Source organism: Aythya ferina (genome assembly GCF_964211825.1).
Source record: "Aythya ferina genome assembly, chromosome: 16".
Classification (NCBI taxonomy): Eukaryota; Metazoa; Chordata; class Aves; order Anseriformes; family Anatidae; genus Aythya; species Aythya ferina.
The window spans coordinates 6,949,048-7,010,401 of NC_140315.1; the positions used below are offsets into that span (position 1 = coordinate 6,949,048).

At 38.8% G+C, this 61,354-nt stretch overlaps 2 protein-coding genes across 2 annotated transcripts; one reads left to right on the plus strand and one right to left on the minus strand.

Annotated features, from left to right (window-relative positions):
- Positions 1-19,393: 19,393 nt before the first annotated feature.
- On the minus strand, positions 19,394-22,240 carry PFDN4 (prefoldin subunit 4). The gene is made up of 4 exons (XM_084537592.1): positions 21,957-22,240; positions 21,082-21,189; positions 20,559-20,702; positions 19,394-19,790 (listed from the first exon to the last, which is right to left on the minus strand). The coding sequence occupies exons 1-4, from the start codon at positions 21,978-21,980 to the stop codon at positions 19,659-19,661; spliced, it is 408 nt and encodes a 135-aa protein (XP_084393718.1). The 5' UTR covers positions 21,981-22,240; the 3' UTR covers positions 19,394-19,658.
- Positions 22,241-34,011: 11,771 nt separating this feature from the next.
- On the plus strand, positions 34,012-42,048 carry CYP24A1 (cytochrome P450 family 24 subfamily A member 1). The gene is made up of 12 exons (XM_084538518.1): positions 34,012-34,188; positions 34,333-34,523; positions 34,790-34,883; positions 35,652-35,748; positions 36,933-37,024; positions 37,658-37,769; positions 39,151-39,296; positions 39,569-39,735; positions 39,893-39,971; positions 40,396-40,590; positions 40,701-40,812; positions 41,009-42,048. The coding sequence occupies exons 1-11, from the start codon at positions 34,129-34,131 to the stop codon at positions 40,809-40,811; spliced, it is 1,344 nt and encodes a 447-aa protein (XP_084394644.1). The 5' UTR covers positions 34,012-34,128; the 3' UTR covers position 40,812; positions 41,009-42,048.
- The last annotated feature ends 19,306 nt before the right edge of the window (positions 42,049-61,354 follow it).

Consider the following 61,354-nt stretch of genomic DNA (forward strand, 5'->3'; position numbering starts at 1 on the left):
AAGCCAATCGTGTTATGTTTTGGGGGTCATAACTGCCATTCTGTTTATTTTCCAGTTCTCTGAGCCTGGAGTAGGCCTCAGAAGAAATGTAGTGTGCAACTGAACAGGCCCTGAACAGAGGGAGTCTGAGAATTAACAACTTCTTTAATTAAAACTTGAGCTGGATAAACTGTTTCTTGTTTTTATTTATTAATTAGGCTGGTTATAATAAAAGCTTTCTTCCACAAGCTTTTCAGCTTCCACAGTATGTGATGATAACTGTGTGGGAGCTGGCTGCAGAAACCACCTGTCTAGCACTAGTGAGCTGTGCATGTGTACTGAATTAATTATAGCAATAAAAACAATAGAAAGTGTATAGATTATGTTCCATGATATTTTAGTGGCCAGACCAATATGTCTCTCTTATCAAGACCTCATTAATTAACTAATTATTTATGTTTTTCCAAGTGTGTGGCTGTTCTCATCTCAGCGGGTTGTTTTCTTTATTTTTAAGCTTCTCTTAATCTGAGTCTTTACACTATTGATTCACAACACTTTGAATGATAAAGGGCTCCCTCAGGAGCCTGCTAATCTCACGTCATTCTGTTGTTATTGTTATTTATGTTAGGCAGATACATAAGACAGCTATATTTCTATATGCTACAGCTACGTCTTTATTTTATTCTGTAGTCAGCTACATCAGATATGTCTGTACTCTGCAAATGGCTTTATCCCCAAGAGATATCAAATAGATAAACATAGGAGGATATTCCTTTTAATTTATTTTTCATATAATATTTTTTGAATCAATTTTAAAAATGATGCTTCTGTAATTCTCTGCAACTTATTTTTGTTCTGATTTACAAAACCCAGATTCAGAACTTAATTGTCATAGAATTTCAAACTAACTCTGCCCAGGGATTTTCCTGAGAGTGTATATTTTTTCTATTCAAAGTTTTAGCAGTGTTCTTAAGCATCTGCTACATTAGAAAGTCAGCATAAAACTGAACCATTATGAATTCTGTAGCAGCCAGAACCTCTCAGGTAAATGATAGAGAGCAAAATATCTCCAGACTTAAACCACGGTGTTTGGAAAACAGCTGTCTGAACTGCTAGCTTTTCAGAACCATAAAAAAATATTAGGCAGAACAAAGTCTCAAAAGAATAAAAGTGGTATTTGGTCACAGTGGGCTTTTTATGTCAAGATAACTTATGAATTGATTTTTCTTTTTTAATGGGAGAAGGTTAATATTAAACTTTCATATGAGCTTCCAGTACCACTTAACAAATGTATAATCAGTTCAGTAACCTACTAAACAATTCCTGTCTCCTCCCATCCTTCCTCTGCCTAACATAAGAGCTGTCAAACTTTAAAGGTGCAGTCAAAGCTGGGAGTTGAACCCCATAATTTCAGGATAAATATTCTCTATAGTGGGTCAAAACCTAGCCACTGAAGTTTACAATGTCCTTGAATAAAGCCTAATATGCTTAATTTCATCATAATTAACTTCCTGTTAATACCCGCAGTTTCCTTCTCAAATGCTTTTCTATATGTATAAATTGTAGCAAGCATGATAGAACTCCCAATGGGACTTGTTTGAATCACTGGTGTTACACAAATGCCTTATTAACTGTAGTCAGAATTTATGTACTCAGCTTGATTAACTTGTAGCTCCATTACAAAATTCTTAGGTACAAAGGCAGAATAAGAGTTTAAACAGAAAAGGGTTTTAAATGGAAAATTAAAAAAAAAAAAAAAAATGGAGACAGATGAGAAGGTATTTGCTTCAACTGTGTTACGATTGCCCTGGTATAGAAACAGGTGTATTGTAAAATAGATTCAATATAGTGAGCTTCAGAAATAGTTTCAGCAAGCCTTCTAAATTCAGACTAAGCTGTCTGACAAGGCCAGTTCCTGGGTTAGAAATGATACTTTATATGTTCAATATAACTAATAGTTTAAACATATTGTGCTTTATGCTCCCTTACAAGTTACTCAACACAACCAGGTCATCTGCCAACAGCATGGTGATTCTGCTTTGATTAGCTGCACACCTTTTTTATCTCCCCCTTTTTCTCTCCTTTCTAATCTACAAATTAACAGATCCACCATGAGGTCAAAGGAGTCAAATACTCCCTAACTGTGATGAAAGAGAGTGATGAAACATCAGTTTTCAGGACACTTTTTAATGGAAAAAATGAAATGCTTGCTGTTTCTGTTTACAAGGCCCTGCACAGATATGGTCTCCAAATTGCAGTAAAATTAATGGGAAGTCATTGTGGAAAAGTATTAATTAAAACCAGTTTGTAGCAGCATGAGGGGTGGAGGAAGACATGCCATAGTCATGTATGTTGACTGCACTTTTTTATAGACCTCACATCAGTGAGTTTAATTGTTCATAGAAATGACATTAACATTTTACTAATCCAAACAAAAAGCAAATTCATGAACATCATGTGAGAATAATTATTATATTGTCCACAGGTAGTTATGCAGCTAATGACCTGAAGATGGGAGTCTAATTAAAGCTTTCACTCATGGACTTCACTCTAATATCCTTTCCTGTTTCTTCATTTATGTTCTATTCATTAAAACTGTACAGATCATTAACTCATTAATAACTGCAGAATGCAAATGCGGTGAGGTATAGTGAATTTAATGTCTTAGTGGTTGTGAAGTATGTTACAGTGCTGGGATGATGCATTATTTTATTTTATTTTTTTTACAACTGCTATTACAGTGGTTCTGTTGAGGAAAGAAGCCTCTCCAAAATAAATAAATGAATAAATTAAGACAAGAGGAACCACTGTTTCACTTTTGAACAGTAAACTCAGCCACCAGGCAAGTGAACTGCTATTCTGAAAGACACTTTTCAGAATGTACCAATCTTGCCTCTTTTTTCCTGTTGCAATATAGGATAAACTACTTGTTTATATTAATGGAGATTATTTCGTTAACAGAACTCTGACAAACAAGAAGAGAGGTTAAGCAGAAAAACTTACTGAAAAATATGAATGATTTCCTGCATAATAACTAGTTGTACACTGTATTATCACAGAATCACAGAATCACAGAATTTCTAGGTTGGAAGAGACCTCAAGATCATCGAGTCCAACCTCTGACCTAACGCTAGCAGTCCCCACTAAACCATATCCCTATGTCACGTGCCAGGATTTTCTTTCAAATCTGAGGTCTCCTTGGGCCAGTTGAGTAATCTGCTAAAGATGTGCATCTTGCCACCTGACCTTGCAAACCCTACTCCCACTCCTATTCGCTCAGTTCCCACTAGACTCATCAAAAACTTTGAGTCAAGAATTAATAGCAAAAGATCTCGTAATGAAAATGTTATTTCAGAGCTATTCGGTTTCCTCTGGTCTCTAGAAGTTTATCAACACAACGAATCAGACGTAAGGTAACTTCCAGAGAGAAGGATGGCCCTGAAGACTGCATTTGAGAGACCTGAGGTCTGTACTTTGCCATGTGTCCTCTGAGCATCCTTGGCTAAGCCACTGAGGGCCAGAATTTCTAAAAAGCTCCACTTCCACTCTCCTGATCTCAGGAAAAGCAAGGCTGTTTAATGAAAGGTATTTTTACACTCTTTTTTTGTTGACCTTTAATTTTTCTACACTTCAAGTTCCCATCTTTTAAAGGAAGATAGAGGTTTTTCTTTGTCATTGTTGTAATAAGTATTGCTTGTGGTAGAAAACTAGTAAGAGGAGGAGTTCATGGAGTTACTGCTGCAATAACAATATATTACCTTCAGCATTTTCTTTTATATAGTGCAACATATCTGGGATGTGCTATATGTCGCTGTTACAAATAATCAAATAATCAATAGGACAATGGCTCACCCAGACCAGACCACTGTCCTTTTCTAGGAGGTTCAGTTAGCTTTAAAAAATGACTACATTTTTACAAGTATCATAGCAAAAAATGTTAATTAACCTAGCACTTAATCACATTTTGGGGCACTAATACATCAGGTATAGATGTCATGGTCATTAATATCCTCCAATATTTATATTTCTCAAGTACTGTTAATGGACTTGAGAAGAAGAGATAATTTTCTTGCTGAACAGAGTCTGTGTGACTAAGTGCTCAATCTATGGTAACAAATGAATGCAACAGCCTTTAAATCCTTTCCATACAGACAAATTAATGTATTTCTCATAATAATATTGCTTGAAATCTAGACAGGCCAGTGCATCTTTGTGACTTTCTCTGCATGAGTCAGATTTACAATGCAGCACTGTAAGAAGAAAAAAAAAAGGAAAGGGCTATGATGACAAGTTGATAAACAAGTTAAAATAATATAATTTGCACTGTGTCATTTGTATGCTGTCAGCACACACATAATTCCAAAAATTACTGTGGGTAAATCCATTATAGGTCTGCTAAGTACTGCTGCTGGGTACATTGAGTCCTGATGCCTCATCATGCTTTATACCCGTTAGCAATTTGCATGGCAGAGTTACATAGCTCTTAACTGAAAGATGAAAGTCACACTTTCTATTTCAGTAGTGCTGACATTTAAATTTGATGTCAATGTTATAGTCCCATCCTAATTTCAAAATCCCTTGTGCTAATAGTGCTTAAGCCTTAATTGCACATTTAATCATAAGAACTACAGAATCACTCTGGTAAGTTAGGCAGAAAAAAATGCCATGGACATAAGATACCAACGCAAATCAGATAGGAAAGAAAAAGAAAAGAAGTAATTTTCTATTTTACAGAAAATATCAGGTATGTTGTTTTCCGATCTATCAACACAACTGGTGACGTAGGAGATCCCTGTAAATAGCACCCTCATGTTGCTAAATATCGTGAGCTTATTGTAACTAAAAGTCTATTTTTTTTCTGTTTAGCTAGCATTCTGGAGTGCCTAAGGGACCTAATGCCTACAGCTAAACTCAAGCAACAGACAGGATTTTGTGTAGCTGGCTTTGGTTTTTTGAAAATATAGGTAAAAGGAAAATATATATATATAAAATGCTCTGTACTTGAAGGGAGAGAGATTTTAACATAATTAAAAAAACTTGGCCTCAAACAGAAAATCAATCCTAGCAACTGGCTCTCTGAACCTGACACTACAAGACTATTAATGAAGTTGTTAAATGACTCTGGTCACCAAGGAAATAAATGTTACAGAGTTTGTCAAATAATGAACTTAAACTGGAAGCTACGATAGTCAAGTTTATTTGGTGTTAACGCCAAAATATCAGAAGTACAATATGTAGATTAGTGCATAGATCTCATGCAGCTTAACTTTTCTGAGAAAACTCTAAATAAGAGAATTTGAGCCAAAGTCCATAGACATTAAAGAAAGTCTTACATCTTACTATAACACATCTGGCACTGAAATTTCTTGACACAGTGAAAGTCTTTTTTTTTTGGTCTGTAATGCCTAAGAAGTGAAACTTTGATGTCGCAATTATGGTGCCAGCTACTATCACATCATTAGAACTGGGATAAAATAGATCTCACTTTCAGAAAAATCTGCCCTTTTCTCACTGAAAAATGATTTATTCATAAAAAACTTTGAGCGCTTTTTATAAGGAACCCAAAAGTATGAAACAGATCTGGAGGATGACCAAAGCCAGAATGAAAGGTACAATTTCATCATGTTTCTGACAGTGGAAAGAAGTTTGCTTTTGTATCCAGCTGAATTCCACAATCTTCACTTCAAAAAGTGATTTAAATGCATCTAGTTTAACTGCCATCAAGACTAAATTGATATTCTAGGGAAAAATAAAACTGATAAATTAAGATGTTCTTGACAACAAAAACTCTGTTCATAAACTGGAAGCAGAAACGACAGATCTTTTGATACTTGATCATTACAGATGCTATTACCATTCAAGATACCAACACAAAAGCAAAGAGAAGCTCAAAGCGCAGAATAATGCTGGATCACTGCAAGACTAAAAAACTGAGGCGTCCTTGAGAAGTAAGTTTCCTTTCAGTCTTCAGAGGTGAACAGTGACATCTGAAGAGATTTATGATAAGCATTATATAGAGTTTTTGTTGCATCTTGATACACGGCAATCCTCAATGCCTTTACAGAGATGTGTACTTTAGAATCACAGACAATATACTGCTGTATTGCACCTTGGGTAATTGAATGCTGAAAAGCCCAGTATATGGACGACTTTTCCTTTCCAGGATAGGGTGTTAAGTCAGAAAATCTGGGAATCTCTGCCTTGTGAACCTGTCAGTTTTCAGTGCCCCTTGCTTTGGTATCGGTTACATATTGCTGGTCAGACCAAATCATTGCAATAAAACTGCTGAACAGCAGCATGCTGTCTTTGCTGTCAATACTTTCCAGCTGTCAACAGCAATTTCATGTTACCTTAGGTTGTGCTTCAGTATTACTTTTAAGATTTTCATCTGGCTGCCCTGGCAGATGATATTCCTTCTTCCAGTTCACCAAATAAAATCTGAATTGGCAATCTTCTAAAGCAGTTGTCTTCTGTTCCAGATATAAGATCAGCCCCATGAAGTGTGCTGTAATGTTCATGGTTTCAGCTGCCTGGAAGACTGCTATGCTCTAAAATGATTTTGGAGAAAGCTTCCTACCTTGAATACAGTGTGGTAAGCAGATGAATCCTCTCCTGAGCTGTATGTATTATCAGCAGCAAGTCTGTGCTTTCTTGTATATAAAATTAGATAAAGTATCCACTTTGCAGACCTTTAATTTAATCTAGAGAATGATACCATATTGCTTCCAAGCTTTATTTCTTTTATAAAAATACAAAAGATGGATGGGCTGTGCTAATGTTATATGACAGTTCTTTGTCCAAGAGAACACGCTCCAAATAACACAATTCTAAAACAACAAAAATTTTCACAAGTAACATATGTTATGAATTATAACGACTAACAACAGACTCATATACAGAATGACACACATAACATCCTTTTCCTTCAAGTTTATTATGAGTCCGTATATCTCAAACAAAGCTCACAACCACTCTGAAGATGTTCTGTGTGCATACTTGCTTCTGTGGTGCAGTTATCAGCAAAGGAATGTGATACAGTGTTTTATAGAACTTTGTAGCTTGTTCAGTTGTGTTCACAACCACTGCCTGGCCCATCAGTACAAGGATCAGCTCGCACCATCTGCCAGGCTTTCCACCGCAGAACAATCTCCTGATACTGTCACAGCTATTCATTTTAACTTGCTGTGGGTGCTTTCCTCTCTTGCATCTGATTCCATGTCTGGTCACGTTCGTGGGAAACAATCCTCTTCCGCCCAAATCATGCTAAAGCCTCTAGGGTCCCGAAGGAATTTTACAGGTGTTTTGGATTTTTTTTCTTGGAGAACCTAACTTGCAGGTCAAAGCAGAAATATGCCTAGGTAACAACCAGCATCTCCATTTTCTAATGCAAGAAAATGTCTGTGACTTTTGAGCTGATGGCAGCCCAGTAAAAACACCTGGGCATATGCAATACTGTCTCATATTTCTGTCTGCTAGCTCTATCAGGTTAGACACACATTCTCCAGAAAATTACTGGATTTTTTTTTTCAGCAGAGAGGCCATATCCAAAACTACTAGACAAACAGCAGACTTGTGTTGGTTTGTTTAAAAACGGCAACACCTAAGCTTGACACAGTCCCTTAGAGACAAAGGCAAACCTCTGCACTGACATTCTGTTGTCTTCAGGGGGGAAAAACAGGAAAATATCAATTCTGTTGTCCTAGAAGTCAAAAGCAGGCAGGAGAATGTAGATTGTTATGGTCCAACCACTTATTTAATCATTGAAAGAAGTTTAATGAAGACACTACTTAAAATGCCATAAGAAAGAACTTACAACTTCTATTTTCAAGCTGATAATTCATCTGAAATATGTAATACAGATACAATTACTTCCTTGTTTTCAGAATTAACTAGTGAGCCCTGAAAACACCTTTTTTGCTTTGCACCTGCTGTTCTGTATCAAACAATCAAATCACTCTTAAATCTCTTCAAACAAACTCCCAAAGTCATTGAAGAGATAATAAACTAAGTTACAACACTCGTCTTGTATACAGTTAAATGTCTTTCATATATCTTTAAGTGGTTATTAATCTCTGAATTAGTTTAGAATACATTAACCTTCAAGGTAAATTAGATCAATCACGAAAATGACTCACAAGACTAGGTCTATCCTTTTTTTGCTTAAATTCAGAGTGTGTGCCAAGAATTTAACAGCAGGGGATATAAAGCACTCAAATGCAGCTTTTCCCTACATGTATGACATTTATCATAGAGAGGGCTGGGTGTTCATATTCTTTTTCTTGGTGCTTGTGTATAAAGTTGGTCCTTAGGATAAGAGGAATCAATGACCAGATGAATAGAAAGTGTTTACAATTGTACTAAAGGGGAATTATACTGTGAATGCAGAATGACATCAAGCCCATGAAAATTAGGTGTAATCATATCCTCAGCTCAATTTATTTTCCACTCTGGGTTTATTTTTGCCTTGTTTACTTTAATTATAGAAGAGGCTGAAAAGCTTGTTGTTTTATTTTGCATATGGCACACAAGTCCAGACATTTGTCACATTCTGCTACAAAATCACTTCCATCTTTTTAACATCAGATCTTCCAGAAAAAGAGGTACTAAAATACTCATGCAGGAGTGAACCACCATTATGGTTACCATTCATAATGTCATGCTGTGCATTGTCCAAATAACCTACAAATTCACTGTTCAGGCACTATTTTCTAAAGGAACATGAGAATACTGACCCTCAGTAGCAAGAAAATTAACCTGAAGTCAAGTGTTTTTTAATATGAATGACTGATGGAAGAAGCTTTGCTGCTGCTTTAAACTAACAATTTATCCTGCTTTTGCAAAATGCCACATGTGGTTAGCCTGGCTTAGCTGACAAGAGGTAACTCACTAAGACAAACTCAGGCTCCTGTGTTTGTGAGGCAATATTAACTATTTTTGCAGGACAACTCCCATCACATCAGTGACTTAACATCAGTGTCACTACTTAAAATGCTATATTCCAAACCTGCACTTAAAATCCCTAGCTATGAGAAATGTCACAGTAGGCACACTTCCTCTAACTGCAGTTAGTGAAGGTCAGCTTTTGTGTTTAACACTGAAAAACTGAAGAAAATGGATACCTTAAACATTTCCTTCAGCTGGAAAGGGGATTATAGTATTAAAACATCAAAGACTGCAGTTTATGTTCAAATCATAATATCTAGAAGGATAAGATTTACAGTGATGATGGATGACATATTAAAACTTGATGTGCTGCTTTACAGCAGACAAAAAATCTGAAGCATAAATCAGACAGCCTCCATAGCATGTGGTATTTTCCAAAGTAAAAGAAAATATAGGTAGAATGTGCAAAGGGAGATCTAAGATCATGATGGAAAGGAGTAATAGTGAATATGGGCTTTAGTTTGTAGATACCGGATATTAAACACCTGACTTAAGACAACATTTTATCAAACTTCTGAAATATTTGTACAGTCCTATGATTTTCAGTGGGACTGCTTGTATGTTGGGATCACACACATTTCATGCCTTTGCTCGATCAAAATATAAGGGTTGGAGCTTGCCTTTCTAGCCCTTGGGGCACAAGATGGTATAGCCCAAGTAGAGTCATTTAAACCATTTCTCCAGACCATCACTGCTTTCCAGGAGGATCAAGAGGTAGGATCGTGGGTAGTGCAGATTATGCTAGCCTTATGAGCAAAATGAACACTTCTCTTGCCTTAGAGTGTCACCGTCTTTCTGTCCACAGAAGTAGCACTGAGCTGACTGAAAGGGAGCGAGGATCTGCACCATGCCCTGGCAGCATTGTTGTAGCAATGGCACTTTTCTGAGGCATTAGCCAGGTTGGTTATGCAGAATTTCAACACAGTAGGGAAATTCTGCAGAAGAGGGAGATCTAGCTACCACAACTAATTCCAGCTTCTCTTGAGCTTGTTTGTAGACTTCAACACAACAAAACAAGGGAATTAGATACTGTTTTGGGGCAGATTTCTTTAGAACATCACAACCATTCAGACAGCAGGGTCACAAAATCTGCTCCTTGGCTCTTCCCTTTAGAACTATTCTGCACCTGCTGAAACAATGTTCCTATTTCATCCTAATTGCAGAGAATAGAGTAAAAGCTTTGTCCTTGTACATCTATGAATAAAGACAGCATTTCAGCAATCTTGTTGCAATTAAATACAAGGCTGAATGTGCACGCTGCAATTAAAAATATGTCTGTTTCTTTAAAACAAATCAGCTTTAATTGGCATTCTAATTGAAAACCTATTAAATATAGTGATAAATGCCGAGAGATTATTTAAAATCTTGACACCTACATGATGCTTTACAAAGCTCTGAAAACATCAGCTAATTCACCCTTGCAATAGCTGAAACATAAGTAAATGCATTTAGCTAATCTGAGGAGAAAAATAAATAAATTGTTCATAAAAACAATTTTTAAACTGTATTTTCAAGAGCATACTGATTTTGTTTAAATGTTCAGAAAATAAGAAATTAAGCTTTTTGATACTCTTGTAGCACCCTATCAAAATGAACAGTTAACATTGTAGTGAGTCAGAATTTGCATTGTGCTCATCTTTCAGCTCCACACTGATTCACCAGGCACCTACACAGAATTACAGTGACCAGAAGCAACAACGAAATGAAGAAGCAACAACGAAATATGGCAGCAGCTAGAAGCAATGTGGAAAAGGTTACTGTAGTTATATTAGTGAATGAATCTTTCTTGTATTTAAAGGGGATATTGCTAAAAATGTTTCCATTATTATTCTTTTGCTCTTCTTTTCATGATATAGAACAACAGCCACGTATAAGAGCAATGGGACACTTCAATTTTCTATTTTAAGTGCCAAATTATTCACAGTGGAAAACTAAAGACAAGGGGAAGCACCCTGCTCTCTATGAACAAGAAAGACATAACAATACAGAGCCACCTAGACCCCAAAAAATAAATTTCAGATTAAAAAAAAAATCTGTCATTTATCGAAACCCCAATTCTAATCAACTTAATGCGTGGTTTAATGACATGCTGCTGCTGTCATTCAAAGAGGATCCATAGCATGAGACTTGTGTCCAAACACGTTGCTTTAAAAATCTTTCATTCCTAATAACAGTGACATGTGGCAGCGGAGACCAAGAATTATTTAGCATATTTCTTGAATAATTCATCAAATTAAAAAAAACGTTACCCTTACTAGCAAATTTGCGAACACAATGGGTAACAATGTGTTTGAATAAACTGTTCATCATGATTTATTCAGTTCTAATAACAGTTTGCATGGGGTTGCTTTTCTTCATCTGTTTCAATTGTAAGGAGGCATATTATTAAAGCATCTCCATTCTGTATTTACCATAATTGAAGAGGCAAGGTTAAAGTTTTTTGTTATCACGTGATAATCTCTGTTGAAATGGCTGATGGAAATAAATCAGAAGTACTTTATGCCCCAAGAAGAATGTTTGCAATATTTTTGAGCCCTCAGTGGGTAAACTGTCTAGACAGCTATCATGGTACATGCCAGGCAAAACTCTCACTGAAATTGAACTTTTAGAATACACCTGTCCCTTCTACTCCCGGTTAAATAGCTGGAATTTACCCTCTGCTGAGAATATAAGGAGCTCAAGGTCTTATTTGCACTTCAAGGCTTGGTTTCATTGGATTGGTAATGGTTTAATTATTAGTCCTTCCATGAAGATTTTCTTTTTTGACAATTTAATTTTCCCAATTCTGTATGATGGTAACTCTCAGACCGATGTTCATATTATCTACAAACAGATTTTGCTTAATACCAGCAAGGAATTCCACCCAATAAGGTCCATCCCTCCCACTTAAATCCATAGATTTCAATTCTCTTAAGTTACCAGATAAAGGTATGATAAAATAGATAAACCTGTACATTTAGATTCTTTTTTCTTCATTGCAATTCTAACCTTAAATATTACTTCTTTATGGCTCTATGTATTTGATACTTGCAGCTAGGCTTAAGAGTTTATCTCCAAAGAGCAGACTATGTCTTACTAACAGTCCCTTTAGGCTTGACAGAGAACTGTCTTCTAAAGCCCTATTGCAATCTTACTTTGATACATGATAAAGAACACTTTTATTTATGTTCAGTAAACAAAACCCTGTCTTGTAAACCCCATGGTGTTCAGTCATGCGCTGCCTACAACAAACTTCCTTAGACTATAATCTAGATACTTTCAGTGTGCTACAGACCATTTCTCTTCTGCAGGTAGGTATTTTTTTGCCCGCAAACTGAACTGTGAAAGCAAAACTGCCTGACCTATGTTTCTGCTTATATCCTTAAAAGTATTCATTTTACCCCCACTGTATAATTAGAAACACCAAAAATTTGTTAGTCTAAGGTACCACATAGTCTATCCTTACATGCCCTTTCCAACTTCAATTCTCTCTAGGTATTTTCTAAGGTCTCCAGCCAATCTAATTCTACAAACATGGTGGGACCTTGCAAGGTCTGGTTTAAAAAACAGGTATACAAACCTCCAGCTCTTCTAAACATACTTTCACACTCAAAATCCAGCTTTTCTTGATTCAGATAAACAGTAGTTGAAACTAGGACAACTACATGTGCTTTGTGTCTATAGCTACAATAGGCTGGACATCACAGCAGTCTGGCTCTATTCCACTCATACTTGAATAATGGTTAAAGGAACACAATCTTCTTCCTCTTAGTAATTAAGAAATGATCATTCTTTTCTAACATTTTGCAGTCACTAGGGATATAGCAGTGTTCTTAGCTGCTACCACTGCGCTGTATACTGCTTTCAATAGCTGAGATAAGCTTTACAAATACCTGGTTCATAGGAGTACAGAGATGAAATAAGATTAGTTCTTTTTAAAACACAGGAGGAAATGGGAAGAGAGAAAAATAAATCAATTTCAAAAAACTGCTAAAAAAATTACTCTCACTTGAATAATTACTTGTGATATCCTCTGAAATACCAGTGTCACTCTTAAAGGGTTTATCATTTGGAGTGGCATTTCCATGGTAGCCAGTACTATGTCTGTAATCTCTTCCAAACTTTAAATGTTCTAATAAAGCTCAATATCAATAATCAAGGAAAGAACAGTTGTAGGCTTTACTGTATTTTTCATCTCATTATTCTTTATAAAATGTCTGTGTCCTTTCTTCTCACAGTAATGCTGCTTAGCCTACTGATTGTACCCCTTTTAAAACCACAGGGAAGAATGAAAATATGAGTGATGACGTGCTTTTCCAGATTTACCATCTGTGAAAAATAATAATAAAATCTTGAAAATTATATGTCAGAAGCATAAAAGTGACTATGTATGCATATTACCAGTCACTTTTGCCTCAATTTCTGCTTCTGCCTGTTCTCTTAAGAGATGAAGCCAATTACTGCTTTTTGTTCTAAATTGCTATTTCTCACAGCCTTTAGTACTGATTTCGAGTAAATTTTAATACATCTAGGAAAATTGTTAACCATTTACTTAATGCAAATTACATCCAACTTTTGCAGACTTTGCATTAATAACATCTACAGCAGAGATCATTGCATGTGTGGTCTTACATTCACCACATTATAGATGGTGGTAAAGTTTGTTTAATTCACTTCACTTCCTTCCTGCCTAATGCATGTATGGGGCTCTTGATAGTGGTTTATCAGAGGCCAACTCTCAGCAAAACTGAAATGTTAAACATGGGGAAAAGTGGTAAGAATGTTGAGGATCTTCCTGCTCTGCACTGCTGTTTCTTTAATGACTTACACTTGAGACAGCTTTGCTTAGGATCTTATGAAAGCCTTGATGTTTAAAGATATCATCTGTTCTTCCTAACTACCATAAAAGATTCCCTACAAACTCTGTAAAATTCAACATCTGGGTAAAAGGAAGAATTTAAACAGAATGCCACAGCTTTCTCTATGTCTCTATCCAGTTGCATTGGATAGTGTTTCAGATACCATGAAATCCAATGACTTAATGAAGGTACCAACACCAATGCAAAATCCCAGGAGACAATATGGGAAACAAAAATGAAAGTTTTCTCATTGTGGTTCTACCCCTAATTCCACACACATGGATCTTGTTCAAATGCAATAGCAATGAACTCAGGCAATCTACACAAGTACACAAAAAAGAAAACTGAGGCTTAGGTACTTTTCCAAAGCATTGTTTTTCTGTGCAATCAGAACCCCTTTAGAGATGGCTAGAATGCAAATCATTAATGAACAGTGAAGAGAAAATCATACCACATTTCTCTTGACTATAGAACATAATGTAGAAATTTCAAATGTTGCTGGTGTCATCTTTTCACAGAAAGTTTTAAGTCAGTTCTTAGATCTTTCTTACCCAGTTGTTTCCCAAACCAACCACAACCTCTGAAATGTAAATCACTGTTTTTCTGAGTTGTTGCAAATTTCCATGTTTGCTTTGTGCCTTAAGTAATTTTAAAAAAAGTTCCTGTATAGTAATGCAAGCTACTATAGCTCATTAATTCAGTTCTATTACACAACCAAAAGACCAAAACAGTAGCATTTTCAAAGCTGAACTAGAACTTTCCCGTCATTACACAATTAACAGAATAAGATGCGACACAACTTCATTCATATACTCCAGCTACGTGTAACTGGCATACTGTTGCATAACAACCAACTTTGTGGCCTGCTTTGATAAATAGTATAGAATAAATGTACATGTACCCATTAATGAAGAGGCAGTCAGAGGAAGCAGATGAGACTTTTCAGGAGAGTTGCATTTATAGGCAACATCTCTTATTGATCCATTCAAAGTTCATTACAGCTAAGGGGAATGGATTTTTTTTTTTTGTCTCTGAATTAATCACACATTTATTTTACAGTTTAAATTGCATGATTAGTTGGTTCTTCCAAGTCAAGGAGATGGCCAGATGCAGTACTGCTCGTGCTTGTATTTCAGCATGAAGTGCATCTTGTTTCTCCTTTCCCCTGTACAAGTGGTAACAGTGCCCAAGCACATCACAGTGGTTATCCTAAACCAATCCTCTGATGAATGTGCAATATGACCCTCCACCCCACCACTCAGCATCTCCCAGTATGAGGCTTGTTGGCACGTGTATAGAGGGACACCTAATAAAACATGCAGATTATAAATTGAGATCAAAGTCACAGTGTACTATCCAGCAGCTTTGGACAGCAACAGTGAAAAAAGACTTTTTTAAACCTGCAGTAAATGGCTGTTATTCCACTTATGTTTATAAATTCTCTTATTATACAACTCTAACAGCTGGATCCACTCCCCATTAACTGTAAACCTGTTTCATCTCTTGCTGAGGGAAATCTTTCACAGCCAGTTTTGCCTACGTTTGGTGCACTCTGTGCAGTCCGATCAGCAGCTAACATTTAATTACAGCAATCATTTGTTTTTCCCGCATGACTCATCCAATCAATATAGAGACAAACTTGGTTGTAAATAATATCTGTCAGGCCTTATCATGCCTATACATCCAAATTTTTTCCCCTTTCATGAATCAGACTATTTGAGTAACATTAGATAAATGATCCAAACCACTGACTCATGCAAACCAAACTACTTCAGTTCTTTTGTTCCTACATAAAATACAGCTTCAGTATTCTGCATTCAATCTCTTTTTGCTCTTGGAAGTGATATACAATAACACAAAATTATTTGCACTTCAGCTACACACCACTTCCTATAATTATTGAATAATTATCAACCCCACTTTTATTAGACTATAATGATCTTCTATATAAAACCAGATGAACAATAACAAAGGTTCCACTGAAGAAGGTTATGCTAGAGATCATAATGTAGAAAACAGTAATTTAACCATCAGCCGACAAGACCAAGAATCAAAAACAAGCCCACAAAAATATAATAAATATAACAACTGTGTTCTACTATGTTTTGAAGAGTCTATTTTGAAAAACTGGTAAGTCTCCTTGACACCATGAATTGAAATGAGCTGTTTTTCCACTGGCTGCAGTTTCACCAGTTGACCTGCTTTAACTGTTGCACGCAAATGGAATGCCAGCCTCTGGTGGCTCTATGACTTCCAAAACAAAAACAATAAGGACTCTGTATTTTAATACAAATTTGAGCTGAATAGCTAATTCAATCAAATCCCTAGAAGATCATTGTCCTAACCCTCTAAACAAAGCCTTTACATTGAAATACTTAGCATTTTTATGACGCATTTCACCTTTGAAATGCGTTACAAATGTGACTCCCTTGACAACAGAGAATGACAGTAAATGATCTGCGTTCCAACACTGGCATTAAAGATGTATATTGCCAGTGATTGCTGACATACAGAGGTGCATAGAGGAGCAGGGCTTTTTTGTGGAGCATGTGATGATTTAGATTCATATTATCTTAATGAGATAACTCTAAGGCAAATGTTATCAGAGATAACAGAAATTTCCAAAGTACCATAAATAAAAAATACCTAGAAAATGGGGAGCTAAAATATAATAAATGCCAACTGAAGAACAATTGGATACATTCACAATGATGGTGAAAGGTTATTAAAAGGAAAAACTAGGACTATGTCAAAAACTTAAGAATCTGCAAATTAATTTCCACGATGACAACTTAAAAACAAAAAAAACTTTCCTGCATGTTCTATTTTATGCATACAAAAATAGAAAACGACAGCCTGAAATAGAATGTTCTGTAAACTACAAAAATCCAGAGACTAATCTGAAAAAGTTTGTTGTACAGTTTCTGGCAACTGCAAGTGTCCAAAGCACACAAGGAAACTGTGCCCCTACATGTGCAAACAGGCACCTAGATTATCAAAGGTGAACGTACATGTGACAAGGGACAGAAATCAAACACTGTAGAGGAAAAACCTTCGGCATTCACAAGAATATTCTAACAGTCTTTTTCCTAAACGCCACAGCTACATATATGGATAATTCTTTTTCTATGATATCTGAAAAACAGCTGGAATAATGCAAACTCTCTGCACCTTGCCAGCATTCTCCCTTTGGCTCTCTTTAGTGAGCTAAGGTCCTCATCTGATTCACAGCTGCCATTAGCATCACGTTTAAACTGTGCCAGCTGCTTTTTTTTCTTTTTTTCTTTAAAGAAGCCATATCCATCCTATGCCTGTCTCCAAATTACAATAATTTTAAATGGATGAAACCTACAACCATGAACATGCTCAGAACACAGAGCTGGCACAGAAGTTAATTAGAAGTTAACTTAGAAGTTAATTTCCAAGTGTTATCAATAAATTAATGAGAATGATACCAGCCAAAGTTTCACTTCACTAAAATCAGCACTGGCCCTCAAAGCCTAGGCATGAGCTCACCATAAAATGGATTTCCCAGTTCTTTGATGCCATCTGCTGGATGCTTCTCATTATAGATCAAACTCCATCACTACTAACTCAGTTTTAAACTGGAAAGAAGTCTTTCACATTTCATTTATTTTATAATCATGAACATAAAATGCATTGGTTGCTTTACTCTACACTCAAGATACCAGCACCTCTTGAGACTGTAACCTTATGTTACTGTGCTTTCAAACTGCACTTTCCTGAAAGAGTTTTGGACTAAGAGCTACACTCGAGAAAGCAGAATAAGGCAGACTTAAGCCACCTAAATTCACAATACTCCTATCAGTTGCTATTAAATAACTGGTGACCTTCTTCTCATGTTAGCATCCAAAATAACAGCTCTGGGTCAATCGAGAACTGCTCCAAGTTGATCAATGCCAAACTCCTGCCTAACTCAGAAAACTGCAGAGGTTCAGAAGTTATGTACAGGAACAACTGTATCTCCTTGAAGGTCTAACACACTTGTTTTGCTCCAAATGCTGGCTGGCAGATAAAGCAGCAGAGTTGCCACGGTTACCATAAATCCATTTTACCTAGAAGAATAGCATAAGTAGTCACTTGTAAAGGAAGGAAGGGGGCTGAGGGGGGTGAAACTAACAACAATGACAACATAACCTCTTTGCTAAGGCATAGGCTTGAATTAGAACTGGCATCAGTTCAAAATCAAAGTTAGAAATCTGTAGTTACAGCCCAGGTATTTGTACACACATCCAGCAGCAGAAGTGTATGAACTGTTGGAATGCTATTGAAAAGAAAGTTAGGAAGTGCCGGGGCTAAACAGAACATTAGCTCGGCTTCCTAGACTTACAGCCTTCAGGTGATTTATATCGTATGTAATACAAGTGCTTGTGTTGGAGTATTAGATCCTCTCTGCTGAATACCATCTTCACTAATTGCTGTGCTAAAATTGATCTGAAACATTTATGATCTTACATAAACAACCACGTGCATTACAATGCTGTAATCTGGAAATAACTGCATCGGTGAGATCCTTTCTCAGGCGTACTGAAAACAAAGTTCTGTATCATTCCTTAGTTCAAAGAACTATTTCAGCAGTAGAAAACCAAAAGTGTTGTTTTTTCTCCAATGTTCACAGTTGAAAAAGAGCTACTACACAACTGAGACATAAGTAGGAATTAATCACTTTATAAAAATACACCTCATACTCTGAGCCTTTATATTAAAAAGAATGATAGTAGATTAATATTTGGCTACCTGAATTTTTCTCTGTCCACAGTGTTTTAGAGAATAGATTAAAAAGATTATTTAAATATGCTAAAAGTTAATTGTTAAAAAACAAAGTCATAACAAACAGAAATGTACATGGAACAATATATTAATATAAAGTGGACAAAAGACTATAAGCAGAATTACAGTGAGACAATTAAAGTGAGAATTTTTTAAAGAATTTAAGAAGTGAACAATTAAAGGCATTTAAAGATTGCATTTAAAGATTACATTCAACTCCACACAGTGATGGAGGCATAATTCCAGGGATTGGTGCTGACATAGCAACAGCATCTATGAAAAATTCCAGCACTAATTCAGTATATAAACATGGATTTAGAAAATGATTGTTGAGGAAAATTTAAAGAGGTTAAGACTCACCATTCTGACTTACATCTTTTGTTGTTCCCAAATATACAGTAGTAAATGACTGAATAAGACTGTGGTTCCAAAAAGTATTTCTTCAATACCAACACGAGCTTTAAAGAGCCCTCCTTCCTCCCCTGTCAACTTGTGACGTTGTGCAGTGAGCTAATAGGGTTTATGCAGCTGTCTGTGAAATGACCGAGGCACTGATCTTTCTTGGAAAAACAAAACAGCCCAGGGCTGTGCTTGATTCCCTTATCCAGTTTATTCTTTGGCCTCAAAACATTTGAGCTAAGATTGAAAGACAAAGGATAGATTTAGTATTTCCAGTAGAACTGCTCGGACTAGGTTAAGCAGCATCACAGCTGAATTTGAAATCATGCCCTAAATATTACAGAGAAACAAAGTCAATACAGTGCAAATCAACAATTACCCATTTCCATTGTTTTTATATTTTTCAAGTATTTTCATTAGCTGAAAAACAAGACCAAGGAAACTACAATATGTGCCTGATTTTATTACTTTAATAAACAATGCATATATTCCATTCTTGGTGCTTTATCAACAGTATGAAGCTAATGCTCTCCTGAACAAATAAATAACTGCAATAACCAAAATATGAAAGCTCTCATTAAATAGGTGGAACCCAAGACAGGAAAGTTAAAAAAAGAAGTAGAATTTTTAAAAATGTTATTGGAAGAGAAGAGCTATCAAAATATTTAATAAAACAAGGAAAAGGTTTATGATATAGTTAAAGAACCTTTAACTGTCCTCAGCCTCAAGATTTATGTTATTTCCAAACTTTGCATAAAGCTGAACTTTCAGGTCAGATAACACTCTCTGAATTGATTCCACTCGAGATTCTAATGCTTCAATTTCTTCTTGTAAACTTTTCTGAAAAAGAAAAAAAAAATCATCTTCTTATGTAGAGCAAGCAAAGTCATATTTGCCAGCAATATATAAATGATTAAAAGGTACCTCTTTACCAATCTTTTGTCAAGACACACTGTAAGCCTTACTAGAGAGCCAAACAAAACTTAATATGACTTGGTATACTGACAGTCCAATTATGAATTACTGTTCCTGCATGTCCCCCTTCCCAAAATCATATATCAAACATAAATACACCATATTTTAAGAACTGTACAGGTGAACGATTATATGTTCATAGAACGTTTCAAGAAAGAGATTCTAAGTTACACGAGATTTTGTAGACTAGCTATGAGACAGAACTTTGTGTTGGAAGATGCAAATTCATATGTATTTAACAGTAACTATGATAAGTTATTAGTAATTGCTCTGGGATGAAATCGCATCATGGCATTTGGGTATTGATGAACCATTACAGGACATCAACAAATCAGGTATTTAAAAAAAAAAAAAAAAAAAAAAAAACAAAAAAAACACTCAGCTCAGTTATCCCTGACCTAAACAGATTGCTTGTCAAGAGCAAGAAAAGACACAAAGCTAAACCATCAAAAGATTTCTTCGTTGAATCTTGTTGCTGATTTAACAGGCTCCAGATTTGGAAGGAAAATAACATGTGGTATTATATGATATCATATTTAATAAAAGTTGCTCAAGGGATGAACATCCCATTGCAGTGTTTACCACACTACAGTGGCCACTACAGTAAAGGACATTCCTTCTGTGCTGACAAACCTTTGCCTCCTCCAGCATCTCTTGTGTCTCTTCTTGGGAATGGCTAATGAAGACATCTCCAATTTGGTACGGTATCAGAAGTGAATCACCATCATCAAGCATCATGATGTCATCACAGGCATCTTCCAAATTCTGAAGTTGTTTCTATTTGTCAAGACAGGAGAAAGTTGACCACTTTGTCCTACATTAGTTATTTCAACGGATGCACTGTCGTGCTATCAGTTGAACTGGGTAAATCTGCACTTTGGACAAAAATCCCACCTGCCAGTGTATTGGTACATTTAATAAAGTAGTTCTGGAGATATAATTTAGAATAAATATTAAATTCAATGGAATTGTGACAATAGTTAACTCTCATTAATAGAAAAATTAACCATCAAGAAAAGGGAGATAAAGAAAACAAATTTCACTTGTATCTGATATGCAGTCATGAAGGATTTTTTTTTTAATTTTGCTAAAGAACAGAAAACATAGTAGGATAAAAAATGTCAATTTATTATTTCTACTTTTAAAGCAAGTATACCTTTTTAACTTCTATTTCTTCTTTCAGCTCAGTGATCCTGCTAGTATTTCTTGCAAACTTGTTTATTTTCTGTTGATCTTCAAAAGTAACATTGACATCTTCAGCAGCCTGCAAAGATTAGATCCAAATGAAGACTTACATTAAATTTAATCTTACTACAAGACTGTTCCTGCTAAGTTTGTGAAGAATAAATCTTACAGCTACTACATTCTGCTTATACACGATTCCTTAAAAGGCCTCCACAAGGACATCAGCAATATTCACATTTAAGCCAGACAGAGCTAGTAGCTACATGCAATTCAATCCCCAACTATCTACAGCATTCTAATGCTAAAGGCCGTGACCCTGACAGCTCTCTATGCTCATCTGCACACATTTCTCCAAGGTCACTGCCATACACAATGTAGCCTATCTGTGTAAATCTGTCAGCAGCATCGCTTTATGTTAACTAGTTAGCTGTGAGCTGCTATGGGGGAACTTCAAAGCCATGGAAACTGGCTATGGGAGCCTTCACACCCGCAGAACCGGGCCTCACACAGGCTCTCGGCCCACAGAAACGGTACCAGTAGGGTGACCCCCATTTAAAGGGGGTAAAGCCTGTTACCACCTCACAACACCCCGCACGAGCACGGGCCCCATCTCGCGTAACCAGACCCACACTTGCACATTCAACACCACGACTGATGACTCCCACAGCGCTGCGCTAACAACGCCGGGCCCCCAGCCGCCAGGAAGGCCTAACCCGTGCCTACAAGCCCCCGCCGTGCCCGGGGACAGAGCCCCCCGGCCACCACAGCCCCGAGCCGGAGCCGGAGACCCCCTAGAATGCCGCAAAGGGTCCGAGAACGGATCCCACACAGCCCAACTCCACTCACCGCCTTCTTCATGGTGGCGGCCATCTTGGGGGGCTGCACCACTCACCCTTCCCGCAGAGGAGAGGCGCGGCGGCCGGCAAAGCGAGTTAAAACGAGAAAACCGCCCGACAGCGGCGAAACGACGGAGCTTGGAGCTTCACACCCTCCTCTACAGCCCTCACAGCCAGCCGGATGCCCGTAGACAGAGCACGGCAACGCTCAATCCTCCCTCCGCTCGGCACTTGGTACGTCCCGCAGCACGGCGAGGGGAGCTGACGAGGAACCAAGGCCGGGGCCGGGGCATGGCCACGGCGCTGCCGCCAGGGGGAGCCGTGAGAGGGCGCCGGGGGCCGCCGGCCCGCTCCCCGCAGCCAACCCCGCTGCCCCTTGCTGGAAGAGGCCTTCGAGTTCAAGTCTTTAAGGAGGGACTTTTTAAGCAGCAATAAATATGTATTTATATTTTCTTAAGCTGAACTGGCTCGTTGGCTGTTTCTAAACAGAAACTGGCGTTTGCACGGTATAATTGCCTCCACATGCTTGAGTTTATTTAGCTTCTCTCGCAGCTACGAAACAACAAAAAAATGGGATAATCATAACATTTCACAACTGCGGGGGAGAGTGCTGGCACCAGCACGTTCCTGATCCTCAGCCGCAGCCAGTACAAGGGCGGCCCGTGATCCAAAAGCCCAGAGCCCCGGTGAATGGGTGCATGTGGTTGTTATCCACAGGGAGAGCTCTACACTGACAAGATCTAAAGAATTTGCACTGATGGAGGCTGTCATAACCTCTGGTATTGGAAACAGTGGCTGAGTGGCTCAGACAAGACTCGTTGAGGCTCAGTGATTGGCCCTGTTTCAGCCTGACAAGGCCTTTCTGAAAAAAAAAAAAAAAAAAAAAAAAAAGAGATCAGTATCTCTGGTACCCAGGTACCGGAGGCTTCAGAAATTTAAATACACATCAGCTACAGAGATTTCTGAGTGATAACACTGTTGTCAGGTGTGGAAGGCAACAATCCTGCAGTGTGAGATTTAGAAAGGTCTTCAAAAATATCTTCAGGTGTTCTGCTGTGATTCATCTTTCTGCTATGCGTTCCTGTGAGTTGCAGTTGAAATCCATTCAAGTCAGATACAAAGAAAGCACCTGGGTACAGAGAGTAAAGGCCCTGAAAGGGGTGCTTTTAAGGTGCCTGGCTTTAGAAAGGACTTCAGAAATTTGGGTTAGAGTCTATGGATCTCTGAGCAATTTCTGGGGAGAGTTTGAAGTGTCACAAAGAAAGCCAGACAGTGTTGTGAGCAAGGAGATGTCTGAGGTCAGCACATTCAGTCCCAGGCAGCCAAAACTGCTGAACCTTTTCTCAGAGCTGCTGAGAATTGCCTCCATCAGTTTGGAGTACAAAGATCAAAACCATTTCCTGAAGGCAAAATCTATAACCTTTCTTTCTCAAGCTATGCTTTAAGAAGCATAATAGCCTGATTGCACGCAGGTCTTGTTCTTAGAACACTTATCCCTGATAAGGGAGACTGGTGTACACTTCCCTGTTGCCTGGTGGCATCCAAATTCACATCTTCTACCTCCTTTCTTGTGCTTGAATTATAAACAACTCATGATATATGTTATCCAATGGCCGTTTTAATGAGAAGCATAGGAACAGGAGAAGTATAGGAACAGAAGTATAGGAACAGGGTACTATCATTTGATTTTATTAGAACCCATTGCTGAGGAAGAATTCAGTCCTACTGGAGAATCCTTGCTCCCCAACAGCTCTTTAAAATCCATTCAAAATGAGATCCATGAAGAAAATAGAAGACAATACCCAACAGAAAAATGGGTGTATATTTTATAGGATCACAGGATCACAGAATCACAGAATCATCTAGGTTGACAGAGACCTCCAACACCATCTAGCGCAACCTCTGACCTAACACTAACAAGTCCTCCACTAAAACATATCACCATATCTAAACGTCTTTTAAAGACCTCCAGAGTTGGTGACTGGACCACTTCCCTGGGCAACCTATTCCACAGAATGTTTTGGGTTGGAAGGGACCTTAAAGATCATCCAACTCCAACCCCCCTGCCATGGGCAGAGATGTCTTTTGCTAGATGTGGTTGGCCTTGAACCAACCTGGTCTTGAACACTTCCAGGGATGGAACATCCATGGCTTCTCTGGGCAACCTGTTCCAGTGCCTCTCCACCCTCATAGTAAGAATATCTTCCTAGTATGGAAATCAAATCTACCCTGTTTTAGTCTAAAGCCCTTATGCTTTGTCCTGTTACTATGCTTTCTGATAGAGTCTCTCCCCACCTTTCCTGTAGGCCCCTTTTAGGTACTGGAAGGTCTCTGTAATGTCTCCCCAGAGCCTTCTCTTCTCCAGGCTGAACACCACCAATTCCCTCAGCCTGTCTTCATAGAAGTACTCCAGCTCTCTGATACTCCTTGTGGCCCTCCTCTGGACCTGCTCTAACAGGTCTATGTCTTTCTTGTACTGGGGGCCATAAGGATAAACACAATTTCCTGCAATTGGGCCTTATTATGAAGAATTGAAATACGGCATGCTCCATTCAAGTCTTAGCGTGTATACTAACACCACTAACTCCTTCAGCTTTGGCTTTGTCCATCAGAGATGGGAACACTATAGCAACCCTACTGCCAGCATGCAAGAATGGAAAGTTTGGGTTCCTGTTTACCATGGGCTGACACCAACAGTGTTCAGCTTCATGCTAGAGTGGAGCTGGTTTGGGACCTCTATTTCAGTAACTGCTTTTTGCTGAGTAAATGTAAGGAGGTCAGTACTACTTGTGGGAAAGAGTGCAGTAGCCTTCTAGCTTAAAAATCACTTGAGGGAGAAACTTCCAGTGCTATCAAAATAATCTCTTTTGAATACTTAGTTAAAAAGTTGTCAGTTCAGAATTATCATTCCTTTCAAAACTCCTGTTGCAGACTAGTTGAAAACAAACAAACAAAAAAGTATTTTGAGGGGCCTTCAAGCTGACTTTTGTACTTTTTTTTGGTGCATAATTTTTACTTGTTTCCCACTGAAAAAGAATAATTAATCACAAAAGTTCTCCCTGGAGAACTATGTTAACAATAATTTATCTTATGAGAAAACATAATCCTAATTCATATATTTCTCTTTTTCTCAAAGAATCAACTCTCATCTCTCTTCTCTGGCCATTCTACTCTTCCCTAAGTCAGATATCTTCTCTCTTTTTAAAGATCCTACTATGAAAGGATGTAATCTAAACCATGATTGTTTCCACGGGTGGATGAAGTGAATAATGCACATTAGGTCCAAGCCAATGTAATTTCCTTCAAGAGAAAAGGAGTGGATTTCATAAGAATTTGATGACTTGAAGGCTTTGAAAATAAATCTTTTTCTCCCACATGCTCAGGCAAGATTTGTGGTGTGAGCATGTTGCCAAGAGTAACTTACTGTAGACCTTTCTTATGTAAATAAAAGTGAAAACAGTGCACGAGTGCAAACATCTAGTGGTGGAGTAAGATAAACTCATTGAACCTTGTGACCTCATTTCTCTTTCAGTTGCATAAAAGTACTTGTCCTTTCTTGTGCTGGTCTTCATTGTTGTTGTGAGCACAGTTAGCTTCACCTTGCACTTTGGTGGGATGCCTTCTATGGTGTATAACCTCCACACCTGTCATCTTACGACCTCTCTGGAGTTCTTGTTCATGTTTCCCCTTCATGTCACTTGCTGTAGCCTTCTGCAATATGGCTCAGTGGAATAGTCTTCCCATGATCTTTGCTGCCTAATTGACTTGAATTCCTAAACTCTTTACCCTTTTTCCTGAAGTTTCCCTGAAGAGCTCTTCTCTGTGTTTGAGCATCTTGAAACACCCACACATCAACAATGTTTGTTAATACAAGTTGTATTAGATATGAGAAAACACAATAGAGATTAAACGGTTGGTTTGTATAGATGTAGCCTTTATAAAATCAATCACTACTAGCAAAAGCCACACAATGTTGTACTATTTTAATTGGGTCATTATAAATAAAGGGGCCAGTATAAATAAAGGGAAATTGAGCTTCACCTTCTGTAAAGGATATTTCTCTTTGCCCTCACTGTAGTGCTTTATAGAGAGTTTCCGCAGCATCAGCTGGACCCATTAAACTGAGGGGAGTTTCTGCTGGCTCTTTCTGCCAGAGATAGAAGCCAGAGATTCCCCTTTGCTGGGAAATCCCTTTCTGGTGAAGCTCAGTAGAAGACCTTATTCCACCTACCTGGAAAGGACATGTAGGACATGTACCATGCAATAAACATGGCACTTTATAATCTCATAATTCCGGCTCAGCAGAACAGTTGTTGCCTCATGGTGATTTAAAATAAAAGGTATACGGCTGATAGAGGGCTCTCTCTGCAACCCTGCCTTCCTCACCACTACTTGGAATCTTGATATCAACGGGGAATATACCAGAGTCCAAAAGATTGGCTATGTATTTCTGTTAGTCTATAATCCATCTCATTCCAAAAATGTTTCTGATGGTGGAACATCTCTCAGTTTACCAGGTACTTTTAATGGCCTGTGCTGGAAGTCCCTCATGGCTATGCAGGTCCTACAGCTGAGATATCAGTCTTGTTTGTTCAGTTGTTTAAATTCAGTGGTTCATCTCCAATAAGGACTGCTCACAAAGTACCTGAAATTAGGTCTTCATCCACAGCTGTACAGGTAAAAACAGTTTTAAGGGCAGCACTGTCAGTGCCAGTTTCTATGGTCACTATGTTTCATGGAAGAACACACATAAGAAGGAATAAAGTCCAGTTCCCTTCTTAACCATGACACTGTAGGATTCTTTTCTTTTACCATATTAAAAATGTATTTGTCACTGAATCTGGAAAATGGCTCTAAACTCAGATCTATCAGTAGTGTATCCAGTCTGTATTGATATTCATTATTTTTTAATCTGCACAAGTTTGTCTTTTTTTCTTTCCTTTTTTTCTTTCCTTTTTTTTTTTTTTTTTTTGGCAGAATTACAGTGGAGTTTTGGAAAAGAATGTTCCTAATATCAGATGTCCTCATCTGATACTTTACCAAAGACAGCAATAAATACATTAAGTGTTTTCCCAAGGGCAAGAGTTGCATTCAGTAGTCATACACATGAGGAAACTTGACTCTTCGCTACAGAGGACTGTGGCCAGGCATTTGAACTGAAATAAACAGTAGGATTTCAGGCAAAGGCTTTATCTGATGAGCAGATGCAGTCTGCTCTAATCCCTGCAAAAGCAATGAATAAGAGTAACCAGGATGTGGCCCAGAGGGTATTGAGTTCAGTGAAGCATAGCCCAAGTGCCTTTTGGTTGACTAATGGTAAAGGGAGATAGAGATTTCATATTTTCTTATGGCTCTAATAAAGACGAAGGAAGCAAAATGCACTTGGCTCACACCAGTTCACTTGTTAAAGTTCAAACTCATTTCTTTGTGATCTTAGAAATGTACTGCTGGATTAATAGTATCTTTTACATATCTATTAGGTCTTTCATCAGAAAATACTCTAAAGGACCCAGGCAGGATTGTTGCCCCAGATTGTTCCCCTAGATGAAACAAAGCAGTTCTCCATAATAGTTGGTAAATATATATATGTATATATAAATATATACATATAAATATATATGTGTAAAATCTCTATTATATTCACCATTTTTTTGAAAATTTAGTGACCAGATATTACTACGAAACTGTAATCCTAGGCAAGATGATTATAACACCAATAACTGGCACTCCTCCCCTCTGAAGACTTGCAAATAGCCACCGAATATCATTCAGAAGGCATTAGCAGCAAACAACAAAAAAGCTGCTAACAGCAGGTTGGGACTTTGAGTTCAGAACTGGCTCACAGGAGAGATAGTACTGACACAACCTCCTAAACCATTCCTGCATTTTGACAAGAGTTCAAGATGTTAACCTCATGAGAGCATCACCTATTATCTTGGTATTTCAGGGGAATTTAGAGACCAGATATTGTTATTTATGAAACTCTAATTCTAGAAATATAATATGACGTAAAGCAAAAATAACATGACAGTCTATATTAACATAATTATGCTTTATGAAATTCTATAACATGCCAGTTCAGGAACAATAAGATAAATAATTAAATAAATATGTATATTTAAATAAATGAGATTAATGTGCAGGAACAATACTTTTCTTTGTTAAACTGTCTCATAGCATATCATAGAAATAGAAACTTGAAAATCAGAAATAGAGCCTTCAAAGTCTTAGCAAGTAGTAAGATTTTGCTTTCAAAAGACTTGATATGATGTCAGGTTTATTTCAGCAGAAACACATGCATCGGAGCGAAAGAAAAAGAGTAATCTGTGCAAATGTTACAGGCTTAGTCAACAAATCCAGTAAATTGCATGAGTTTGTATTTGATTCAAGTGTTTGTATAATCAACTCAGCAAATTCTCTCAAGAAGTCATATAACATTTTTTCCAGGCAGTTAAGACTGTGACACAGCAACTAAAAGCTTCAGTTCATAAGTATAGATCATTATTTTAGATTTCAAGTGTTGTTTGAATTAAAGGGATACTCGGGATCCTCAACATTTCCTGCTTTTGAAAGCTTTCCATGTTTTTGGCAAATAGTTTTGGATTACTTACTTACATTGTAGAATCAGGACCACTGGAACTCAAATTGTTTTTGTAGCTTTTCAGTACCACAGCACAAGTGCTACTTTGCCCACACTAACTGCATGTGAACAGGGCAACAGCACAACACACACCTGTAAAATACATTAGCAAAAGACTAAATACACCCTCACTTGTGCAATCACATGTACAAATGCACATAAAAATTAAGAGCAAATATACACGATTGCTCTTAAGTACACTGTTTCTGGAAGCAGAGCTAAAATTTATTTCCCAATGGGGAGAAATCACTAAGAATTACTGTCTCAGGATGCAGATAGCTGCTTACATTCATCTCATTAACCATGCAAGCTGTTAGGGATTTTTACAACTGGAAACTTAAATACTTATAGAATTTAGGTGCCTTTTGAACTGGGGATGCCTGAGGATCTACATTTTGAGCAGTATACAGATCTAGCACTCCACATCTCCACGTGAAGTGGCACAATTTAAAAGACTCCTTTGGCCTGAATCTTGGGCAAAACTTAACCACTAAAATTCTTCTGTAGATTTTAGGCAGTATCTTTCACAATCTCTCCTAATACTTCCCAGGGCCCTCTATGGCTTGAAGATCTATTCATAAATCTCCATCTAGATACTATGTATTTACACAGGACTCTCTGCAGGTCTAACCTCAGGTGGATGCAAGTTAGCCTGATTTCTCAGATACATCACCTAAAGTCACTAACAATACCACAGGGGGAAAAAATGGTAATTTATGGAATCTGTATTATCTCTGCATAATCTATAGGCTTTTGCTGATACTGCTAAAGTGAAATGTTACAGTATAGACTAAACCTAAGTGCACAGTGCTTACATATTATGGATCATTAGGAAGCATGAAAGAGGATAAGTCACTCTGTTTCAGTGGTAAGGAAAATACTATTTACGTTATACCTTATACCTTTTTCTGTCCTCTAAGTTGTTCTATGCATAACATCATGCTATGCTAATAACATCAGCAATAAATTGCCAGTTATTTTTAGAGCCATAAATATACATCGTTTTGCAAGTAAAAAAAAAAAAAAAAAAAAAAAAAAAAAAAACATTCATACTCACTCAGACAAATATAAAATATAGGGAGATGCATTAAGATTGTCAATAGTATCAGAATGGAGAAGGGTAGGATGGGAGTCAACAAGAGAAAGATGGGTTATGAACATGTGGGAGAAACAAGACTGAGAGAAACAGCGGGACTTGTCTTAAACTAGTATGGTATGAAGGAATCCACCAGCAGTTATTACTCAGGAAGTTCTGAGCTGTCCTGGGGGGTTCAGTTCACACTGGATTCCTTCATTGTGCCCCTGGGGGTATTGAAGACCAGTAAAAAGAAACCAGGATTTCCTGTATCAACTTCCCTGGCACAATATCCACTAGTGAAATTCCTACTTCTTGAACATGAACCATATGATCTGAAAAATAAAATCTGACAGAATGCTACATTCTACTGCTTCTTAAACTGAGATATGTCTCTCTACAGGGCTGTGTAGAAGGTGAAGAAAACTTCTAGACTTCTGTCAGCTCTGTCCAAAGAGAAAAATTCAGTCTGGAGCATCAACTGATCATCACAGTATCCTAATGCATAAATCCTTTGCTACAATTCCTTTCCCTGCTCAAGGAGGACAAAACTGCTAAAAGAGACAAGAAAATGAAAACTAGAGAGTGGTTCTAGTTATCAAAGGAAAAGGGAAAAGCCAATTATGTCCTCAGTATTTCCAAGCTGACTATCAGAACATCTTGCCATGGACCTCAATTTCTTGGGTTTCAATAAACTTATTTTTTGGTAAAGTAAACATTAAGTGTGCTTAATTTAAGTCAATAAATCTCTTAATTTTCTTGAACAATGTACTTACTAATTAGAAACTCCTTCCACAGTTGAATGTCGCCATGTTTATTGCAGAGGTAGATATTTCAAACAGGTCATGGCCAGCTAGAAGATTCCTTGGCTTGTGGAGTTTGAGCTATTCATCTCCTTTTCTGGATCCCACTCTGAGGATTATCATGTTCTCAGTTTGCTTGGCAGGCCTATTTTTCCACACTTCTATTGTCCTCTTGTAGGTGTAGTCATCTACAATGTAATGAAATTAGAAGACTTTAGTGTTATAAAACTATGTTTGAGCAAAAAATATCAGTTTCTTTTGCTTTCATTTTACATTGAGAATCTATATAGTAAATTTGAGGTCTTGATTTTCTATTTCATTTCAGTTTCTCTTCTGTAGAATGGGAATTACTGTACTTTCCCATTTCCTAAACTGAGGTTAAATTCATCAGTATTTACAAAACTCTAAGATCCTCAGATGGAAAGAGGCACAGATTTAGAAGTGTATAAACAAACATGAGCAGAAAAACTGGAATAACAACACTGTTTTTCCACTAGAGTTTACAAGTTGCAATCAACGTATCTTCCCCAGCATTGTGAAATACCTTCCCTATGACAGAGATTCTCCCTTTGTAGTCTACCCGTTCTCTTATGACACTTAAGTTGTAGCATTTTAAAAAGCACAGGAGACTTTGGAAGCATTTTTAGGGTCAAAATAGCAAAAAGCTTATTCCAACAGGGAAAAAGAGTAGAGGTCAGGAGACAGGAATTGTGTAATATGTCACAAAACAAACCAACAGGAATTACAGGTATTAAGGAAAGAGATCCACTACCAATCCACAGCTCTTGGACACTGACAGATTATTTTGGTGATATTTAGTATATTTGAAACATATTAAATGAAGAGCAGTCGTTTCACTTTGCACTAGCTCCATGCTTTTGACAAGTTTTACAATGTGTTTGAAGTCAAGCTGTTTCGTTTCCATGGGATTTGCAATCACACCTCAGTCTCTACATCCCAGTGAGAAATTCTTAGCTTGATGGAAATTCCATGCTACATTTAAAGAATATTTTACTGTTGTTTCCCAAAAGGTAGGACTAGCAGTTACTTCTGCTTTGGAAGCACCTCTAAAAATTGGACTTCAGGTACCAATTAAATATTTTAAGTGCCAAAAAACATATAGCCTTTCTGTACCTCTACAAGGATCCATGTCAGGTTCTCTACAGAAGCATCACGCTAGCAGATCATTTCTCAAGGAACATTCTCTCCTGATATCTGGCACTTTAGAAATCAAATCTCACCCTCTCCCTATTTAGTTTTGATCTTCAGATATTTTCTGCTCTTTGACCTAGAAATACTCCTTGCCACACTGTAAAATGTAAGGGAGCTTTTCAATCACAGCTGGCTCTAGCTATTAGAATTATTAGCAAATATTGGGTAGACATCTGTGGAACATGGTGACATCCTCACTGTTACAGATACTTCAGTGGGGTTACATCATGCCATGAGGATATGGCCCCAAAATTCATCTCAAGAACCTTGCTAACTGGTGTTGATTTACTGTTAAAAGTACCCTTGATATGTTCTAAAGGTCACATGAAATATCTCACTGAAAATTAAAGGCTTGTTTTTGAGATCTTTTAAAAGGGAGGGGAGGAAGAAGCAAAGGCTGCAAATGCCCTTAGAACTGCACTTTACCAGAAATTGAGGCAATCATTAGCTCTCTCAGCTCCTAACTGAGGCCTAACTGAGCTGCAGATACACTAGCTTCCCTGCCAGAGAGTTACATCACGACCACAGAAGTTAAATAAAACCTTTTCCATTCAGTAATTTTAAAACAGCTTAATAGAACAGATTTCGTATTAACAGGGTGGTTTCTTCCTCATAGCAGTGAGAAACATGGAAAAATTGACCTGTGCCCAGTTTAGTCTTGACTTGTCTATTCCAGACTCCTCTAAAGAGATCATTTCACAGTCACTAAGCTGTGACCCTTCACGTGGGTTCGTTTGGATTCCTTAAATAGACAGGTGTCCACAGAGCACACAGATTGTCTCTTCTCATCTGGTTTCTCAGAAGAACTTATCATTGAACCAAGTCTGAATTGCACTCAGTTGACAAGGACAGGCAAGATGTGCTTTTAGTGGAACCGGTTCAGAAAAAACAAATCACAAAAATAACAACTTCTTGTTGGGATATTTCCCATAAAATGAACCAGCTTTGAATCAGCTTGAACCAGCTTTAATCTTAAAGCCCACCTAGAAATGCTATGACCTTGTGGACTATGTGGTATGATTCCACAGAAGAAAATCACTAGGAAGGGAAAGGATGTAGAAAAATCAGGGAAACTCTCTTCAGTGAGATGTCACACTTCTGTACATGTGTTGATCACTGCCACCTTTGTCTTTTAGTTGTTATTAATTTGACTTTGAGATGTGCCTTTCTGGGTCTCAGATTCAGTGCCAAGCCCACCTTCTGTATGTTTCTCTGCTTGTCCTGTGTCTAACACATTCATCTGCACACTCCACATCTTGCCATCAGACACTTAAACAAAGGAGATTAGGAGCTGAGTCACAAAATGCCACTGGAACAAGATGGAAAAGGTAGTGTGGGGCAGGAGTAGAGTGAGTGCTCACAGTAGCATACCTGTGTTTCCTGGACATTCTCCAGTTTACAGGTAGCTCTGTCTTGCAGCAAGATCCACAGCCTGTCTGACTTCTCCTGCAGGGAGAGGACAGAGAGCTAAGCACAGATGTCCTGGGCTGCTTTATCTGTGCCAGCCCCTCTTCTGCCTTCACTCAGCTTGAAACCCTTTGGCTGTGTCCGAGGGTTACTGTGCAAATTCCAGTTAAGAGACTTGTGGCAATAAATGTTTTTTTTTTTTTATTATATTATTATTTTTTGTCAGAATTTAAGGGCTGCCAACACTAACAGCGAAGGGAATTTTGCCTTCTCAGGTGATTCACTCGCATGCCCTTTTCATAAGTGGGTGGTTAGTCAGCCAGATGGGGCAGGAGCAGCCCAACTGCCAAAACTTGCTGTTCCTCGGTCCCTTCTCTTTTCAGTCCATCATTTCAGAGCGCAGAATCTGAAGGAAAACAAAAGTGGTCGGTCACCTGCGCGCTGCGCTGCGAGCACCACAGCCCCCTCCCTCCTCCTGCAGATGCACTCCGACCACTTTGCACCGGGAAAAACAAATAAATAAATAAATAGAAGTTCCCAAATCCCCAAGCCAGAGACAGAAGCCGGTTCAGGAGCCGTGCAGGCAGCTTCTCCGAGCAGCGGGGGGGCCGCTACCTGCGGCGCTCCCCGCAGAACCGCGGGGCCGGGGACCCCCGGGGGACCACGGCAGAGCCCCCGGGGACCCCCACGGGTGGCGGCGCTGGCTCGGCGCCCTCTGCCTCGCCTCACCCCTGCTTGAACCCCTTGCCCCGCAGCCTCCCCGTACCGGGCCGAGCCCCGGCAGCCGGCCCCACCTCACCCCACCCAGGGCTCCCATTGGCCCCCGATGAAAGTCCAGCGAGCCTCCCCGCCGCTCTATAAATACATAGAGGCGGATGGGGAGGCTGTCACCTCCGCGATGGGAGCCCGCAGCATCCTTCTCCGGCATCCCGCCTTCACCTGCGGCCTCGCCGCCGGGAAGCCTCGGGCAGCCTCCTCCCTGTGCGCCCTGCGGGGCCGCGGGCACCCCCTGGCCGCCCTGCCCGGACCCCCCAGCTGGCCCCTGATGGGCAGCCTGCCCGATGTCCTCTGGAAGGGGGGGCTCAAGAGGCAGCATGAGACGCTGGTGAGGAGGAGGGAGGGATGGGGGAGATGGGGATGGGGGAGATGGGGATGCTGGGGATGGGGATGCTGCGGCAGGGCTCTGGGGAGCGCCCCGCACTCACCGTGTTTAGGGTTTGGGGGTGATGGTCTCTTCTGCGCCCCCCAGGCCGAGTACCACAGGCGCTTCGGGAAGATTTTCCGCATGAAGCTGGGGGCTTTCGACTCGGTTCACATCGCAGCCCCCTGCCTCCTGGAAGCCCTATACCGCCGGGAGAGCTCCTGCCCCCAGCGCCTGGAGATCAAGCCCTGGAAAGCCTATCGGGACTATCGCGACGAGGGCTACGGGCTGCTGATCCTGTGAGTGGTGGAGGGGTTCATTTCGGGGCGGGCAGGGACCGGGACTCCCCCCAAAACTCCGCAGGGACCGGGACCCACCCAGGTCTCCTCTGCCTGTGGCTGCGGTGAAGGTGCTGCCGGGGATGCCTTGTTGCACATGCTGCGGGGGTGTCTTCTAATCCGTCTTGCTTTTTTTTCCTTCTTCTTTTTAAAGCATCATCTCTCTGTCTTTTCAGCCTGGCCGTTTTTAATTCAGCCAGGGAATTAATTCAGCCTTTTCCTCCTAGGGAAGGAAAGGACTGGCAGAGGGTGAGAAGTGCCTTCCAGAAGAAATTAATGAAGCCCAGCGAAGTTGTGAAACTGGACTCCACGATCAATGAGGTGCTGACACATTCCTTCTGTCCCCCCACGGTCCTGGAAACTTAGGGAAAAACAAAGCAGACCGAGCGGCCTGGTTCACCTGGGCTGCTGCTCATCTGGTCTGCAGTGATAAAACCATGAATGAATGCTCTGAAATCCCCCGGGGAATAATGAGTGCAAACTTATTATCGGGTCTGACCAAATGTGAGACCACACAAATTTATAGCTGAGACTCACCACCTCCACAGAATAGTAAGATTATTCCACAATGATATGGGCTCTTGCAAACAGGGGCTTTGCTTACTTTTCATGCATTCAGTGTTTTTTGCCTTTACCTCTTCATTTTTGGGTTCCTCCTGCCAGGCAGGAGAACACCTCACCTCCCTCTTTAATCTCCACATTCTTCACTGAGTGTGAGAAACAGTTTAAGTGTTTTTTGTTTGTTTGTTTGTTTGCTTTTTTTTGTTTGTTTTTTGTTTTTTGTTTTTTAATTGTGAAGCTCCAGCATTATCCCAGTATCAGACTGAAGCATTTTGTTCTTGTGGAAGAAAGCTCAGTTCACAGAAGTACAGACAGTAATAGCATCAGCAGTGTAAATCCAAACCTACATTAACACAGCGGTAAACAATACTGTTAAAGGAACAGGAAACATAAATATTCTACATGTATTTTATGCAAGATTGCTATCTGTTTAAGGCACAGTTGAAATGTTAATTAAATAGGATTTTTATCTATTGGTGTTATCTTTTTTTTTTTTTTTCCTTTCTCTTTTCTCTCCACCACTTGAAGGTCCTGGAGGACTTCATGTATAGAATAGATGAAGTTTGTAACCACAATGGACAAATGGAAGATGTATATTCGGAATTCAACAAATGGTCATTTGAAAGTAAGTCTTTTTTTTTTTTTTTGCCTGAGAACAGTATGCATTTTGTACCTGCAGTGACATTTCAATTGAAGTCTAATTAGTGATGACTGTAAGCTAACTATTTCCAAACTATAAACTAAAGTATCATGGAAATTATGTTGCAGAAAAGCCAGGGGATCATTAATATATGTAAAAATCATTAGCTGTTACACAAACTCTTCAGTTCTGGCCAGTTACCTATGTGGCTTGTAAGAAATTTCAAACATTAATAGTGGTTTAAATCCAAAACTTGGGGGTATCACAGTGCATTTCTCCAGAGTGAGATCAGGTAGCCCATGACCACTTCTGTCTGATATTTAACTGTCAGCAGCACAAGATCAATGAAAGGATCCAATAACAGTGAGGAAGTCTTCATTGTAGACAAGTATTGGAAAATCCTAATTAAAATGTTTTGCATTGAGATTGAGAAGCACTGGACAGAAGCCTTCATCTTCAGAAACCTCTCAGACTTTGCTAAGGAGCTTCCTGCCAGGAGTGACAGGGCAGGACAAGCTGCAGCAGTGGTTTCTACAAGGAAGGGTGGTCAGGAGAAGTGCTTAACTGAGTGAGCTCTGCCAGATCTGCCTGCTTGTGGCTGGCTCATCTGGCAACTCGTGTAATGAGTTCCTAAAAGTGTGCGTAGTGTTTTGTTTGGTTGGTATTTTTCCCCTCCTCTCCACTGTCAGTGGTGATGGCTGCTTTTGGAAAGTGAAAAATAGGAAGCAACGGCTCAGAAAAATACTATATTTAAAAGTGAGTGGGAACGGGTGGGCTGTGGGATGCTGCCAGTGTTAGTAAGTGGTTTCTGGCTGTGGAAAGAACTAGGAGATGCTGGACTAGACAGGCTCTTCAGCCCCTCTTTTCCTGCAACTTGGTTCTTGTCAGTAGGGTTGACCAATAGCTTATTTTCGAAATATGCCATCCCTGTTTGGCAGAATGGTCTGCTGCTCATGTGTGAAGATCAGTGGTGAATTCTATTTGTGAGGAAAGTGCCCCGGGAATGGGGCAAATGTGCAGAAGGTATTTTGGAGTGCTGTTCTCACAGGTGTTTATTATAGGACAGAGAACATTTTTCAGAAGGATAACCAAAGCCACTGCCTGAAAATAAATGGTGGACACTAAATTATACAAGTGAAAGGGTGAATAATAATATTGCTTAACAACAGGTATCTGCCTGGTGCTGTATGGAAAGAGGTTTGGTCTCCTACAGCAGGATGTAGAAGAAGAAAGTCTGAATTTCATCAAGGCTGTAAAAACGGTATGGATGAGTCTTTACCTGGGGCTGTACCAGTTTTTCTACTGCTGTGGGGGTACTAGTTTAAATTGTTCACCTGGAAAAAAAGAAACTCAAGCTTCTGTGTTACATGTGTGTTGGCAGCCTTGTACACCTGATGCCACATTGGAATGTGCAGAGCTAGTGCTGAGCATCTGACTGTCCCTTTTATGAAGTGCCTAAACCTGTAGGGGTAACTGTTGTGTAGACAGCACGGTAATCCCAGAAATATAGTAGTCGGGTTGGTTGGTTAACTTTCCTCTCCCTCCAAGGCACCTGTTGAGCAATGCTGCTGTTTGTTGGGTGACTCGGAGTTGTGTGGGATTATGCAGATTTGCTGCTGTGCATCTTGCTGCAACTTGGCCTCTGATGGTTATAGCCCTATTTTTACCCAGCTAAAAGAGAGGCATCTGGTCTAGCTTAGTTTTTTAGCTCTACTTGTTTTCAAGGGTGAGAGGCACTGCCAAAGGGTGGCTTGTCCATTTCTAGAACAGGTGCCTAAAATAGGTAGTATGGTAGGTAGGATTTTCCTGGTGAAAATTACCTCCTACTTTACGGTCTAATTTTGTTCGGATTACAAATAGATTTTAAAGATTTCAAAAACTTTCTTCACCACAGATGATGGCTACTTTTGGAATGATGATGGTGACCCCTGTGGAGCTTCACAAGGGTCTGAACACAAAAGTCTGGCAAGCTCATACTAAAGCGTGGGATGACATCTTTAAAACCGGTTAGTTCTTTAAACTTCTTCTTCTTCTTCTGCTCTTTCCCTCTTGTTGGAATTAACTTTTTTCATATTTGTTACTGCCCTACATGGCTGTTAATTGCTACTTCCAGCTCAGATTAAGACACCTTTCCTGCAGCTAACTACAGACCTATTCCAAGCACAGGAGCACTGTTTTCTCACTTAGTGCTGTTTGTGCGGCAATACCTAGTCCACAGGGAACCCCCAGAAATTTGGAAACCAGTAAAGTCAGAGCCCAGTTTAATCTGTCATAAATCACTGGAAACTGTATAAATGTCTCTAAAGCAAGGTATACAAGTTAGAAAGAGGATGATTCTTGTAGGCTGCTGTTGAGAAACAAGAATTTTACCTGTAACAGTTTGCTTAAAGAAAAAACTGATTTTCTGAGCAACCTGGAAAAGAATTCTGAGTCTTAAAACAAAAAAAAAAAATTAAATCATAAGGTATAGGTTGGCTTTTTGATAACATTTCCTGTCTATTTAAAATGAATCAGCCTCCAAGGTTGCAGAAATTACTCTAATTCCAGATATGAAGCAAGCTTATATTGTCAATATATTTGACAGTGATAGCTCTAGCTAAAGATTAAGAAAAACTTTGGCACTCAGATGTGGCATTCAGATGATTGTAGTGCTGAGGGGTATATTTTTCTTAGGTATTTGAGTAGTTGATACTTCAGGAGTTCTAGTCATGCCAGCCACATGTGCACTTGTTTTATAGCTTTTTAGTCTATGGCTGTTAAGAAAGACACCTTAAACCTGTTTTGTTCAGAAAAAAAAGTATGTTGCCTTTGCTTGGTATGAATAGTTCCTTAATTAGGAATTGGTTTTAACAATTGGGGTGTTGATGAGAAAGGATGAGTAAAATCTAGTTTGCTATATTTAAATACAAGAAATGCATAACATTTGGCATCTATTGTTGCCTTCCCATAGTAAATGAAAGCTTACACTTCCCCTCAGGAAATTAAGTACTAAAAGTTCTTTGATTCATTAACACCTTGATCTCTTCTGAAAATCCAAGCCAATAAATTTTACAGACTCGTATTTCTGTTTGCTAAGTATGTCATTTCACACATCACTGATTTCCTTTCCTAATTTTAGAATGGAGAACTCCCAGCAGCTTACAGGAACTCTTTCTGTTCACAGTGTTTTGTTTTGTTGGTTTTTGTTTCTTTGTTTTTTGTTTTGGTGGCTACTTGTCTAAATGAAAACACCATTATTTATTCAGCACAATGCTCTTTTATTGAAAAAAAAGAGCATATGTTAGTATCCTCTTTCAAAATCCTGCATGTGAGCCATGTATTTTTTAATTTTTTGTAGTATTTTAACTATTGTTTTCCATTGACTACCTCCTGATACTCCCTCCTCAGCCAAGCACTCAATTGACTGTCGGCTGGAAAAACATTCTGCAAACCCTCATGAGGATTTTCTGTGCGACATCTACTCTGGAGGACAACTTTCTAAGAAGGAGCTGTATGCTGCCATCACAGAGCTCCAGATTGCTGGAGTTGAAACGGTAAATTCAACTTCCTTGTAGAGAATTTTTAAAGTTAACGTCCTTGCTTTCTTCCATAATTGAACCAACACAAAAGCTGAGAGTGAGCTAATGCTGCAGTTGCTTCAGTGGCCTAAATTCCTAGAGAATGACTTGGGGGATGGCTCCTAATCCGTTAAGTTTACAAAATACTGTAAGGCAGTGGCCAACTATAAATGTGTCTTTGAACTTCTGGTAACTTCTTTTTTCTGTCACTAATTGGAAACCTTACATTTCTTTTTGTTTTGTTTCAGACGGCCAATAGCTTACTGTGGGCTTTGTACAACATTTCACGCAATCCACATGTTCAGCAGAAGCTTCTTCAGGAAATACAGAGTATTTTGTCTGCTAATGAGAGTCCAAGTGCTGAGAACTTGAAAAATATGCCTTACCTAAAAGCATGTCTGAAAGAATCCATGAGGTAAAATTCTCAAATAACTTGCAGAAAGCAACATGACCACAAAGTTTTACCAGCTAGTGCATACTAACTTTGTGCACCTTGTTATTTAGGGTTGCTTAATATACATATAGGAAGAAAAAATGCTAGAAATCTGACCCATTTTTTTCTTTCACTGTAGATTAACACCATCCGTACCTTTTACCACTCGCACTATTGACAAAGAAATGGTTCTAGGAGATTATGTACTACCCAAAGGGGTAAGTCAATTAATTTAGCTTATTAAAATATTTTATCAATTAACTATGCTATAAACAATTGAAGTTAGTTGGAAATTTCAGTCCCAGAATGACTTTGCCGAAGTATGGGTTTTGGCATCAGACCTAAGTGAGAAAGTCAGGACAAGAATTCTCATAAGTGGGAAAACTATCTCTGCCTGCACTGTTATTTAGCCAAAAATATTTTGGTGTTCCATTTCAAGTTTTTTCTTCCAAAATTTTCAATTATTTTCTGAAGAAGCTATGACCTTTCCTGTGTTTGGATTAATTTTCAGAGAATTGCATGAGTCCTTCTGAGAAAAATGCCTTGCCTTCACTGCTGCTTTTTTTTCCACTAACAAGCTGATTCACTTGGTAGCTCTAAGCCAATTCTAAGTTGAGACTGTCTCTATTGCTTTGTTTGTAGACAGTACTAATGATAAATACCCATGCCTTGGGTTCCAATGAAGAATACTTTAATGGCTGGACTCAGTTTAAACCAGAGCGCTGGCTTCAGAAGAACTCAATAAATCCATTTTCTCATGTCCCGTTTGGCATTGGGAAGCGGATGTGCATTGGACGTCGCTTAGCAGAGCTGCAGCTTCACTTGGCCCTTTGCTGGGTAAATACTCCTCGCATAACATCTTTTACACAATGTGTGGTTGTTCTACACTTCATCTTATCAGAAGATGTGGAAGCTAAAACATGCTAACTGAAATGGTTGTGTTTCAGATCATTCGCAAATACCAAATAGTAGCAACGGATGATAAGCCAGTGGAAACACTCCATTCAGGAATACTGATTCCCAGCCGGGAGCTCCCCATCGCGTTTCACAGGCGATAAGGTATGGGCATAACGGTCTCCTGAGTAATGAGACTTTTCTTTGAACCTCATTTAAAATCATCTATTCACTTAAACTCGTATTTCTATGCTCTCACAATGTGAGACTTTTTAAATGCCATCATTCTTCATTACTTTTAACAAAAAAACATATGTGCTGCAAAAGATCACAATATACATTCTTTTTCGTTTTAATACAGCTTGCAAACTGACAAATGAGAATTCTACTGCTGCCTTTCCTGAACAAAATATACATTGACTGGGGAAGCCAAAACCTGTGGTAACTGGTGGAGAAACTGCAACACACATGCCTCAAACAACAGAAACAGTACCAGCAAAAGCTCCTATAATGTTTTATTGGAAAACATGGTTAATTCAGCTGTACTTGGCAATGCTAAAAGGAAAGAAAAATAGTCTGCACATTCATATACCTACACAAATACACTGGCTTAGTGCAGGACGGAGTTTGCTGTGAGCTACAGAGTGTTAGATATGGTTGTTAGTGCACAGGAAAACTATAACAGACACAAACTGTTCAGCAGGCTAGCCTGAAAAAAGCTCATCTCCAGTTTGTGGGTATCATAGAGGAAATCTGGGGGGATAGCAATCACGACTGCTCTGTTCCTGTTAGCTCAGGGTTGAAGAGCTTCAAGAAGTCAGCTTAAGGGTAAAGAAACTTGCTTAGTCCTTATCTTTTTTTTTTTATTATTTTTTGTATGCAAGGCCTTATCCTTTAATGGAATCACTGGAATCCTATGGGTTCTGCCACTATAAAATGATGATTATCCTAACAGGATAGTTCCTTCAGCAGATAAGTAATATAAAATGCATGTTTAAAGCATCAGAAGAAATAAGGAATCTAAATATTTCCAGGTTGTTTTTTTTGTTGTTGTTTTTTTGGTGGAGATTTCAATACCTAAATATTCAGGTATTTCTATATCTAAAGGTTAAAATTGTCACTGCCCTACATACGCAATACTGTATATTAACTATTATGGCCACAAGTGTATTTTTCCTATGATGCAGTTTCAAGCGAAGGTTTATATACAAATCCGTGAATGATTTCTTTGTTATATTCTGAAATAATATAAATTCTTAGCATTTGTTGTCTTCTAGGGTGGTTTTGTTTGCCTGTTTGTTTTCCTCTGTTAGTTATTGTCATATATTTTCATGCATTTACATGTTTGAGTATGTGTAAAGCAATCTGTGCATTATTTGAATCTTTCTAGACAATTTTGTAACAGCCAGTTTTGTAATAAAAATATTTTCTATAAATATTCAACCATAGTTTTATAATAAAAGTCTTCATTGTGTTACAAAAAAAAAAATGTGTATTTCATAGTAACTTCTTGAACAAAAAATTGCCATGATATTTCCCTCTCTCATGCTTCGTTGAGCTTAAACTGCTTAATGCTTGATTTGTGTGGTATAGTTGCAGCACAAGAAACAACTTGGGGTGAGACTAATAGAAAACTTGTACTCTGTTCATCTGTTGTTTTACATCTGCATGCCTATAAGTCTTACATCAACCATTGATGAAACAAACACAGCTCCAGCACAAGCTCAGTTCTGTCTGTTAGCAGTGTATGAAGGCAAAGGCTACATAGCTAAATGATGATAAGTGCATTACCTATAGCTATACCCCATAGCCTCCAAAGACTCAAAGAGATTTTGATTCTTAACATGGTAGACTGAAATCTTAATTACCACTTAAGTGCCCCATGATATCCCAGATTTCTATTAACAAAGCTTTCTGACTCAATCCCATACCTAACCCCACAAGAACTTCCAGTCTAGGTTTTCCTCCAGGACCTGTCTCACCCTTGCCAAGCCCAGTTCCTGATGGAGGGACTGCTGGGCACTGCCTGGTACAGGACCAGTCCTGGGCATGCAGATCCCAGGTTGCAAGTATATGGGTAAAGCCCTGCAGAACACATCTTTGATGCCCAATGCCTCTTGTGCCATTAATTTTTTGCTATTCCTTCAGTCTAGGCTAGGCTGGGTATTCTTGAGTGTAACTCCTTCCCTACAGTTCCTTTCCCCTGGTGTAATCTTATCAGGCATCAGTGAACACGAGCATTACAGGGCTTTCTGCATCCCTGTTGCAGTCTGAACACGTTTCTCCCTACCAAGCACAGCACTGTGGGCTCCAGGGATAGGGTTGTTACATTTCTCTTCCGCTATGACAAGATAAAATCAATCTAAAGTTTTGAGAAAATAATATGAAAATGATTCAAACCTTTGCGGGATCAAAAGAAATGATGTATAGGGGGAAAAATAAAAGCCACTCAGCCAGCCCTCTGACAGACAGCCTGGTGGTTCCTCAAAGAGCAGAGCTGACAGTCAGCAAAACCACATTGTCTTTGCCAAGTTAAGCCTCCCTCTGGTTGAATGAATGATGGTGTAACAAAAATTGCACAGTGCTGCATGAAAATGTCACTTTTCTGAACCCCATATTGTAATGTGTACTTTACGGAGGGTGCAGTTTGTGCGGCTGAAACCAATGTGACAGCCGGGAGCACTGTGCCTGGGAGCCTGGGGCAGGCAGGCTTGAGGAGCACAGCTGCTCATCCAACTGCTTGAGAGGGCTGGCAGCTCATGCTGACATGCACGTCCGTGTAGGGACATCTATCCAAGCTGCTATGGAATTAATAATATACACCAAGGCTCTTCTTATAGTATTAGAAACTAATATTATTTCATTAGAGGCAATGGAACTGTGCCAGTATAAAACAAGTGTTAGTAGAAAGTCAGGATTATTGTTCAATTTGAGGCATATCACATTGCTTTAAAATGTTTTAATTTAACCTTTAAAGACAACCAAAGAGAAGAGGTGTTATCAAATTGAACTGACCTTGACAGTCTAGCAATCTGGCATTTCGAAATTTTTATTGCTTCTGTATTTTAAATAGCAGGTTCGTGCTTACTGGGCTGCTTATTAATTTCACTCTTTAGATTTAGTGGACACAAAGACCTACACAAGCGCTGCTGTAAGGTGTTGACCAGCACTGTATGAGCTGTTGTACAAATGTGTGCTGTCTTCTAGATTTCTAAAGGTACAAATACACTGATCTGGAAAATTTTGTTCCGGAAGCTTTGTGCATTTTCAGATTCCTGAAGTTTTCAAAGAACTTCATTAATCTGCTACCTCGAAATAAATGTCCAAAGCAATTTACTTAGGAAATAGGTAATTATCAAACTGCTCAGACAATGAATGACCAAGCCAGAATTTCACATCAAGGAACATGTCTGGTCTTCGTATTCTCATATTTCAGAAGTGTGAGAAACAGCATGATGTTTCTGGGATTAATAAATGTCTAGGAAACTTACTTATTGTTAAATAAGTTGATATTAAATATTGATATTGAATTTATTTATGTTAAATATTGATAAATTCAGCTTGGTTCTTTGTTTCTTTGAAATGCTATGCATTGTTAAAACTACTAATTTGGAGGACAAGGACAATATTACTTCGCTGCTACCATTTGTTACAGTTACTGCTTAGAGGAAAGTAGTTGGATCATAAAATGAATTGAATTAGTTGGCCTCCCCATTAACTTTCTCAACAAGGAAATGAACTAGGTTTACACATCCAAAAGGAAGTTAATTCTGTTCAGGCTTTAGGCGTATTGGTGGGAATGATACAGACCAAGTTGGAGCCAAGTCTGTGCTTTTTTAGGGAGAGCAAATGCCAGTTTTCAGGACTGACAATCTGGCATTTTTCATATACATTCTGTTTGTTATAAATCAGCTATTCTATAGCATTTTCTGAGTCATTCTCTACATACAACTTTTCAATGCTCTGATTAAACCACAGATAATGTGTTCTAGTTTGACTTTTTCCATACTGGCAAGGATGTTTGTTCTCAACAACTAGAGACAGAATTAGTGCCATTGTCAATGCTTTAACTGATGTGGCAAAATAACCCAAGCCCAGAGGAATTGCTTCTAATAATTGTTGATAGCTAAAGTTTATTTAAAGAATAAATTTTAGGAGGACAATTCAGCACATGATTAATTTTAAATATGTGAAACATCACATTGACCTCTGTGGGACTGCATACGGATGTGTAGGTTTTTGATGTAATTATCACTTTTTATAAAGGGAGGGTCCTTAACAGTTTCCAGCATGTCATTTGTGGCAAGGATATTGAAAATTCATGTAAGGGGTGTAGCTTTAGAAAAAAATACTGCCTTTTTACTTCAGAGGATTTAAACAAAAGAACCTATTGAGGTTGAAACTGCAACAGTCTCATTAATCTCTTATGTTAGTTGTGTGTGTTATGATAATTTGTGGAATGATATACCGTGGTGTGGGCGTCTGTATTCAATTTTTTTTGGTGTGTCTTTCCATGCATGTCTTGGGAAAAAGTATTAATGTTACCTTGAGAAACTGAGCATTATAATTACTCACCAAAATTTATTATATGGGATTTCTGAGTATCAGCTTTAGAGAGAATAAAAATCACAGACTGGTGGCAAATTGTTTTGTCACAAAAACAGCATGTAGCCTGGCCTTCCTGAGGTCTCTGCTCTCAGTGTTGTTGGTTCTCCACTCTCTTGTGCTGTAGTTCAGTGCAATTGCACAACTTTCATCCCTTTCACATTCCAAGGTATAAACCAGGAATACATTTGTTGACACTGAGAAATGTAAGCATGAAACTGGTATCAGTCACAATAGAATCAGTGCCTGCAAATGCTTTGTGCAGAGGAGTGTTGCTGGTGTGGATGAGACCACACTTGAGATGTGGTTGTGTATTTCAGTGTACAGGTTTCAAGACAACCCAACTCTCTATATGAATATTACTGTTCATCTCTTTCTTGTTTCTTGATGTGAAAGTGCACTACAACCTCAGACAATGGCTCTCTAGACACTGTATTCTATATCCCTTTATATTCCTGTGCTAGCAGAGGATTGACTACACTGATTTTCCTCTCTTGATTGTAGTTTTTTGATCTCTCTCCTCTCAGCTGTATGATCAGAATTCTGTGGCTATAAAACAACATAAACAGTAAAACTTAACCTATAGTATTTTGTTCCAGAAGGAGGTTTAGAAATCTTTACATTTTAGGGTTTGGTTAGGGCTGAACACTTATGGAGCAATCTTCCTCCTGACAAGGAAAGCAACAATAAGACTTCTTTATGAGACAAAATATTTTTCTCCAAGGGACAATGTCAAAACAAGTGTGGAATGGAATGCATTTTATAATCAGGATGAATTATACTTTGCTTTCTTGGGCATGTTCCTCCCGACAAGTTCTAACTCTTTGCCTTTAATTGTTAAGTGTGTTGAATGAACTCCAGGCACTACGTGCCAGAGAAGAAGGAAAGGCAGCAGAGGCAGCCGCTGGCAGGCAACACAACACAACAAGGCCATAAAGGGGAACTCTGAGTATGAGAATTACCCCCCGGTCTTCCCAAATTGGTATGCACACACCTGATACTTTACCCTCCGCTATCAACTTAGGTGCCCAGAAACTTGATAGTAAATCAAATAAATCACTGTTATAATCTGATTCATCCTGCTATTGAACTGTGTTCCACATGAAATAGAGATAGGAGGGAAGCAGAGGCATGGTACAGATTTTGCTTACCTTAAACTAAAGGGTATCCTCACTGTTAGATGGACTTCCAGCAGCACTGGACTGCTCAAGGTGAAGAAAGGAAAAATGTTCTCTGCATTTAACGGGAAAAAAATGAAGGAAGTATTTAAAAAAATAAAAAAGCATTCTCAGACAATATGGGTTACACTTGTCTAGACTGCAAAAAAAAAAAACACAGTTACCATTAAAAAAAAAAAAAAAAGAAAGAAAAAAAAATCTCATCTCAGTTACACCAATGGAAATCACAAATAGTTTTGTTTATGAGGTCAATGCCTGCATCAAGCTCAGTTTCCCTTCAGGGCAAAGGTACCCACATATCTGATCAGGGTTCAGCCAAGAGCCAGCTCAATCCGTGGCCAAAGGGCATCCTCAGTCCTAAAACTGGGAGCTACTTTGGTGGCTCTCCAGGAACATTCAGCTACAAACTGCAGATACACACTGCACTTTGTCATCACACACATTATGTCGAGGGTGCAAAGCGATAGAATTAAATTGATGATGTGTCATAAAACATAGGAGAAATCCGCAGCTTGAATCCAAATTTTAGTCATTTTGAATGGGATCTGCAGAACATAAGCAGAAGAAGGAAGACTTTAGGAAAAAGTCATTAAGATAGTTTAGCTCACATATGTCATTTGCTCATTTCAGGAGATGTCAGGTTTTGGTACTCCAGAGCAATCCCGTCTTCCTTCTGGCTACAGTTGAAAGTCAGAGCAATGGAAACAAAAAGCTTTAAATATACAATGTTCCTCATGACACACAAAAGCATGATCTCATTTCAATCCAAGTGAAAAGCTCCAAAGCACTGGGGCAGAAAAAAAAAAAGAAAAAAAAAAGAAAAAAAAAAAGTAAAAAAAGAGAGAGAGAGAACAAAACAGAAGATGTTCTGTATGCAGTCATTGAACACACTGGTTCAAATTTCTCAGTTGAATGGACAACCTGGACATATTATTATATGGCAGCTTCCACTGTAGCTTCTCCCTTACAATAAGCGTACAAGATATTGAAATGCTAGAGAAAGGTGATTTTAATCATTAAAGACTAAACTCTGAAGTATCTTGGATTTTCTACTGGATGGAAGCAGGTTGTGCAACTTGCAGAGTTGTGAAATCTTTAAGTAACTTCAAAGATGACAAAATTAACAGTTACTTTTTTTTTTTTTCTTTTTAATACTTCACATATTTGAATTGTTAATGTTACCTGATCAACAACAGAATACCTTTACTATATTAAGTAGGATATTAATTCTGGGTGTTAACTCTCATTTCTAGCTTTGTAAAAATAGATTTTTTTCTGTTTAAAAATAAAGTTGAAACCAATGTTCTCTTTGAATATTTTTACAGGCAGAAACAAACATGCATTTACTGTAGCATCTCACAAGAGTGTTTCACTGATGAGTTTTTTCAAGAAACTCCGTGAACCAAACATTACACAGTAAAGATCAGCCACTGGATTGCATTGACTTTATAAAGGAAAGAGGTTTTCAGCCCTTCAACCTGTGACTGAAATTTAGCTTTGAAGAATGTAGATGAATCATTAAAGGAATGGAAATCTGTTAGATAATGCAAATTAATTCTGGGTTGTCATCAAAAAATCTATCAAAAAGTCACATTTTAATACTGGTCAAAAGTATACCTCCCAGAAGAGAAGCTTTAAAATAAACATTAAACTTAAAAAAAGAAAAAAAAAAGTAATTTTTGGCCAAGAATGATTTACTCAGTGAAAAGAAGATACTGTTCTAAATAACAAGAATCCAAACATACTTTGTTATTGATGGCAACCAGCTCAATTCAAAACAGTGCACTGTACGCACTGTACCAGAGTTCAATAAACACAATTTATCCATTGCAAAGCTTGAAAAAGAGAAAGAAATGTTAATTAGAATAATAATAACCATATTATTTTCTTGCAACCCACTTGGAAAAAAAAAAAAAAAAAAAAAAAACAGGAAACTGAAAGATATGTTACTCAAGACTTTTGATGGGAATTCAGCTCCATAAGATATTGGGCATTTGCTCTTCCTAAAAAAACCTGAATATTTCAAAGTTTATGTTTAAGTACATTTTATTGAAAGGACTAATAAAGAATGCAGGCTGAAGGAAACACTTGCAGTAAAGTGAAATATGGCTTCATCAGCTTTACTAACTCTAGAAGCAGTACTGCATCTTTGTGGAGGCTTCTGCTCAGCCTACCTGCCTATTAAATACCTATTTAAATGCAGATGGAAAAAGACACTTCAGGGAGACAAAGCACAGCAGAGTTACAAGAGGAATGAAGGCCATATTTGTAAGGATATATTTTTTTGAGACCTCTTTATAAATGATGTTGTCATCACTGATTTAGAGATCCCATGCTTCCCTAGCATTAACTAGCTGTCAGAATTACAATCTGCATCCTCTTCCCCAAATGGAAAGGACCACAGAAGCCATTCACACAAGTTCAGATTAATAGATAGGGGAGCAGTGTGAATTTTGTGTATGTGGTTATTTATCCTGCAATAAAAGCACTGGGAAGGTTGCACCCCAAGAGAACTTTGTGGGTTCACAGGCTAATTATGGGTTGTTGTCCTCCACCCCTCTCATGACAATGTGTCTTGACCTCTCTCAACCATGAGACTTTGATCCAGACAAAAACTTTTTTGCAGGGTTGGTTTTAGTAGGATCAGAGAACTGCTCTGACTCACCTTTTGGATGCAAAGTTGCTGGAGTCAACACCAGCAAAGTGGCATGAACACGTACCTAGGGACTGACACCATGGCACTGGAGAGGACAATGCCACTCTTTTTTAGCAATAGTATAGCTTTGTGTAAGTCAAAGGAAAGAGGTAACTGTGTTTGTAGGCACAGAATGACTCAGGGATTGATTCTCCAGATAAGTCTTAAGAGAAAGACAGATGCTGGGCCACTCAATTTGAGACGCAGATCCTCAGGTTCTTAAATACTTGGGTGAAATGAAAGTAAATGCAAGAGGACTTTTTTTTTTTTTTTTCTGTTTGACAAAGTTTCACTTTGAATGCATGAGAATCTCCAGGAACTTGCCCTTTGCTTTGAACAAATCACAAAAGAACTAATTGGAAAAGATGTCCTTGTTGCTGAACCATGGCAAAACAAAATTCCAACAAAGAGGCACACTCAGAGCTAAGTCTGTCAGCTAATGCATGGGAAGATGTGCTTGAGGCCATTTTCCAGGAAGCTTGAAATAGAGTTGATTCATAACTCTTGCAAAGTTTCTCTTGCCCAAAGGCAGGATTGAAAGAGAAACCAGACCAGCTCATTGCTTGAGGAATCAAAGAGCCAGCTGTGAGCTAACAGCGTGCAGTCATTTACCTTTCACTGTAGGGCGGAAAAGTTTTATTTATGTGTAGATGCAAATGAATGTAACAAATATTTAAAAATAGCATATTATACTACCTGCAGGTGGAGATGTTGCAGGGGGGATATGGCTGATGCCAAATATTTTATCTGTGCTTTGATCCAACAGCAGGGTTCTGGCAGTTGCCCTTAGAGAAGCAGAGCACACATTTTTCTGCATACTCAACAGCCCCTTGGGAAGCCACTGCTTCCTCCAGGCCTTGCCTGGGCTGTGTTTGGTGCACAGTGGTTCAATGGGAAAAAAAAAAAAAAAGCAGATTTTTGAGGGCATGGAAAGTATTGGAATATAGGTAGAAGTCCTTGGGATCCAGGAAAAAACAATAGAAGGAGCAACGGGCAGTTCTGGGGAAAAATGGAGCTCCTGGGCAAATAAACAAAGGCGTGAATTCTGTGTAATGGAAATAACATGCTCATAAGGGAAGTCAAAGCAGAGGGTGTTCAGGCAGGTCACACAGCAATCACTAACACGCCTGTCTCAACACAGTGCAATCGTGTACAAGAATGATGGGGATTATGAAAGGGAATGGGAACTGTGTTTGGCTGCCCCAGCCAGCAGCCTGAGTGATCCTGTTGGGGCACAGCCCGCAAGTGGGGCAGCATCCACCCAGCTCCCACGGCTCCTTCAGCTCCCACAGCTCCTGCAGCTCCCACGAGTCCTGCAGCTCCTGCAGCTCCCAGCCATGCACCCAGCAGTGTCACAATGGGGGACATGGCTCAGGAGCTGGGACATGCAGGACGCAGCTGCACAGGGGCATGCTTGTATGGGCATAACGAAATGCACCATCTGAAGCACCTGCATCTCTCTCTTCCCTCTCTTTCCCTAAAGGTCTCTCAGCATGCTCAAAATTTCACAACAGTGGCCATACAACCCCATAAAGCCACGTGCCTGATGCTGTCCATGCTCACACTCATTCACTTGCTATCCTTCCTGATAAGGCTATGTCATACTTCAGTGTGAGGTGTACTGCAGCTGACAGCTCCTTGCCTTTACACCTCACTGTCCGGACTGAGAGGATAGGAACCAGGCTTGCTATTTAATTATTTATTTTAAAAAAATCTTTGAATTTGAAATTATTTTGTAGTTGGATAATGAAATGAAATGAAATGAAATGAAATGAAATGAAATGAAATGAAATGAAATGAAATGAAATGAAATGAAATGCAATGCAACGAAATGAAAGATTTTCTTAGCAAAATCAAGTTTTGGGTAGAGAAAATAAGTTAGGACGAATACAAATATTATGGTTTGTGAAAATAAATCTTTTAGAAAATTTAAGATTGTTTTGAAGAAACAGCAGGGCTGTTACAGGAAATTATTATTTTTTCTTTGTCAGGCTCCTAACTGGTGGATTTTGACATTATTGTGTCAACAGCTCTTCGTTTTCATTCTGAAAGGTTATTTCATGGAAACTGGCTAAATCTTCTGGAATGTTTTGATTTTAAAAAGAGCTCCATCCAAACATCTTCAGGCACACTGTTGTCGGGCACAATTCAGGAATATGAGGTTGTGTAAAAACCTTGAATAAATTTGCTCTGAATATCAAGTGTCCAAGAAACCCTTGTGTCTGCTTTAGAACACACCTTTCCCCCAAAGACATTTAGATCTTTGCAAGCTGTACTGTACACACTCTTTTCCTCCTTCATTAATGACTGCAGCATAAGTGGCACCCATCTAAAATTATACTTTTGGTGATTTAACTATTGATACTGTGTGTGTGGAAAGAGCAGGTACTTTTTACAGCTCTATGGATATGTTCTTGCTCTATTTAGTTCCATCCACACCAGACTTTCTATTGACTGGATAATGAGCCTGCCTTCTGAAGTTTTATTCTGTTCATATGGTTCAGAAGATTCGGGTGAAACAGTCTGAGAATTTATTAACAGTGCTCGCAGATGTATGCAAAGCTCCTATTTGAGTTAGGATGGAAAAAATAAAAATAATACTATATATATATAAAATACAGTAACTGATCCAAGTAAGGGTATTCATCAGACAACCTTACACTAGACTTCTGTTGAAGGTTGCACTTTGCTTTGGTGTGTGGCTACCACTTGCTTCTTCAGAAATATTGCTCCCTTTCCTGCATGTTCTTGTCTTAGGGTGTGCACACCTGCCTGGCTGGGTTATTTCTGGTTGTGAATCCAGAACTGGGGCTTTGCTCGTATGGTTCCTGGCACTGAGGATCACACTTTAACCAGGCAGTGTCATTCATGGGGGAAACCTGGCCTCTTTACTGCTGCTGACAAGTAAGATACTTCTGCCCCAGAGTATCATCCTCTCTTTTCATGCTGCACCTTCCCAGTTTTACCTTCTGTGACTGGATAGAAATCAAGGTTGAATCAATCCTCACCACTGGTGCTTACCTGTCAGACTCTCCCTCCCTTTTGCTCCCGGACAATCCCCATGTGCCTGTTCCAGCCAACTGCCCACTTTCTGGCATTCTCTCAGCTGCTTTTTCAGCCTGCACTGTTTTTCTTGAGGAAAGCTGAGCAAAACCAGGCAGAGCAGCAGAGGTAACATATTCTGCCCATGTCCATGACTGGACTATCAAGTTATGACCAGAATGCTTGTTCTAGTGCAGATATTGCCCAAGAAACTTGGTGTCTGAAGGATTATGAACCCCTTACCATTCATAAGCGACATCCAGTAGCTGAGATGCAAAAAAAATGGAATGCACCACACAACATCTCTTTGATCTTCCTCAGGGAGAAGAAAAATTAGCAAAATGTGTCTAGACAAAGCGATGATTCATAATCTCTGCAATACCTTGCAACTGCTGCTCTTGGGGGAAGATGGGGTACAGCCAGCATGACTCCTTCCTTCCAGGCCCTTTCTGCTCTTTGTTTTGGACACTGCTTCTTCCTCTAGAAAGGCATGGAGAAAAAAACATCAAGAGTGGGTCCAGAGATCTGGAGCAGCTCTTATGCCAAATATTTGTGCTGTTCAGCACATCCTAGCTACATCTCAGGAGATGTAGCTCCTTTGTTCACTGTTAGCTCTGAAAGTTCATGTGAAAAAGAAACAGTTGTATGAGAACTAGTACTAATATAACCTCTTAGTCATTAGATTTGGGCCTCATTTTTGACTGAATTTTAAGAGAATGGAGACATGACTCCACATTTAAGAATTCCCACTGAGGTGAAATACCTTTGGATGGTCTACAACTGAATAAACACAGAAGGTGCTGTAGAGGCATTAATTACTGGGTGAGAGACTATCTATCATAGATTCTTATTTACAGGAGATAAGGGCTGCTGACTGGAAAGCCAGCCAATGACCTGTGCATCTCAGCTGCATGGAAAAGTTATTTAAACTTTCTAAAATACTCTCTTTTCAATGCATTTTTAATTTTGAGCTTATCTGAATGTCTCCAATGATACAGATGATAGCTCCTTTATAATTCCCATGTGATAAGGCAAGGTTGGATGAGTTAAGGTGATGTATATTTCCTCTCCAGGAAAAAAAAATCCCTCCACATCCATTAAGACTTCTCCACTAAACTGGTTTGACTTGTGTTAAGTATTTTCCTGAAATAACCTGTGACACTGCTTAGTGTCACCTGCTTAATTCTTTTGTCCTAAGAGGATTATTTCAAAACTCATTTGCTGAGTGAGTCAACTTCACAGCCAACTGTGAAGGAAGGCCTGAAGTAAGATGTATCTGTGATTGCCATCTCTAAAGCTTTTTCTGCAACTGCTTTGAGCTCCAGCTGGAGGAAGGACTTCCCTCATGTCAACAATTTACTACCTCGTTGCGCTTTGCTAATTGGGTTGAGTGCTTTATTGCAATTTCTCTTTCATTTATCTGATGTTATTTTCTCTGTGCTTGTGGTTAACTGTTTTTCAGACATGTAGAACAATATTTTGGTTAGTCTTTATATACTGCCAGGTTCAATCTTGTCTTTTTGAATGCTGAAAATATCTGTTGAATTTCTTATGGGTTTGAAAGTGTTCAGAAAATGTTGGTTTGAATCTTAAGTGGAATATACTTTGGACCAGCTAGTTTGTCAGCTACATCAGCACATACCAAACCAGGGATTACTGCAGTCACAGCATTAATACTGGCAGCTTCATAACATTGAATCTGAAATATTATACTTTTTTAATATTATTATTTATTTTTTTTTCTTTTAGAATTGACTTAATGGGTGCTTTGTATTCACTTTGACTGTACTTAATAAAATATATCAAAACACTCTTGAACTTCATTTCAGCTTAGAAGCTGAAAAGTAGAAGAAAAGAAAAAAAGAAAAAAAAAAGAAAAAAAAAAAAACTTAGATATTTATTATTTTGGATGTACTACCAAAAGAGAGATTAAAAATAAGGTAGGTGATGCTCACCTGCATTGTTAACACCATATTTATTCTATAGCTTCCAAAGAACTAGCAAATTAGTATCAGGGATCAGTGCCTCCAGGGTTCACAGAGTTAGTATAGTATGTGTTTTTTTACTAAATAAATTAAAGTTTTATCAGGATTGGACTTTTGTGTCTATTTTTGGCTTCCGTCAGTTGAAAAATGCACTGGCTGAACTTGCTCTCCTGACCTCTTGCTGGTGCTTTACTATTAATAGAAAAAGTGTTAAAAAGTAACCCGTCTCACGGTGCGCGATAATACATTCATGCTTCTTTGCGATCTGCTCCTGTGAACTTTATGACTTGACATCCACTCACAAAACAAGGAGGGCCCTGACAGGATGCCCAGGCAGGAAGGAGGGTCCCCCCGGTGCCAAACCTGCCCCGGATAGTAGTGGCCCTGCCACCAAAGCCAGGATAGTCAGGACTGTGGTGCCAAACAGCCACAGGGCTCCCATCTCAACCCGCGGTGTGGGGCTGTGGGGACAAGGACATCCATGCTGGGGACGTGGGGATGGGTGCCTTCACCAGGGCACACCTCAACAGCCCTTTGTAGGTGGATGCAAGCTTACAAGTCTCAGCTGCAAATTTTTCTTTGACTTCTTAATGTTGTCCTGTTAGGAGTTTGCTTGAGTCTGAAGAGCTGGAGCAGGTCACCACGAGAGGAGATAAAAGATCCAGATGACTCACAAACACCTTGTTGTACAAAGATAATGTGGGCTGTGTGTGTAAACCAAAAATGCATAAACCAAACTGCGCAGCAGCTGGGGGTCAGGGTGGGTAACCAGCACACTGCAGCCACCTCACCTCATAAGAAAGGAGGAAAAATAGTAGAAATAAAAAAACAGGCCAGGAAAGCTGTATTTACTTCAGATACACATGACACTCTCATGTCTAATGGTATTTTTACTTGGAAAGTTAACGAAGAAAGAGAAAAGCAGTGTTTGCTACTCTGTTCCAAGAATAATATTTGAACTAATTCAGCCACTTTGATCATCTGACTGCATGTTATGCTTATTTGTAAAAAATACCAACATCTTTCTAGGCCCATGCGGATTTCCCCTCCTTTTGATCTCTCTACACCCCCAGTTTTCCTGTAAGGCTAGGGGCATTAATCCATATTTATGTTCACATAAGAAATAAAGTATCTTTTGTTTTTATTTTTTTTTCAAACTGGACAGGATAAGACACCAATAATAAAAACACAGAGTGACTCGTTGCTCTTCCCTGCACTGACAAGTCACACATTCTTTCTCATGGGCACTCTCGGAGCAAGGTTTCCACCAGCTCTTATCAGCCAGAGCACACAGATACCATGACTTGGGTAAAGGTGAAAAGGCCAAAAGAGTGGGAGTGCACGTTTTGGGGTGGCTGTGTCTCTGGGCTAGGCTGGAGACATAGAGTACGACTTTCCCTTGCTAGTTTGTAGGGGCTCCTCCAGTTCTGCTGAATTAAGGAGTGGATCTAGCCCTCACCCATGGGGCTGACGGACAGCAAGGCAGGAGCAGGGGAAACCAGAATGGTGCACCATGGCATGTGACATGAGCAGACCACACTGAGGTGTGCAGTCCTGCTGCTAAAACCCCTCAGCCTCTGGGTGAGGACCAGGAGCCCCTCGGTGCTCTCAGCCCCTATCTCAGCCAGCCCAAAGGACCCTGACTCCCAGTGGGAAAGTCAGTGTAAGTTATTTATTAGTGGTATGTGAAAAAAAGGAATGTAGCTACGTGATGTTCTTTGACAAATGTTTTTTTAGTCATTTTGTCTGTTATCCATGTACGGTTTAGTTGATGGTTTATTATTAAAGAAAGCTGATCAAGTACAAGGAAATATATGTGGTTGTGGCCACCAGCCCCAGCAGGAGGAGGCTAGAGTTACTATATTTGATCCACAGGATTCTTTATATTTAATTTTGTTTAAATCTTATGTCTCCATTCAGAGTATACTTTCATCTTATAGTGATATACACACTCCCAGATATATAATGTTATTTTCCTACTTTTGATGGTAAAGGGGATATGGCTAGCTGTGCTGGAAATGATCATCTCTATTTTTTTCTTATCACCCACAGGCATTTTTTCCTGAATCCCCTATAATTTCAAATTTCACTTAGTATTTTCTGCTACAACTGATTTTGTCAAGCTTTTTTTTTTTTTTTTTTTTTTTTTTTTCTCTCTCTCCTTCCTTCTTTCTCAGTTTTACAGCCAAAGCAGAAGCATCCTAAATCCCACACACTAAGCCCTGGGTATGTTTTTACATCTTCAATTGTTCTCCCTGCTGCCCATTTTATCTCTGTGTTGCACACAGTTTTCCAAGCCCAGATTTGTTGCAGCCAAAAAAAACTTGGGGTAGTCAGAAGTGTGGAAATTTTGATTTGCGTTTTTCTTTAATTTTCTTGGGCAACTAGCTAGAAAAGGCTAGTAGAAACTGACTACCAGCTCATAGGAACTTATTGCAAAAGTTTGTCCCTCCTCCTTACCAGCAATGAGCTGAGTGATCTGAAATGGGATATTCAGAGAACCGATGAGAGACTTTACTGGGATTATCAAGTTTATTTATGAGTAAGAGCACTGCCCTTGCTTTTAGCAGTCCTTGATCTAAAGAAAAAGAGTTTGCCTCTCAACCTTTATCTTGTATTAGATAATATCAAGGTGGAAATAAATTTTAAAAAAGAAAAAGCATTGGAATTTGAGGCCTCAGAAACCCTGTGCTAGCTCCTTGGTTATGTCACAGCCCGTTTTACCAGCTGGGCAGCCCATAAGGGCCATAAAATTAACTAGCTGCCCCAGAAAGTACACAAGAAATATTTATATTTTATCAGGATGTGGCTTCTCTTTACAAACAAACAAAATGTTTCGGCAGAATTCTGTTACAACCAGTCTCAAGCTTTAGGTATGCAGCTCAGCCTACAACTCCAGGCAGTATCTGGACCATCAGAAACGCTTACAGGAGTGCCCAGCCCAGGTTTGGGAATGCCTTTCCTTGGGGGCAGTGGGCTGCAGGCAGGCTCTGAGGTGCTCCTCGCCCCTCTTCCCAGCCCTGTCTTAGGAATTTGCTGAGCGAACTGACGGCACAGACACAGTGAATGCAGTGTTTCCAGGAAAGCATCAAGTTTTTGGAAAACACGAAATGCTGTCTTGTTTGTTGTAAGCACGGCAAACCTAGCTCACACCGGGTCTGCTGTGGGTATGCAGAACAAATACACAGCATGAATCTCTTACACGATAAGAAAGAGGCCAAAGAGTGCAGCCTATCCCAACACTGAAGTGAGTACGTGACCCACTCTGCCCTGCCAGAGAAAACGGTCACTTCTGCTTGAAGTAAAAAAATACCCCTGGATTTTTCCTGTGAGCTTCATCATCAGGCATCAGTTACATGAAAACTGTTACTTTGTTTTTCTAATTTTTTAAATTTTAATTGGAAATTTGGAGAATAATATATAGAGGTGTGGCACTTTTTTTTTTTTTTTTTTTTTTTTTTCCCAAAGCAGCCCTGAACTGTGTAAACTTTCAGGTTAAGTGCTCAATTAAAAGGTCAAATTATCCAAATAGAAAACTGAAGTGTCAGGCAATAATTGTCTACTGGACTCCGTTACCTGAAGAGTTCATTGCACACTGACCTAGTTTAAATATTATATAAACTAATGGTACGCTTGGTACTTCCTAACAGTTATTTATAACTCAAAAGAAACAGAGCTGGATAGATATCAAGATCATTCTTTGGAAGTGTTTTCATATGAAATTGCAGAGTCCACAAATACAATAAAGATAGTCTTAGAATTCCCAGACTGATTTAAAAATAATAATAATAATAATAAATTAGTCCTTATGTCTCACCAGCATTACAAAGACTGGCATTTATATGACACTATATTTAAGCTATTACTAATACTTGCTAAATAAGTTTCCTGTTTTACAAACCACCTCCAGGTCTCAGCTCTGTGCCCATACCTTTCCTATCTTGTACCTCTTATGACTCAGGATTTCAAGCTCATTTTTTTACTTTTGACCAAAACCCCAGCTTCTATTTATACAAGCTCTGTCTTTGGCAAACCAACAGGAATGGTGACGTGTGATAATCATACCCACTGCAGTTCCAGTGCCATTTGTAAAATGAATTTAGTTCAGTGGTACTTAACAAAGCTCTTATTTTGTGTTTGCTGTTCAAAAGAAAAAGCTAAGTTTTCAGTGTCTAGCTGCAGCATTCAATGTTTTTTTGGCTATGTCCAGAAAAAAGTTATTTTAACTCATTTACAGAATGAAGAAGGAAATTTGCTTGAAAGCATTCGTCTGAATAAAAGTCTCTTCTGTGGAACTAGTAATTTTTGTAGGCTGCATCTAAACTGCAGGGCAGAATTGACAAATAAATTTGCCTGGAACATCCTATGGTTCCTTTCTGTACCATGCCTCAGGAAAATCATTAGCAGGGTGAAAAGAGTTGTGCATGGGTTTCATCCTGACCTGGACCTACGTCTAAGCTGTGGCCATTCCATTATTTGAGCATGAATCTCAGTGTCAGAGAAGTGCACACCATCACCCACGCAACACAACAATATTTCTGTAAAGTTCGTTATCAATCTTAATGCACATTAATGGTGGTTTGCAAAACGTTAAAATTGGTGTGCTCCTTTCTATTGGGTTCAAGCATGCCTAGATGAGGCCAGAAATGATTCTGCCTTTTGCACTCGGCAACCCCAGCAGTTCCCTATGATACACAGCTCCCCTTTCTCTTCTTACTTGTGTGTCCCCTCTGGCTGAAGTCACATGCTAACTGCAAAAACATTAACCACTATGTCCTCTTTAAACCCAACCCACTATCAGCAGCAGGGAGGCCACAGCCTGGTATTTTCTGGAAGATGTGGCTTATTTCTGATAAGGGCTATCTAATCACTTTGCAAAGTTGCAAAGAGATAGTAGGGACAAAAAAAAAAAAAATAGGCCAAATATATATCACCTCTCTTTCTTTTAGAAATCTTGGACACTGTAAGCACCCATCATCTAAATACAATGATAAATTGGCTTCCTGAGTCATCAGTTGGATTTGTTGTGAGACCTGAGTGAGTTAGCACTGACATATGAGTCACATTAAATCATTAACCCCACCTGAAAATGTCAGCATGGACTCTCTGACCCTCCTTTGTCTGAAAAAGCTAACTCTAGGATGAGACTAGTTTGGCCAAACATGTCCAGTCGTGGGGCTTGGGAGACAACCTGAGCCATGTCATGGTGTATGCATGTCCATGGCTGGGCAGGAGGAGGAGGTAGAGTCATCTTCAGAAAGTTTCTCTTGTCTAAACTGAATGTTTTTGTTCAAAATAAAATAATAATAATAATAAAAAGTTAAAATAGGAAATAGTTTGGCTGTCCAAGGAGGTGGTCATAACCCCTAGCACGTTTATGTCCTGTCCAGTCTATGATAAAGAGAGAAAACTGATAGCAGTCAGTTAAATAGATGTATACCTTATTCTTAACTAACCAACTGTGAAAGAAAATGCTTAGCTGCTTCTTGGTTTTAGTTGCATTTATTTATTTAAAAGGCAATTAAAAAGATAATATGTTACCTAACAAGGGACTACCTGATTGTTTAAGGATATATGTGTATGGCCCTGTCTTGATGACACCTGCTCAAAACTATGACTTATGGATTTACTTCAGACACTAAAAAACAAAGCTAGCCATGAATTTGTCAGTGGCATGAACAGCTCTTTTACAATCACGCTCTCAATTCAGACATCAAAGTTTGTCTATTTTAATAACACAAGGGAAACAGCATCTACTGTAACAGCATGAACACATGCACACACACACACACACAAAAAAAAAAAAAGAGTACTTTAAAAGACAAGTATTTTTCAGGGATTGTCAGTTAAATAGTAGAGATGTCACTTCCAGTTGGAGTTACACAAACATGCACATACATGTGCAATTAATCAGACAAGCTCATCGCTTGTTGAAAGCAAAAGAAAGCAGATAGAAAATTCCTTTGCAGAAGGAAGTGCCTGCAAGTTTTAAGTACCTGTGCGTAGGTACTAAAAAGCAGGTACTATAAAACTGGGCACAGGTACTGTAAAGCACAAAGCTGTATGAGAATACCCCATTTCCAGGCACAGAAATATTCAGAAACCTAAAAATGAGGTTGATTACCTTGTGAGACTTCCTGGCAATGGAAGTTGCAGGACACAGATGTCCAAAACAGTTGTTTAAAGTACATCGTCAACCTCTTGCTGACAGTCAGGTTTGAGGACATATTAGGCAAACTCAGTTTCAGACTGTGCTATACCAGTTGCCAAATGAATTGAGATCATACTGCAGAGCAACCTTTGCCAAATTCCCAGGCAGTCCAAATCTGTGTTTTCAATAATCTTAGGTCTGACATTTCCAATGGCCTTCAGCTTGGCATCAAGGACAGCATATGGCTGAAAGGTGGTTTCTGTTGGGGAAATTATGCAAATCTTACTCGCATGGAAAAAATCTGGTGGTTTTAACAGGACTTGACTTGAGGTCTTGAGTTCTTTCTAATCAAAAATTCATAAACTGAATCAAAAACTATTATGCAAAGATAAACAGAGTGGACAGATTTGAACCAGACTAAACAGGTTTGGAAAGACAAACTTCCAAAGTCATACCTGCAGGATGAGTCGAGAAGGCCAGAAGTCCACATGCTCAGATTGTAATCACTTTAATGTCCCCCAGGAACTTGAACCTGGATTGGAAGAAAATACTAAATAATGGACAAGATTGAAGCTTTTTGGAAAAATTGAACTTTTTGATGGATGCAGTACTCTCATTTGGTAGAATTATGATTCCAGAAAATGGCTTGTTGTTAGGAATCTTCTTCTTTACTATGGTTACCTAGTTCCTACCTAAATTATTGATCAGACCATGGACCTAGTGGAACTACTCTTCCAGATGAGACCTTTGCTTGGTCACTGATCTCGCTGACTCCAGGAATGATCTTCAAAGCAAACAAGAGAAAGATGGTTTTAGCTAGGTACCAAGTACTCTCTTCCTTATTGAGGTCTCTTAATCACTGTTAAGAGAATATCTTAAATCCTAAAATGTTTTATTTAACACTATTGTAAAAGAACACCAGCAGTGACTATTGTTATTCTGTTTTGGCATTTTTCTTTTTTATGTTGTTTTGTTTTGTTTGTTTGTTTGTTTTTATGTGCAGCCAATCTCCTTCAAAAATTTCTGAAGTGTTAGCTTTGTGTGTGCTGTG

What these genes read in the sequence shown, in the direction of transcription:
- PFDN4 (XM_084537592.1), bottom strand. Translation starts at nt 21,980, where the DNA reads ATGGCCGCCACCATGAAGAAGGCG. An exon ending in CCGCCACCATGAAGAAGGCG is followed by an intron (nt 21,190 to 21,956) that starts GTGAGTGGAGTT and finishes TAATCTTTGCAG; the next exon opens with GCTGCTGAAGATGTCAATGT. An exon ending in AGATGCTGGAGGAGGCAAAG is followed by an intron (nt 19,791 to 20,558) that starts GTTTGTCAGCAC and finishes TTTCTTTTTCAG; the next exon opens with AAAAGTTTACAAGAAGAAAT.
- CYP24A1 (XM_084538518.1), top strand. Translation starts at nt 34,129, where the DNA reads ATGGGCAGCCTGCCCGATGTCCTCTGGAAGGGGGGGCTCAAGAGGCAG. An exon ending in TCATCAAGGCTGTAAAAACG is followed by an intron (nt 37,025 to 37,657) that starts GTATGGATGAGT and finishes TCTTCACCACAG; the next exon opens with ATGATGGCTACTTTTGGAAT. An exon ending in GGATGACATCTTTAAAACCG is followed by an intron (nt 37,770 to 39,150) that starts GTTAGTTCTTTA and finishes CTCCCTCCTCAG; the next exon opens with CCAAGCACTCAATTGACTGT.